At 35.3% G+C, this 72,089-nt stretch overlaps 1 protein-coding gene across 1 annotated transcript; it reads left to right on the top strand.

The window, feature by feature from the left end:
- Positions 1-37,193: 37,193 nt before the first annotated feature.
- LOC147384403 (T-complex protein 1 subunit theta) lies at positions 37,194-68,909 on the top strand. Its single transcript, XM_086425136.1, has 13 exons — positions 37,194-37,604; positions 41,226-41,488; positions 41,581-41,727; positions 41,823-41,984; positions 49,512-49,589; positions 51,434-51,567; positions 52,621-52,693; positions 52,771-52,848; positions 52,954-53,076; positions 53,519-53,613; positions 67,234-67,443; positions 68,459-68,516; positions 68,689-68,909. Exons 1-13 carry the CDS (start codon positions 37,460-37,462, stop codon positions 68,761-68,763), a joined length of 1,641 nt encoding a protein of 546 aa, XP_086281262.1. The 5' UTR covers positions 37,194-37,459; the 3' UTR covers positions 68,764-68,909.
- The last annotated feature ends 3,180 nt before the right edge of the window (positions 68,910-72,089 follow it).

Here is a 72,089-nt window from a genome sequence, read left to right as displayed (position 1 = left end):
ATTACTTGATCACGTTAGGTGAGGTTATTATTAGGAATTATTCGTGGACTTACTAGGTAACCATTGTTACTCACCCTATACTTCCTATTTTTTTAGCTTAAGAGCCTGCAGTCGTAGAGCTATCGAGCGAGAATCATCTGGTGGGTCATACCGATGACCAGAGTCCACGTCCTGGTGAACATTGGACTACTTCCCCTAGGAACTAGTTTGTCTCAGGAGGTGTATGTAGTTTTAGGTTGAGAGCTTGGGTCTATGTTAGAGTAAGTGTAAATTTTTGTAATCCTATATTGTCATCTTTTGTACAACTCTGTATTAACCTTATGTCATTCGTATTTTACCATCTTTCGCATCTTGTATACTTTTGGCATATGTTTTATATAGGATTCGTGGGATTTTAATTTACCAGATTTTCGAGTTCCGTGGAACGCTAATATAAACAAAGGGAACCATGTCAAAATTTCAAGGTGCTACCTTGTACCTTTAGATTCGACCTTGGGATTTGTGTTAACGTTTTGCGGGGCACCACAGATGGTATCAGAGTGCATTAGTAGTTCCGTATTGGGATTACAAGCGCTTCCGTGTCTAGAGTCCATAGAGCCTAGTAAGACTATGATAGGATTTAGGTTCACTCTATTAGTAATGAAATGGTGTTCATTACTAAATTCCTACTTTAAGATATCAATTAACTCTTTCAAAGGAACGACTATAGCCTTATGGTAATAAATGACTTGTTGTTGATGAACAAAAAAGAGATAAGCGGGCGAGGCAGAGGTAAAGGTCGAAGGAGAGGTTGAAACATAGTAGAAATGGGACAGGCGTCGGATCAGACCCCCGATCCGATAACACAACTAATGTTATTTATGGGACAGATGGCTGAGTTTCATAACAAGTTTAGGGAAGAGATGCTCGAGTCAAAGGCTAGACTAGCCGAGGAGGTGGCTGAGTTGAGGGAGCACCAGTGATAGGAACCCTTTTGAATGATATGAACCCTCTTGAAGATCTTTTCTTGATCTCTTCTAGGAACCCTTTGTAGACACCCCATTTTTGCATCCACCTGATTAATCAACTCGTCAACCCGATCGCAATGATTCCCAATGATGGATGTGTATTCCATTGCTTTATTTTGTTACCAGATGTGTTTCAGAAATCCGGATGAGGTATCTCAAACTAACAAAACCTTAGAAACCACGCTACGCTAGGAAAATACGACCCTAGAAACATAGAAATCATCATCTTGCAAATAAAAAATAAGCTTCACGATAAAAATCACTAAAAATTGACCAAATTACCAAAATACCCCTAACCTCAAAACAACGTTAGAGCCTACGTTACGCTTAGAAAAACTCTCTCGAACACATAAAATAACAAATCGGAACCAAATAAATCATTTCACCAATTTTAACAGAATTTGACAAAATTACGAAAATGCCCCTCATAAAGTTCACAATCATTTCACATAAAAATTTTCATAAATGACACAAACCAACATTCTCATTGAATTCCTTACGAAAAACCGATTCTAAAATATCCTAGAACATTAAAAAACCGACTTAAAACGTGAAAAGTCCTCTCCGGGGGTAAAACAGTAATTTCACAATTTTCATAATTAAAAAATTCGAAATTAATAAATAAAATATTAAATAATTAAATTTAAACATTAATGAAATTAATTTAAAAATTTGAACCTAAAAAATCGATTAATCGGACTCTCAGGCAAAATTGTTGAGGGTTCGTGGGATATTTCTTTAAGGACCCCTCCATTTGGGGGTCCAAAGAATTAAAGAAATAATGGAAGGGGATTCTCCAAAAATTAAAAGTAAATCAAGAAAGACTGAAGTCAAGGTATTAAAGTCAATTAAGTGAGACTGAAGTCAAAATTAAAGTCAATTAAGCAAGACTGAAGTCAAGATATTAAAAGTCAATCAATTAAGACTAAAGTCAAAACATTAAAAGTCAATCAAATAAGACCAAAAGTCATAATAGAGTTCTAATTAAATAATAACTCAATTTAATAGAGTTCTAACTTAAAAACAATTCTACCTAAAACAATTCTAATTAAAACACAATTCTACCTAAAACAAGTCTAACTAAAACACAACTCTAATTAAAAGATCTCTAATTAAAAACTAACTCTATCCAAATCAACTCCTAAAAACATCTATAAATAGGAGTGCTCACACCCTATTTTCGTATCAAATCATAAACCCTAAGAGAAGTAGGTCTAAAAGCCCCCCTAGCCTCCCATAAACCCTAGTTTTGGAGCCCCAACTCCTTACCTAACATACCCCCTTCGATTTTAGCATAAGAAACGCCTAAAAGCCTTTCAAAAACATCCCAAAATCTGCAACAAACTTGAAGAGTTCAGATCCAAAAGTAAGGAGAGACTTTGCCTCGGAGATCCGAAATCAAATCCGGAGACAGAACGAAGTAAGGGAGTGCGGTACAAGGAGTTATTTTTGTCAAATCTGAGGGAACAAAATCCTTACTATCGGAAAGGTATGAATTTTTTTATTTTTGTTTTATCTAGGTTTTTAGCAATGTGATTTATTTGGGAAGTTAGTAGAGACCGGCTTCGGCCGGGCGGGGTTGGTGCCTAACACCTTCCAACCCCGTAACGTGATCCCTGGACTCTTTTTCTCTTTCGTAGATTAGTTTACCTTTTTTAGAGTCAGTTTGGTTCCTAGACCTTAACAACTAGGTGGCGACTTACAAACCTCAAGGGTCAAAAGCGGATCCGCGCACCCCGCGGATCGAGGGCACTTTTACCCTTGAATTCGTTGTCTTCAAAATGTTTTAGATTACTTAGAAACAAAAGATGATGATGATAATCGGATTAGAACCCCAAGGAAACTAAGTCCTTAAAAACCCAATCTTGAGACACCACAAAGGATGATCACTCCTTTGATAAGTCAAATATTCATGCACTCGATCAAGAACTCATAAAGAGCTCAAAACAAGAATACATGAACATATAGCAAACTTCTTGAAAAAACTTCAATTCTCTTAAAATGTAAATTGTCAATTGTGTCCAAATTACAACATGAGGTGCCCTTTTATAAACAAATTAGATCAAGATTGGGTCTAATTAGTCCTTAGAAACTAAAAGACTTAAAACTAAGGACAATTAGAACATGAAATTTTCAATTAATCCTTGCATCCAACTTGATCTTCCAAAATACTCCCTTGCACAAGAAGATAGTTGACCATCCTTGGTAAAGCTTTGACATCTCCAAAGTTAATCTTAAAATCTTCTAGAACGAGCTCCTTATATTGTACTTCCACAATCAAGCCTTGTAATGCTTGTAATGCCTCTTCCATCCTCTTTGTCCTTGCCCTAGCCAATTCCTTGTAATGATTTTTGAGAAAACTTGGGAACATCAACCCAATCTCCATTATTCTCCCCCTCTTCGAAAAGATTCGTACTCGAATCACCCACATCAAACAAAGAAAAATCAGTAACATTAAAAATTGCACTAACATTACAATAGTCACTTGGCAAATCTAATTTGTAGGCGTTATCATTATCTGCTCCAAAGCTTGAAATGGTCCATCTCTTCTAGGTTGCAATTTCGACTTCCTTTGTATAGGGAACCTCTCATTAATCAAATGCACCCAAACCCAATCCCTAAGTTGGATGACATCTTTCAAACGTCCATTTTTGGCTTGCTTAGTATATTGCTCATTCCTTCTGTCAATGTTGGTCCGTACTCTGACATCTAAAACTTTCACAAAATATATTTTTTTTTATCATCAAAATTGGCATGTTCATTAGTAGGCAAAGCTAAAATATCCACAGGTGTTAAAGAATTAAAACCATTAACAATGTCAAAAGAAGAAAATGAAATAGTAGAATGAACAGTCCTATTATATGTGGTAATAGAAGTTTAGTTCCTAATTTATTCCATAAAGTACGTAAATAATAACTTAGGAATCTAACAGCTCTATCACTAGCAATTGACTCAAGTAACTTATGCAAGCGCATTACTTCCTTAAATAACAAATCAGCAATATGTGTTGCGTGGTTGGTTTTAAAACAAGCAATAAAAAGGGTCATTTTACTAAACCTATCAACAACAACAAATATATTATCCTTGTATATAAGTACTAATACTTGTTGCCTTGCCATCATTACACTTTTAACCTCATGTTTTTCAGTAACTACACTCAGTATTTTATTTTCTTCTCCATGTTGCTCACTTTACTCTACTTTTTATTAACACTTTTGTTTTTCTCTCTTTTTGCACTCACTTGCTATCCTATCCTGGTCCTCATAAGCTTGCAAATGTTTGAGAGGGGCCAATACAATTTTTTGATTGTTCATTATAAAAGATTAACGATTTTTATATCCATCATGCGACACTCTCCTATCAAACTACCATGGCCGACCAAGCAATATATGACCAGTATGCATCGGTGCCACATCACAAAGAACCTTATCCACATACTTGCCTATTGAGAAAGGAACCCGAACTTGCTTATGTACCTTCACTTCTCCACAATCATTTAGCCATTATAGCTTGTACAATTTGAGATGTTTCTGCCATTTCAAATTCAACTTCTCGACCAACAAGGTACTAGCAGCATTGGTACAACTCCCACTATCAATAATCAATCTACATACTTTATCCTTCACGTGGCATCTTGTGTGAAAAATATGCTCACGTTGCTCCTCATCTCCTACATCCTTAGGTTGTAGACTCAAAGCTCTCCTTGTAACAAGTAAATCACCATGCACAGGTTCTTCTACTTCACCATCAGAACAATTCTCTAATGGTGGCATTTCATTGTCATTTGAGCTAACACTCTTAATTTCTCCATTTGCCCGTACAACCATTACCCTTTTATTTGGGCATTCAGAAGCAATGTGTCCAAACCCTTGATACTTAAAACACTTAATCTGATGTGACTTAATTAGAGGCTTTGCTTCAGGTTTATCTTTTGGAATAGAAATCAAACTCCTCAACTTTGCTCTTCATTTGGTTTGAAAGGGATCTTGTTATCCTTCCAATTTGGTCTCCACGAACTATTAGAAGATGACTCAGATCTGAACTTTCTAGACTTGATTTGCTTTTCCACTTTAATGGCTTTGTGTAGTAACTCTTCCATCTCTACATAATAGTGCAAATCAACCACATCAGCAATCTCCTTGTTCAATCCGACAATAAATCTAGCCATGGTTGCCTCTCTATCTTCTTCTTTGTTTGCTCTAATCATGTCAATTTTCATTTCTTTATAATAATCTTCTACACTCATGGAACCTTGAACCAGCCCTTGCAATTTTATATAAAAATCTCTATAGTAATGGCTAGGTATAAACCTTTTACGCATCACTGACTTCATCTCATCCCATGACCGAATAGGTCTCTCACCATTTCTGCTCTTATTGATCACCAATTGATCCCACCATATACTGGCATAGTTTGTAAATTCCACAGCGACTAGTTTTATTTTTTTATCCTCAAAATAATTATGACAATAAAAAACGTGCTTAACCTTTCTTTCCCACTCTAAATATGTTTCAGGATCATTCTTCCCATGAAAAGTCGGAATTGTTATTTTAATGCTGTCCATATTGTTATCTTCTTTGAAATCAATTTTCTTATCCCGTCAATAATTTACTCTCTCCACTTCGGAATGAACATCTTCTTCTCCTTCGAACTCATGTCTTCGATATGATTTAGATTCATACAAGGATTCCATATTGTCCAACCATGTATTCAACAATTTGAATTGGTCATGAACAGCTTTAATGAATAATTTCATGTCGATCTCATGTGAATCTCCTCCTTCCTTACTCAAGATGTCAATACGTTGTGGTTTTCTTCTTTTATTTTTTTAACCACGCATAGCCCAAAACAAGACCTTCATATGGTCCAAATCAGAATTTAATGTCGAAATTGCTACAAAATTACCAATGCTAGCAAGATAGAACAATTTTAAAATGAACCAAGAATTCAAATCAGCAAGTAAGGTCGAGTTCATGCAAGAAAAAAAAAATGTTTGCCCTTTTAAAGATCGTTTGGAACAAATGATAAGAATCCTCTTTATAAAGACATTGTATCTTCAACAAAACATTATAAATCAGGCCTCGTTAAAGAGACATTTTTCTTTATAATGGCTGAAATCTAACACGTTGTGATTGAATTTTCAGCAAGAGAGAAATCGTGTTAAAGATTCAGAACCTTTGTTGTTGTTGTAAATGTAGCAACAGATTCAAATTTTTTTATATGCACCAACAAATCGTTATGAACCAGCAGCAAATTGTTGAGATGCAGCAAGAAGCAAGAAGCAATTATATATATACGTATAGACACGTAGCAGAAATTCAGAAAGAGCAATTCAACGTTTTCTCATTTTTTTTTTTAAGAAATGAGCAACAAATCATTATGAATTAGCAAAAGAAATGTTGAATCCTATTAATCACCAACGTGTAAATTTCAACAAATATATATATGTTGTGGCTGTCCAGAAAAAATAATTCAGAAGAAACGATATTGCTAACCTGAATAACAATGTATCTTAAAAACATTATTATTGTTGATCTGAATCATTCTTATTCAGATCTATTATTGTTGGAGATTCAGCAAAAAAATAACAAGAAATCGTTGGAAAAAACAACAAGAAAATCCAGCAATTTTTTTTAATTTTATTCTTCTTTAATCTAAACCAGCAATCTTAAAGGCTAAGATTAGATATTGTGACTTTTTGTTTTCCTATAGAGAAGCCAATCGCGCAGCGGATTTTCTTGCGGGCTTATGTAACTTAGATTCATATGTGGAGATCCTCCCAGGGGCGGTTCCTACTAGCTTGGCTAAGCTTGTTAAGGAGGATGCCGAGGGAAGGATGGTCCTTAGGTTGTAGTCTCTTCTTGGTTGGGGGTTCTCCTAAACCCCAGATCACCATTTATCAAAAAAAAAAAAAAAAAATTCAACAAGAAAACACTGAGAAATTTCAGCAAGTTCACGTTGGAATTCAACAATCTATTTATGTGTTCTTGATGCCAATTGAATTTCAGCAAGTTGTTTTTTTTCTGTTTTATATTAAGAACGAAATTAGAACATCGTTTTGTAATTCGACAAAACAGATAAATGAATAACATGTAGTGGCGGCATTCGAAGATGACAAACCAACAAGAACATGTTTGAAAATCAGAAAGTAATGGCAAGGTTGCTGCAAAATCAGCAAACATGAACGAGTTCATGCAAGAAAATGTCCGAACAGCATTAAAGAATAGCAACAAGACAACAAAACAACACAATAACAACAACAGCAAATAATAACAGCCACATCAAGAACTTACTTTACAAAGGCTGTTCTAAAATTTCAGCAGAATCGTTGTGACTCATGATGTAGTTGAATTGCAAATACGTTGAAATTAAATTCCAGCAGATGATTTTTTATTTTTTTTAATCTCTATATTGAATGCAAAAATCAGAAAACAAGAACTCAGCCAAGAAGACAAAAAAATTCCTTAACGACACTTGGTTGTTGTTGAAACTGTAACAAGAAATTCATTAGTTTTTTTTTTTTTTTTAAACATCAAAACGTCACAAGAATGGGTTAGAATTCTATAACCTGGATTTTCCAGCAACCTTTTGATTTTTGATTTGATATGAACTTTGTTGGGAAGCAAGATCTACCCCGTCGAATCTCTAATTCGACTATGGACTCTCTTGATCTTCAATTTGAATGGCACGTAATCCAATCTTCGAAGAATTCTCTTAATGATGATTCAATTTTTCCAACAATCTTGGTGCTCTGATACCAAATGATATGAACCCTCTTGAATGATATGAACCATCTTGAAAATCTTTTCTTGATCTCTTCTAGAAATCCTTGAATTCGTTGTCTTCAAAACGTTTTAGATTACTTAAGAACAAAAGATGATGATGATGATCAGATTAGAACCCCAAGGAAACTAAGTCCTTGTAACCCCAATCTTGAGATGCCACAAAGGATGATCACTCCTTTGATAAGTCAAAGATTCATGCACTTGATCAAGAACTCATAAAGAACTCAAAACAAGAATACATGAACATAAAGCAAACTTCTTGAGGAAACTTCAATTCTCTTAAAATGTAAATTGTCAATCCTCCAAAGACTATGTCCACCAAGATTTAGAGGTTCTTCTGACTCGACTGAGGTCGACGAGTGGATTTTGAGGACCCTAGAAATCTTGAGTACCATGCAATGCTCGAGAGACCATAGGGTACTGATGGCTGCATTCTAGTTTGACAAGGATGCTAACCATTGTGGTGTTCCAAGAGGAATATTTTGAGGGATGGACCTTTTGAGTGGTCCGATTTTGAAAGGATGTTCCTAGACAAATTCATATCCGAGACGGCCTTAGAGATTTAACATCTAAAATTCTCAGGGTTAGTGCAAAATAATCTATCCATTACAAATTACGAGGTGAAGTTTACTAGATTATCACAATTTGCATCTAAGCTCATTCCAATCGATTTGTAAAAAGCCCGTAGATTTTTCAGAAGACTACAACCCAACCTAAGGGCCAGGATGTTGGTAGTCAAGACTACTAGCTATTGAGACACAGTGAATCGAGCTCAAAGGGTTGAGCGAGAGGAAATGGAGCTACAGACTTCGAGGGGGCAGACCAGTCGACCCCAGACTTTTTTTCCTCGTAGGGTTGATCCGGCCAAGAGGTTGATGTTTTCGAGATCGAGTACCTCTGTACCCACATATTTGTAGTATCAAGTTCCTACACCGCCGAGTTATGGACTAGTTGGGGCTCCAATGAGGCCAATAGGGCCAAGGGGACCAACCCGACAGATTCAGATACCACCCGTCCCATAGAAACCTATACAAACGGGACCATTAGCATGCTATGGGTGTAGACAAACAGGACAAATAAAAAAAACTGCCCTTTTTCACAACCACAATCAGGGATGATTCCTAAACCCCAAGGCTGGGTTTATCATCTGACTCAAGAGGAGATATTAATTTTGGACGAGGTGCTAGAAGGTGCAATTTTAATTTCCAATATTAAGATTCGAGTTTTATTTGATACCGATTTTTCTAGATCATATATTTCCACTAAGATTGCACGGTTGCTAGAATTAGAGATTTTAGACACGGGCCAGGTAAGAAACTATCTACGCCATTGGGAGACTGGTAAATAGCTCAGAAATTATGTAGGAACTATGTAATTAGGATAAAGGGTTAGGAGATGAGTACCGACCTCATGACCTTAGATGATTCTGACTTTGATATAATTTTGGGATGGATTGGCTAGTACATAACCATGCCCACATCTATTATTTCACGAGATCAATAGTTTTAGACGATCGGGATATCTGAAAGTCAAGGTTCAAGGATCCAGGTATAGAAGAGAGTCATTTATATAATGAGTTGGGAACTTTGAGTATATCGGAGCTAGAGACATTGATGGATGTGATAGAAGTAGTCAGGGAATTTGGGGATGTTTTTCCAGACGTGTTACCGGGCTTACCTCCATGTCGTGATATAGAGTTTTCTATCAATTTGGTGCCAGGCACAAGACCTATCTCCATTGCACTATACCGAATGGCCCTAATAGAAACCCTAGAGTTGAAAGCGCAGATCGATGAGCTTACTAGCTTGGGGTTTATTTGACCGGATTCTTCACCCTAGGGAGCACCGATTTTGTTTGTCAAGAAGAATGATGGTTCACTTCAATTATGCATTGATTATCGGAAGCTAAATCAAGTGACCATCAAGACCCCTTCCCGCGCATCGATAATCTATTTGACCAACTACAAGGTGCCAAGTATTTCTCTAAGATCAGTTTGCGATCTGAGTACCATCAGTTGAGAATTCGAGAAGTAGATGTTTCGAAGACCGCATTTCGAACCAAACTAGGGCACTTCGAGTATCTAGTGATACCTTTTGGTCTGACGAATACACCGGCAGCATTTATGGATCTGATGCACCGAGTATTTTTGGAGCACCTCGATAAATTTATCATTGTGTTCATAGATGACATCCTAATTTACTATAAGACGATGAAGGATCACGAGAAACACCTCAGAGTCCACTATAGATTCTACAAGATCATAAGTTATATGCCAAGTTCAGCAAGTGTGACTTCTGGCTCCAGAATGTGAAATTCCTAGGACATGTGGTATTTAATGAAGGGATAGCAGTACACCCTTCCAAGGTTGAAGCCGTGTTATGGGGAAACAACCGAAGACAGTGACAGATATCAGAAGTTTTCTTGGGATAGTCGACTACTATAGGAGGTTTATTAAGGGATTCTCCAATCTTGCAGCACCGTTGACGAGACTAACGCAAACAAGGTCCGAGTTGAATGGGATGACAAGTGCGAGACTGCATTTCAGGAATTGAAGAAAAGATTGATGGCCGCTCCAATTTTAGTATCACCAATTCTGGGTGAAGGTCTGACAATCTTTACAGATGCTTCTGGAATTAGTTTAGGAGCTGTATTGATGCAGTTTGGGAAGGTAGTAGCCTATGCATCTAGGAAGTTGATGAACCATGAGAAAAATTACCCCATTCATGATCTTGAGTTAGTCACTATAATGTTCGCACTACGCCTTTGAAGACATTACCTATACAGAGAGAAGTTTGAAGTATTCTCCAATCATAAGAGCCTCAAATATATATTCTTACAACGAGAATTAAATATGAACAACGACGTTGGATGGAATACCTCAAGGACTATAATTTTCCCCCTTAAGTATCACCCGGGGAAAGCTAATGTAGTTGCCAACATGTTTAGTAGAAATACTGTATCTCATGTGATGGTGAGGGAATGGCAGTTGATTAAGCAAGCCGTAGATATAGTATTTGAGACTCCAAGGGAAAGGTACAAACTACACATTTAAGTGGCCACATTGAGGATCGAAAATGAGTTGGTAGCAAGAATTAGGGAAGCCTAGAAAGTAGATAAAGATGTGGAAGAATATGAGCTAAGAGCTAGGGACCTGACCGACCTAGATTAGTCAAAAGGATCAGATGAGGTTCTCAGATTTCAAGGCAGGACTAGCAATTGAAGTCTGACATACTGGGTGAGGCACATTATTCCCAATACTCTATACACCCAGAAGGCATGAAAATGTATAATAAAGATTTGCAAAGAAATTTTTGGTTTATGGGTATGAAGAAGGTAATTGCAGAATATGTTAGTAGATGCCTAACTTGCCAACAAATTGAAAGCGCCCTCGATCCGCGAGGTGTGCGGATCCGCTTTTAACCTTGAGGTTTGGGAGTCGCCACCTAGTTATTACGGTCTAGGAACCGAACACTGACTCTAAAAGACAAATAATACTAATCTACGAAAGAAAAATACGGGTCTGGGGATTATGTTACAGGGTTGGAAGGTGTTAGGCACCAATCCCACCCGGCAAACGTCAGTCTCTACTAATTCTCAAATAAAATAACATTGCTAAAAAAACCTAAATAATAAAAAAATTACCTTAATGAACGCAACGATTTTGTTCCCTCAGATCTGATAGAAAAACTCTTCGTATAGCACTCCTCGCTTCGTTCTGTCACCGGATTCACTTCAGATCTCCAACATAAAGTACCTCCTTATGAGTTTTTCTGATTTTATTTATGAATTTCTTGGTGTTTTTTAGGGTTTCTAAGGATTTTTTGAGTTAAAGTTGGGGTATGGATGTTAGGTAAGGATTTAGGATTTCAAAATTAGGGTTTATGGGAGGCTAGGGAAGTTTTTTGACCTACTTTTTCTAGGATTTATTTTTTTTATACGAAAATAGGTTGTAAGTACCCTTATTTATAGATTTTTTTAAGTATTTTTTAAATAAAGTTAGTGTTTAATTATAATTATTTTAGATAGAGTTAATATTTTATTAGAATTATTTTTAAATAGAGTTAGTGTTTAATTAGAATTACATTAGATAATTTTATAGTTTAATTAGAATTCTATTAGATAATTTTGGAATTTAATTAGGTTTCTTTTAAATAGTTTTTTAGTTTAATTAGAATTCTATTAGGATTTTGACTTTGGTCTTATTAGATTGATTAGGGTTTTGACTTAAGTCTCACTTGATTGACTTGAATTTAAGATTTTGGCTTAAGTCTTACTTGATTGACTTGACTTTAGGATTTTGACTTAAATCTTACTTAATTGACTTGAATTTTAATTAGGATTTTACTTTACATTAATCAATATTTTAATTATTAATTATGGAATTTTTAATTATTAAAATTATAAAATTACCATTTTACCTTAGGAAAGGACTTTTTGCGTTTTAAGCCATTTTTTAATGTTCTAGAATGTTTTGGAATCGTTTTTTCGTAAGGAATTCAATGAGAATATTGGTTTTTTTTATTTATGAAATTTTTTGTGTGAAATGGTCGTGAACTTTATGAAAGGGGTACTTTTGGAATTTTGTCAAATTTTGTGAAAATTGGCGAAATGGTTTATTTGATTTCGATTTGTTGTTTTATGTATTTAAAAGAATTTTCCTAAGCGTAAGGTAGGCTCTAGGGATGTTTTGTGGTTAGGGTTATTTTGGTAATTTAGTCATTTTTTAGTGATTTTTATCGTGAGGCTTCTTTTTGTTTGAAAAATGATGATTTCTATATTTTTAGGATTATATTTTTCTAGCGTAGCGTGGTTTCTACAGTTTTGTTAGTTTGAAATACCTCATCCGAACTTCTAAAACATATCTAACAACAAAATATAACAATGGAATAATCATCCATCATTGGGAACCATTGCAATCGGGTTGACGAGTTGATTAATCAGGCGAATGCAAAAATGGGGTGTCTACACAAGTCAAGGCAGAACACCGCAACCCAACAGGTTTATCCCAATCTTTACCCATAACAGAATGGAAATAGAAACATATGACCATGGACTTTGTAGTAGGGTTATCGAGAGCAAGTGACGGGTCAGATTCCATATGGTGATTGTGAATCGACTGACGAAATCAACACATTTCATCCCAATCCAAATTTCATTCGACGTCGACAGACTGAGCTAGATATACATAGTTGAGATAGTTCGACTGCGTAGAGTACCAATTTTTATCATGTTAAACAAGGATCCCAGATTTACCTCTCGATTTTGGGAAAGTCTACACAAAGCAATGGGAACCTAGTTGAACTTCAGCCACAATCTGATGGATAGTCGAAGCTAGTTAAGACATGCTACGGGCGTGTGTTTTTATTTTGGGAGAGGTTAAAAACGTCACTTACCGTTAGTGGAATTCTCCTACAATAATGTTTTCAAGCTAGTATTGGCATGGCACCATTCAAGATTTTATACTGTAGGCCGTGTCAATCACCAATATATTGGGCAGAAACTGGAGATGCCACGGTGTTGGGACCCGAGGTTGTTGAGAAAACTACTGAGACAGTACGCATTATACGGGACAGACTAAAAATTACTTATAGTAGATAAAAAAAGCTATGCAGACAATCAGTGTAGACCTTTGGAATTTCAAGTTGGGGATAAAGTTTTCTTGAAAGTATCGTCCCAAAGAGGAATCTTCAGGTTCAGTGTGAAAGGCAATTTAAAGCCACGATTTGTGGGAATATTAAAGATAGTTGAACGGATATGTCTAGTAGCTTATAAATTGATTCTACCCCCATAGCTTGAGCAGGTTCACAACATGCTCATGTGTCTATGTTGAAGAAGTACTTACCAGATCCTTCACACGTGGTCAACTTGTGAGGGTTAAAGGTAAATGAGGATGTATTAGACGAAGAAGGTGTGATACAGAAACTTGACAGGAGAGTACAGCAAATCAGATCCAAAGCTATTCCTTTAGTCAAAGTATTGTGGAGGCACCACAACATAAAATAAGCCATGTGGGAGAAAGAGACAAAGATGCAGGCCAAATTCCCAGAACTATTCTAAACTAAGGTACGATTTTAATTTCGAGGACAAAATTTTTATTAAGATGGGAGAATGTAATATCCCAAGTTTTTAATTCATATCTCCAGGAAAATCCTAAAAGAATACTTAGATTAAAATATTCGAATATGGTTATGTTTATTTTCAATGTAAATTGACTTCGCCATCGAATTTAGAAAGGTCGAATATATATTTTAGCCTGTAAGTAAGTTCGAAATTGACTTCAGAGGAAAAAGTTATTAAATCCTCGAATTTTATGTTAAATGGGACGTAAAATAGTGAGATTTTGTTATAGCGAGAATCAGAAAAATTCGATCATACTGTTAGGTCCGCAACGATAAAATATTTGAAATGGAATACTTATTCGCCATTTTTCGAGTCTGAATAGTCAAGTTACCATCGAAACTAGAAATAATGGAAAGAAAATTATAAATTTACCCTCAGCCCTTTCTATTTAAAAGAAAGTTATCTTTCTTTTATTTTTTTCTCTTATTCTCCAAAGAACCAAAGAATCGACTCTTTCCAAGTCAAGGGTTTCGACTCATTCCCTTCAAGATTCGTTGAAAAAGAGGTTGAGTTGAACCTCAATGAAGAAGGCAAGATTGTCGATTACGATGAGAGCTACAACCTCCACCATCCTTGTTTGTCAATTCCCGTTCGTTTTTCCCATCCTCCATCAATAATAAGTCGTGTAGTTTGAGTGAGCCACTACACATTCCATCTGAAGGTTTCATCGAGTAGGAGATAGATCTACCTTTCATTGTAAAAGTGAAAGAGAGCGCCATCGTCAAATACATTGCAAACCCTCTTTCATTTTGCACTCAAGTAAGCAAAACATTGACTCTCTTGCCATCCAACCTTGATTCTCGTGCTAGCTCATCATCTTTGCCCCCTACAAAATTTGGTAGGGGACTTTCTATTCTTAGTAGTAACCATAGATTTTGAAATATGCCTTTAGAAATATTTATCGAACATATGTTGTGTTTATAAATCGTATAACTACTTTATTTGATTTTAAATTCATTTTTAGAATTAGAGATTTGATGTGTTTCATTGTGTTTTAACATTAAATTTATGGGTAGGTCGAGGGATTCGAAGAACGGAAGAGAAAATCCAAAAAATGGATCGAAAAATCGAAAGTTCGTGCAACTTTCAATGATATCGGCAAGAGCTGGCGGTTCCACCGACACCTGCCGCAGGCTATTTTGGAGGTTCCACTACCAGAATCAAAGTTCTGCCACCGCCAACTTTCAATGCTGTTGGTAAAAGCTGGCGGTTTCACCGACACCCATCGTAGGCCATTCTAATGGTCCCACCGCCAGAATCAAGCTTCTGCCACCGACAGACCAAACTAACTTCTGACATTTGGGTTGCTCTCCTCATGACTTATACATGGTTTCCCACCCTTCATTTCATTAAAAATATTTAACTAAATGTCCTCTTTAATTTTTACTTTCCATTTACTTTAATTTCTTTAATGAAATTATGATTTTACCCCCCCATTTCAAAACAATGAGAATGATTTCAAAATCCACATCTCAAAAGATCAAAATCCGAATTTTGGTTTCAAGAACAAAACGTAAATATCGACGTTTTCGGTACATTTTCAAAAGTTAATATATTTCGCGTTATTTTGAATTAAGCTATAAAAATCACATGGGGTTGAATCTCGTGTTCGAGACTTTCATTTCCAAAAATCCATTTTCGATTTCAGGAATTTTGAAAATTTGAGTTTCTGACACTTAGCCAAATTTTCACCAATTTTTCCAATATTGACAATTTGACTTCGCGTACTTATTGGGACCCTGTTTTAATAAAAATTTGATAGTTTTTCGATTGAAAGATAAAAGTGAATTTGAAAGCTTGAAAAAGAAAGGCTTGGTTTGAAAAGACGAAAAGTAAAAAAATATTGAAAAAATGGGTAAGGGATAAAATGGTAAAATGTCATAATCACACCTAGGGGTGACGTCTGCATTTTACATTGTATGTTGTGTGTAGGTTGGTGAAGGAATATCCAGGGATAGTGATTGCTTGCATGTTTATTTAAATTTCATTGGCGTAGAGGCTCCGAGTTTTGTTATTTATTTTAAGCTTGGTGACCACAGTTGCATGGTAGGAAACTGGATATCCATTCTCAATCTTGTATTGTTAATTTCATTTTTCTTTTCAAATAAAAATAATATATATATATATATATATATATATATATATATATATGTAGCTATTTTGTGAGTTGTTAAAGAGTCTGTGAATGCCTAAAGGGATAGTACGTCATATCATCTGGAGTGGTATATTATTCTGGGATGTACGGTAGGGACCACCAAGTTTATACGTGGTATTGGACGCATATGAGAGTTGAGTCATAACTGGAATCCGGGTCCAATCCTCTCTATCTTTTCTAGTGAATATGTATTATAAAGGTAGTTGTATATAAATGAAGTTGTTTACTTTGAGAATCACATGCAAGCCTGATAATGAAATCGCCTCAACCCATTTTCCACCAAATAGCGAATAGGGGTCCGATTGGTAAATTGGAGATTTTTTGGGAATAAGGAGTCGCTACCTAGTTTAGGTCTAGGAACCATAAATGACTCCAAAGTGGATCGGGTCAGTCAACGGATCAGAGAAATGGGTAAGAGGTCAGATTACAGGTTTCGAAAGGTATTAGGCACCGAACCCGTCCGATCGAGATGATTGGTCTCTACTACGATCCAAACTATTTTACGGTCAATGGATAGAGACTAAACTCAAGACTATGGTCCAATCATCATCATCATCAAATTATATCGAATGTGTTAAACGAATCTCAAGGCCAATATTCCCCAAATATCATATAATTTCTTGAATTCCGCATAAAAATAAAAATATTTGAAAAAAAAAACCTTAATTCCAACCTATGCTCCAAAGTTCACATGGCAACATTTCAATTACAAATCCAAATATGTGAAGATTTTTCAAATTAATTAAAATAGGAATTTGTGAAAACTTTCTCAAATGGAAAACTGGGAATATGAAACTTCTAATTTGAGAATTTATGAAATTTCTAAACTACAAATGAAAAATTTTCTAAATTGAGAGTTTATAAAAATATGAGAAGCTTTCAAATTGGAAACTTGAAAACAAAATTTTCTCGAAATAGAAAATTTCAAATATGAGAGTCTCAAATTAAAAATTTGCAAAAGGATTTTTCAAATTAAAAAATTATTAACATTGGCTTTTCTAAATTAACAGTTTACAAATATTAATTTTTCAAAAATAGAAAATCATGATTTTAGGAAAATCACCAAATCAATGAAAAACCCATAAATCCCCAAAATTAGTAAGTTGTGAATTTTCAAGAATCTATTTTTGCCACGTGAACACAAATCAGCGAGTCAACTCGTTGACAATATTTTGAAAAGTAAAATAAGTTTTCACTCCCCAATGTCCACCAAAATCAGTGAGTTAACTTGAAGGCCCATTTCATCAAAAAATCCAATTTGGAAATCCCTATGTACACCAAAATTAGTGAATTGGCTCACATTGCAATTTTATCAAAAAAATCGATTTTAGTTTCCTATGCACATGTACAAATCAGTGAGTTAACTCAATGTCTATTTTGTTAATAAATCAATTTTGAAATTCTAATGTACATAGAAATTAGTGAGTTAACTCAATGTTTATTTTGTTAATAAATTGATTTTGAATACAAATCAGTGAGTGGACTCATGTGGCAACTTTATTAAAAAAATCGATCTTGAAATTCTTATGCACACACAAATCAGTGAATCAATTCAATATCCGTTTTATCGAAAAATCCAATTTTGAATTCCCAATGTGCACAAAAAATCAATGAGTCGACGTACAAATTCCCGAATTAACACTCACAAAGAAAATCCACACATTGAAATAACGACTAAAGGAGAAAAGAAGAAGAAAAAAAACAAATAAATAACTAAATACACATACCACGTGCAAGAATTGGATTGCTTAGGATCCCTTCAGAATTACTCGAATGCTCGCTAACCAAATGCATAAGAAAAACGAAACTGCTACTGTCAAAAAAAAGATGTGTCAAGAAAAATTAGAAAAAAGATGAAAGTAGGAGAGAGTGTTAATGGTGTTGCTGTAGGGGCTGTTAATGGAGGGAGTTTGGGGCTGCTTATAGAGGGAGTTTTGGGGCTGTCAATAGCTCAAGGTTAGGGCTGCTTATAGAGGGAATTTGGGGTTGCTAACGGATGGAGTTTGGAGCTACTGATGGAAGGAGTTTGGGGCTACTTATGGACCACGATTGGGGCTGCTAATGGATGGAGTTTGGGGTTGATGTGTTGCTAATGAAAAAGGTGGAAGATGAAGAAGATATAATAAGGTATATTGGGCAATGTTTTGGGATGTTAGTAGCTATTCAGAGAAGGTAAGGGAGAGTGTTTGTGGCTGTTGTAACGAGGCTACTAAACCAAGGTTGGAATGGCTGTGGGTTGAAGAACAAAAGGATAAGGGGGATGTTTAGGATGCTGCAGAACAGAAAGAGGAAAGAGAAATAAGAGAGGGTGATGTGGCTGCTGTTGGAAAGAGGAGTGGAGGATATGGGGTTGCTGTGGGGTGTTGGACAGAGAAGTAAAGGACGTGAGGTTGTTGTGGGGTATTGGAATGAAGAGAAGAGAGGTTGTTGTACGTTTGGGGCTATGATCAATGGTGGAAATTGTAGGTTAATGGAGAAGAAGAGGGGGCAACAAGAGGGGTGTGATCAATGATGGAAGTTGCAAGTTAATGGAAAAGAAGAAGAGGTTGGGAAAAGGAGCTGTTGGGCAACTAGGATGTGAGGTAGAAGGTTGGTTGGAGGAAGAGGAAGACCAACTCGTTGGAAAAGAATTCAGCCAAGAAGGAGGTAGCAGTTCAATAGAGAAGAAGAAGAAACCTTTCTCTTTCTTAAAAAAAGTTAGTTTCCTTCTTTGGCTGTCCAAAATGTCAGATTCCTTCTTGTTTTTTCCAAGAATGTTAGCCCTCTTTTGATGGGTCCAAAAAGATGTCAACCTCCTCCTTCAAGAGAGAAAGCTCTCTCTCTTTTATAGCATTCTCTTACTATTTTCTATTCTTTCACTTTCTTTGTTTTATTGATTTATTTTCCCTTTTTTATTTATTTGTTTCTTTCTTTGCCTTTTTTATTGACCGAACCAAAAAGGAGACCTTCTCTTTCTAATAAATTTACAAATAACAAGTTAAAAGAGAGTATGTTCCTATGCTTCACCTTATACCGCTCATATGGCTCAATGTTGGTTAGATTTGCCGATTGGTTGGAAAAATCGGAATTTTGATCCGGTTGATTATTAGATTGTTCGACTAAATTTTAATTTACTTGTGGTTGGTCGATTGAACCTTAATTTGAATTTTAATGAGTTGATTAAGTTTTAATTTCAATTTGATTGATTGATTAAAATTTTGATTTTGGTTTCATTAGTTGATGGATTAAGTTACAATTTTTAATTTTGGTTTGATTTTAATTTGATAGGTTAATTATATTTCACTTTTCGATCTTGATTAGTTGATTAAATTAAGATTTCAATTCGATTAATTAATTATGTTTTAAATTTAATTTGATTGTTCAATTAGGTTTTAATTTCAATGTTAATTGGTTGATCGAATTTTAATTTAAATGTTGATAGGTTGATTAAATTTTGGATTAAATGTTGATTTAAAATCTTCAAGTTGATTGTTTGAATTTTCATTTTCATTTTGATTTAAAAAGATTCAAATTAGTTGTTTTATTTTGATTTTCCTAATAGTCAAGGTCTCTACGTGCAAGTTGGACATTAAGGGGCCATTTTTCGGTTTTTTTCATAAACTTCTCTGATTTCATCGATTTGGGTCCCATTAGACTCGAAATCCCGTTTTGAGTGCACTAGAGGTACTTTTGAGACTTTTCGGGGGTCCAAAATTTATGAGGGGTATTTTCATCATTTTTTAGATTTTTTGTCCATTTTGGAGAATTTTGACTTGAAGTTTCTTTCAGTTGCAATGTGATTATTTCTGAGTCTCGAGATCATGTTTTCCTAGCATAGCAAAGTCTCTAAGTTATCCAAATATGTAGCAAACCTAAGCGTACATGCTTGCTAAGTCGAGTATATGGTGTAGCAATCCTAAGCGTACGTAATTCTATGTCACTTGTCAAGGAGAAAAAATAGAATAAAATTAAAAGACAGAGAAAATTGGAAGGAGGCTTCTCACAAGCTTTCGAGTTCTTTGCGCTCATGATTAGGAATCCGCAGCAACCGGGTGACGGATTGCCAAGCCAGGCGAATGCAAAAATGGGGTGTCGACAGATAAGCATAAACGAAGATGATTGGTCAGTGATCACTAACAATCTAGTAGTAGTTAAACGTTCTGACACATCGAAAAGAGACCCATTGCTTACGATCACGTCAAACGGCCAAACGGCCCGCCTGAGACGGATAAATGGTCACCAAGTGTGTAAGACAAAATCAGGAACTAAAAGCCCGATTAATGTTGTAACATCATGTCTTGACTGGGAACAATCCAGCCATGAATCACAACTCTTTAATTCTATTACTCCACCATTATGTATTATATATATGTTGTTCTATTCCAAATTATAAACTGAAAGGCATGACTATCATTTCAAAGTTGTCAATTTATTGTATAAGAATGAAAATATGTAGTGATTACTGATGATGGATGTATATGGACTTTCAAACTATTTAGTTGTTCATCCCTGGCTATATGTTCCTGTTAATCATAGTTTAATTTGTAAAGCTTGTATGTTTTGAAATGATTCAACATGATTACTCGATCACATTAGGTGAGTTTATTATTAAGAATTGTTCGTGGACCTATTGGGTAACCATTGTTACTAACCCTTTACTTCCTATTTTTTTAGTTTTAGAGCCTACAGCTAGAGAGGCAGTCGTAGAGACATCGAGCGAGGATCATCTGGTGGGTCATACCGACAACCAAAGTCCACTTCCCAGTGACCATTGAGACTACTTCCCTTAGGAACCTGTTTGTCTCAAGAGGCATATGTAGTTTTGGGTTGAGAGCTTAGGTCTATGTTAAAGTAAGTGTAAATTTTTGTAATCCTGTATATTGTTATCTTTTGCTCAACTCTAAACTAATCTTATGCCATTCGTATTTTACCATCTTCCGCACCTGGTATACTTTTAGCATATGTTTTATACAGGATTCATTGGATTTTGGTTTATCAGGTTTTCGAGTTCCGTAGAACGCTAACATAAACAAAGGGAACCATGTCGAAATTACGAGGTGCTACCTAATACCTTAAGATTTGACATTGGGATTTGTGTTAGCGTTTGGCAGGACGCCACAGATGGTATAAGAACACATTAGTAGTTCCGTATTGGGATCACAAACTCTTCCGTGTCTAGAGTCCATAGAGCCTAGTCAAACTAAGATAGGATTTAGGTTCATTCTATTAGTAATGAAATGGTATTCATTACTAAATTCCTACTTAAGATATCAATTAACTTTTTCATAAGAATGACTTTAGCTTTCTGATAATAAATGCCTTGTTGCTGATGAACAGAAACAAGATGTGCGGACGAGGCTGAGGTAGAGGCTGAGGGAGAGGTCGAAACATACTAGAAATGGGACAAGTGTCGGATCAGACCCCCGATCCGATAACACGGCTAATGTTGTTTACAAAACAGTTGGTTGAGTCCCAAAACAAGTTTAGGGAAGAGATGCTTGAGTCACAGGCTAGACTAGCCGAGGAGGTGGCTGAGTTGAGGAAGCATCAGGCTTCTTCACAAGAGACCAACCCTATTCCACCCCAAGAGACATCATAGGAACCACGGCCACAAGTTGTACCATTGAGGGCGGCGAGAACTCCCCCGTCCCAAGCACAGACAGATCCGGGGATGTGGCTACAGAACTTCCAACGACTACGCCCACCAAGATTTGGAGGTTCTTCCGACCCGGCTGAGGTCGATGAGTGGGTTTTGAGGAACTGATAGATCTTGAGTACCATGCAATGCCCGAGAGACCAGTGCATACCGGTGGTTGCATTCTAGTTTGATAGAGACGCCAGTCTTTGGTGGTGTTTTGAGAGGAATGGTTTGAGGGATGGACCTTTTGAGTGATCCGATTTTGAGAGGATGTTTCTAGATAGATTCATATCTAAGACGGCCCGAAAGATTAAACAACAGGAATTCTCATGGTTAGTGCAAAGCAATCTGTCCGTTACGGATTACGAGTTGAAGTTTACTAGATTGTCACAATATGCACCTGAGCTCATTCCAACCAATCTGTAGAAGGCCTATAGATTTTTCAAAGGATTAGGACCCTACCTAAGGGTCAGGATTTTAGTGATCAAGACCACCAACTATCGAAACACAGTAAGTTGAGCTTAGTGGGTTGAGTGAGAAGAGATGGAGCTATAGACTTCGACAAGGCAAACCAGTCGACCCCAGACTTCTTTTCCTCCTAAGGCTGATCCGACCAAGAGGCCGATGCTTTCGAAACCAAGTGCCTCTATACCCACATATCCGTAGTATTAAGTTCCTATATTGATGAGTTATGGACTAGTTGAGCCCTAGTGAGGCTAGCAAGGCCAAGGGGACCAACCCGACAGATTCTGAGACCACTCGCCCCACAAAAACCTATACAAATGGGACCATTGGCATGCTTTGGGTGCAGACAAACGAGACAAATCAAAAGAAACTGCCCTTTTTTACAACCACAGTCAGGGGTGATTCCTAGACCCCAAGGTAGGGTTTATCATCTGACTCAAGAGGAGATATCAGTTTTGGACAATGTGCTAGAAGGTATAATTTTAATTTTCAATATTAAGATTCGAGTTTTGTTTGATACCGGTTCTTCTAGATCATATATTTCTACTGAGATTACACAATTGCTAGAATTAGAGATTTCCGACACGGGCCAGGTAATGAAACTATCTACATCGTTGGGAGATTGGTAGATAGCTTAGAAATTATGTAGGAACTGTGTAATTAGGATAGAGGACCAGGAGATGAGTACCGCCCTCATGACCTTAGATTGTTATGACTTTGATGTCATTTTGGGATGGATTGGCTAGTACAGAACCATGCCCCCATCAATTATTTCATGACATCAATAGTTTTTAGACGACCGGGATATCCGAAAGTCAAGGTTTGAGGATCCAGGTATAAAAGAGACAGTTATTTATATAATGAGTTGGGAACTTTAAGTATATCGAAGCTAGAGACATCGACAGATATGGTAGAAGTAGTTAGGGAATTTGGGGATGTTTTTCCAGACAAGTTACCTGGCTTACTTCCATGTCGTGAGATAGAGTTTTCTACCAATTTGGTGCCCGGCATAGGACCTATCCCCATTGCACCATACTGAATGGCCCTGGAAGAAACCCCAGAGTTGAAAGCGCAGATCGATGAGCTTACTAGCTTGGGGTTTATTCGATCGAGTTCTTCACCTTGTAGATCATCAGTTTTGTTTGTCAAGAAGAATGATGGGTCATTTCGATTATGTATCAACTATCGGAAGCTAAATCAAGTGACCATCAAGAACAAGTACCCCCTCCCGCGCATCGATGATCTATTTAACCAACTGTAGGGTGCCAAGTATTTCTCTAAGATAGATTTGCAATCTAGGTACCATCAGTTGAGAATTCGAGAGGCAGATGCTTCGAAGACCGCATTTCGGACCAGGCTAGGACACTTTGTGTATCTAATAATGCCTTTCGGTCTGACGACTGCACCGGCAGCATTTATGGATTTGATGAACCGGGTATTTTGGGAGCACCTCGACAAGTTTTTCATTGTGTTTATAGATGACATCCTAATTTACTCTAAGTCGAAGGAGCATCACAAGAAACACCTCAGAGTTACACTATAGATTCTACGAGAGCATAAGTTATATACCAAGTTCAGCAAGTGTGAGTTCTGACTCTAGAAGGTGAAATTCCTACGACACGTGGTGTCTAATGAAGGGATAGCAGTAGACCCTTCCAAGGTTGAAGTCGTGTTAATATGGAAACAACCGGAGACAGTGACAGATATCAAAAGTTTTCTTGGGATGATCGGTTATTATAGGAGGTTTATTAAGGGATTCTCCACTCTTGCAGCACCGTTGACGAGATTGACGTAGAAAAATATCCGGTTTGAATTGGATGACAAGTGCGAGACTGCATTTCAAGAATTGAAGGAAACATTAACGACCGCTCTAATTTTAGTATCACGAATTCTGAGTGAAGGTCTGACAATCTTTACAGATTCTTCTGGGATTGGTTTAGGAGATGTATTGATGCAGTTTGGGAAGGTAGTGGCGTATACATCTAGGAAGTTGAAGAACCATGAGAAGAATTACCTCGTTCATGATCTTGAGTTAGCCGCTATAGTGTTCGCACTACGCCTTTCGAGACATTACCTATACGGAGAGAAGTTTGAAATATTTTTCAATCATAAGAGCCTCAAGTACATATTCTTGTAACAAGAATTAAATATGAGACAACGACGTTGGATGGAGTACCTCAAGGACTACAATTTTATCCTTGAGTATCACCCGAGGAAAGTCAATGTAGTTGCAGACGTGTTGAGTATAAATATTGTAGCTCATATGATGGTAAGAGAATGGTAGTTGCTTAAGCAAGCCATAGAAACAATATTTGAGACTCCAAGGGAAATGTACATACCGCACATTTACCTAAGCACATTGAGGATCAAAAATGAGTTGGTATCACGAATTAGGGAAGCCCAGAAAGCATATGAAGATGTAAAAGAATATGAGCCAAGAGCTAGGAACCTGACTGACCTTGATTGGTCAAAAGAATCAAATGAGGTTATCAGATTTCAAGGTAGGATGTGGATACCGCAGGACTCATAATTAAAGTCCGACATATTGGGTGTGGCATATTGTTCCCGATACTCTTTACACCCAGGAAGCACGAAGATGTATAAAGATTTGCGAAGAAATTTTTGATTTCCAATTATGAAGAAGGTAATTGTAGAATATGTTAGTAGATGCCTAACTTGCCAGTAAGTCAAGGCAGAATACCGCAACCCAGCAGGCTTACTCCAACTATTACCCATAACGGAATGGAAACGGGAGCATGTGATCATGAACTTTGTTGTAGGGTTACTGAGAGCTAGTGACGGGTCAAATGACATATGGGTGATTGTGGACTAATTGACGAAATCTGTTATCCCAATCCGGATTTCATTCGGTGTCGAAAGATTGAGCCAGATATACATAGCTGAGATAGTTCGACTGCATGGGGTGCCAAATTATATCGTGTCAGACAAGAATCCTAGACTTACTTCTCGATTTTGGGAGAGTTTACATAAAGCAATGGGTACTCAATTGAACTTCAATACAACTTTCTATCCACAGTCTAATGGACAGTCGGAGCAAGTTATTCAAATTTTAAAAGATATGCCATGGACGTGTGTTTTGGATTTTGGGGGAGGTTGGAAGCGTCACTTACCATTAGTGGAATTCTCATACAATAATAATTTTCAAGCTAGTATTGGTATGACACCATTCGAGGCTTTATACGATAGGCTGTGTCAATCACCAATATGTTGGGCAGAGACCGGTGTTGCTACGATGATGGGACTCGAGGTTGTTAAGGAAACTACTGAGACAATACACATTATACGGGACAGATTACAAATTGCTCAGAGTAGACAGAAAAGCTATGCAGACAAGCGGGGCAGACCTTTGGAATTTCAAGTTGGGGATAAAGTATTCTTGAAAGTATCGTCCCAAAGAGGAATCTTCAGGTTCAGTGTGAAGGGCAAGTTAAAACCACGATTTGTGGGATCATTCGAAATAGTTGAACGGATATGTCCAGTGGCTTACAAATTTATTCTACCCCCACATCTTGAGCAAGTTCACAACGTGTTCCACGTGTCTATGCTGAAAAAGTACTTATCAGATCCTTCACACGTGGTCAACGTGCGAGAGTTAGAAGTAGATGAGGATGTATCATATGAAGAAGGTGTGATACAGATACTTGACAATAGAGTAAAGTAACTCAGATCCAAAGTTATTCATTTAATCAAAGTATTGTGAAGGCACCATAACACAGAAGAAGCCATGTGGGAGAAAGAGGCAAATATGCAAGCCAAATTCCCAAAACTATTCTGAGACTAAGATACGATTTTAATTTCAAGGATAAAATTTTTATTAAGAGGGGATATTGTAATATCCCAAGCTTTTAACTCGTATCTCAAGGAAATCTTAAAGGAAAACTTAGATTAAAATACTCGGATATGATTATGTTCACTTTCAATGTAAACCGACTTCTCCATCGGATTTAGAAAGGTCGAAATATATACTTTAGGTTTTAAGCAAGTTTGAATTCGAGTTCGGCGGAAAAAATTATTAAATCCTCGAATTTCATGTTGAATGAGACCTAAAATAGTGAGATTTTGTTAGAACGAGAATCAGAAAAATTTGACCACACCGTTAGGTCCGCAACGAAAAAATATTCGAAATGGAATACTCATTCGCCATTTTGTCGAGTCTAAATAGTCAAGTTACCATCGAAACTAGAAATAATGGAAAGAAAATTACAAATGTACCCGCAGCCCTTTCTATTTAAAAGAAAGTTATCTTTCTTTTATTTCTTTCTCTTCTTCTCCAAAAAACGAAAGAATCAACTCTTTCCGACTCATTCCCTTCAAGATTCATTGTAAATGAGGCCGAGTTGAACCTTAATGAAGAAGGCAAGATTGTCGATTATGATCAAAGTTACAATCTCACCATCCTTATTTGTCCATTCCCGTTCGTCTTCCCTATCCTCCATCAATAACCTACCGTGTAGTTTGAGTGAGCCTCTACACATTCCATCTGAAGGCTTCATCGAGTAGGAGTTAGATCTACCCTTCATTGTAGAAGTGAAAGAGAGCATCGTCGTCAAATGCATTGCAAACCCTCGTTCATTTTGTACTCAAGTCAGTCCAATATCGACTCTCTTACCATCCAACCTTGATTCTCGTGCTAGCTCATCACCTTTGGTGCCTACAAACTTCGGTAAGGGATTTTCGATTTTTAGTAGTAACCGTAGATTTTAAAATATGCATTTAGGAATGTTTATCGAACATATGTTGTGTTTATAAATCGTATAAATACTTTATTTGATTTTAAATTCATGTTTAGAATTAGAAATTTGATGTGTTTTGTCATGTTTTAACATTAAATTTAAAATAACAGAAGAAAAATCCAAAAAATGGATCGAAAAATAGAAAGTTCGTGCTACTTTCAGCATTGTCAGCAGGAGCTAGCGGTTCCATTGCCAGAATCAAGGTTCTGCCACCGCCAATTTTCTGTGCTGTCGGTGGGAGCTGGCGGTTCCACTGACACCCACCGCAGGCCATTTTGGCTATCTCACCATTAGAATCATGCTTCCGCCACCGACAGACCAAATTGACTTTTTATTTTTGGGTTGCTCTCTTCATGACTTATACATGTTTTCCCACCCTTTATTTCATTAAAAACATTTAAGTAAATATCTTCTTTAACTTTTTTACTTTCCATTTACTCTAATTTTTTTAATGAAATTTTAGTTTTACCCCCCATTTCAAAACAATGGGAATGGTTTCAAGATTCACATCTCAAAGGATCAAAATTTAAATTTTACTTTTAAGAACAAAACGTAAATTTTGACGTTTTTGATAAATTTTCGAAAGTAAATATCTTTCGCGTTATTTTGAATTAAGTTATAAAAATCACATAGGATTGAATCTCGTGTTCGAGGCTTTCATTTCTAAAAATCTATTTTCGATTTCAGGAACTTTAAAAATTTAAGTTTTCGACACTTAGCCAAATTTTTACCAATTTTTTCAGTTTTGACAATTTAATTTTGAGTACTTATTGGGACCCCGTTTTAACAAAAATTTGATAGTTTTTCGATTGAAGGATCAAAGTGAATTTGAAAACTTGAAAAAAAAAGTTTGGTTTGAAAAGACGAAAAATGAAAATGTTGAAATAATGGGTAAGGGATAAAATGATAAAATGTCATAATCACACCCCGAGAGGTGATGTCTACATTGTATGTTGTGTATAGGTTGGTGAAGGAATATCCAAAGATAATGATTGCTTGCATGTTTATTTAAATTCCGTTGGCTTAAAGGCTCCGAGTTCTGTTATTTATTTTAGGCCGAGTAGCCACAGTTGCATGGTAGGAAATTAGATATCCATTCTCAACCTTGTATTATTAATTTCTCTCTTGTTTTCAAATAAAAATTATATAAATACGTAGCTATTTTGTGAGTTGTTTAAGAGTCTGTAAATGCCTGAAGGGATATTACGTCATATCATCCAGAGTGGTGTACTATTCTGGGATGTACAGTAGGGACCACCAAGCTCATACGTTGTATGGGATGCATATGAAAGTAAAGTCACAACTGGAATTTAGGTCCATTCCTCTCTATCTTTACCAGTGAACATGTATTGTAAAAGTGGTCATATATGAATGGAGTTGTTTACTTTGGGAATCACGTACACGCCTGATAAGCATAGACGAAGATGATTGGTCAGTGATCACTAACAATTTAGTAATAGTCAAACGTTCTGACACATCGAAAAGAAATCTATTGCTTACAGTCACGTCAAACGGCTCACCTAAACTGGATAAATGATTACCAAGTGTGTAAGTTCAGCGATCGGCCACAAAATTAGGAACTAAAAGTCCGATTAATGTTGTAACATCATATCTCAACTAGGAACGATCCAGTCGTGAATCACAACTCTCTAATTCTATTACTCTACCATTATGTACTATATATTTGTTGTTATATTTTGAATTATAAACTAAAAGGCATAAGTATCATTTCAAAGTTGTCAATTTATTGTATAAGAATGAAAATATGTAGTGCTTACTAATGATGGATGTATATGGACTTTCAAACTATTTAGTTGTTCATCCCTGACTATATATATCAGTTAACTATAGTTTAATTTGTAAAGCTTGCATGTTTTGAAATGATTCAGCATATTTATTCGATCACGTTAGGTGAGGTTATTATTAGGAATTGTTCATGGACCTATTGTGTAACCATTGTTACTCACCATTTACTTCTTATTTTTTTAGCTTCAGAGCCTGCAGCCGGAGAGGCAGTCGTAGAGCCATTGAGTGAGAATCATCTAGTAGGTCATTCCGATGACCAGAGTCCACTTCCTGGTGAGCATTGGGACTACTTACCCTAAGAACCTATTTGTCCCAGGAAGTGTATATAGTTTTGGGTTAAGAGTTTAGGTATATGTTAAAGTGAGTGTAAATTTTTGTAATCTTGTATATTGTCATCTTTTGTGCAATTCTAAACTAACCTTATGTTGTTCGTATATTTACCATCTTCTGTACCTTGTATACTTTTGGCATATGTTTTATGCAGGATTTGTTGGATTTTGGTTTATCAAGTATTCGAGTTCTGTGGAACGTTAACATAAACAAAGGGAACCAGGTCAAAATTTCGAAGTGCTACCTTATACCTTGAGATTTGACTTTGGGATTTGTGTTAGCGTTTGACGGGGCGCCACAGCCCATGTCCATACCAAACCAACCGAAAAGAAAAACGTATGGGTGTCCGAAATAAGTCAAAATGTTCATTCTTGTATCTCAAACAAGTAAACAGAAGTAAAAATAAAAGAGATAACAAGAAACGAAAACATGGAAAAAAACATGATAAACAATATTGCCAAATCAAAATCATGCTATAAAAAAAAGGAGAAAGAAAAGAGGGAGAAGTCAACTCACCTAAACCCCTCAATTCTAGTCCAGTCTCAAAGCCATCCCAACTCACTCAACATACTAACCCGTTAACCTGACCAATCTCCCATCTAAGCTTAGAAACTCGACTCCTAACCTTCATCTAAAATCCACCCCATCTCCTACTCGAATTCAACTCATGATCCTTAAACAACTCCCATTATACCCCTATCGTCCATCAAAATCCAGACCAGAAAAAAAATCCATCCACTTCACCTCAAAACCACTCAACTCACCTATTCACCTCGACACCATTCAAACACCCTCAAGACCACCTTAACAGCCCCTAACATTGCCATCTAACCCCCAAAAAACCCTATCACTACCATAATCCATGGTCTTAAACCCCCAACGACCCTCCAACAGTCCAAAACAGCCCCAATCACTATAAATACCACCCTCAGCCAATAATCCCCCTAAAGCCACACATAGACCCTTCACCACGTTCCCAAATTTCCAAACACCCTGAGAATTTCTCACCCAAAATAACTTCCATCCCCCAAACTCCACGAATCAACACCCAACCCAAGTCCTTCATGATAATTCGCAAGTCTCAATTCCCTGAGCATCATCATCATCCAAGCCACATTACACATTCCCACCATCCCAAATCCCGTCAACCAACAATCCATAAATCATATACATCGATGTTCAAAAACACAAAATATAAGAACTTATTGAATTGTCTTATTATATATATATATATACATATATATATATATATATACATATATATATATATATATATATATATATATATATATATATATATATATGGGTCCCGTTCCCCACCCTAAGCTTTACCCTACACTTTAACAAACGTGTTTTATCTTACATGGGTTAGAAGTTTTGGAATAGGCTGATTTTTGGTGAGGATGATCTCTATGGTGAGGAGATCATCCTAACCAAAAACCAGCTCATTCCAAAACTTCTAACCCCATAAAAAATGGTTTACAAAAAATGGACGGTCCACGATTTTTCAACTTGTAAACCTGGGGCAAAAATTTTCAGAATGGGCTGATTTTTAGTGAGGATGATCTTCTAATCATAGAGATCATCCTCACCAAAAATCAGCCCATTCCAAAACTTCTAACCCATGTAAGACAAAACACGTTTGTTAAAGTGTAGGGTAAAACTTAGGGTGTTGAACATTTCCATATATATATATATATATATATATGGGGGCCGTTCAAGGGCCATATGAGAAAACATATGAAAAAACTTTCGTTTTTCAAAATAAGAGTTAGAGGTTTTGGGTTGAGCTGATTTTTTGCAAGGATGGTCACTATGATAAAAAGATCATCCTCACAAAAAATCAGCTCAATCAGAAACTTCTAAATCCATCAAAAGTGATTTACAAATTAGTGATAAAAATTGGTAAAAAATCGATGGTCCATATTCTAAATCACTTTTAATGGGGTTAAAAGTTTCAGATTGGGCTGATTTTTTTTTTTTTTTTTGATGATCTTCCCATCATAGAGATCATTCTCACAAAAAATCAGCCCAATCCAAAATTTCTAACCCATATTTTAAAATTTTATTAAAAACGAAAGTTTTTACATATGTTTTCTCATATGGCCCTTGAACCTGACCCTATATATATATATATATATATATATATATATATATATATATAATAAGACAATTCAATAAGCTCCTAATCATTTTCATGATAACATTATAAGAAGGAAGAATAGAAAACAAAAACAAAAACAAGGAAACCAACAAAAATCTTGGTAGCATCATAAAAGGGAAAATCAAAATAAAAAGAGGTAAGGCACTTACCTCAATCGACCAAAGTACCAAAGACTTCCAAGTGCATTATAAATGGTCAAAATCCAATCAAGAGGTGATAGCAAGTCTAAATCAAAAATAAGATAAGAGTCTTTGAAAATAAAATAAAAGAAAAACATCAAGAGAAAATAAAAGAGAAAAATGGCAAGAAGGTTACCTCGATACCCCAGGCACGTAAAAGCAATCCTAAGCAGCCAAACAATCCCTGCAAGCGTAAAATCAATAAAAATACTCAAAAGAAAAGAAGAGGTATCAAGGAAAATCAAGAAAAACCGTGAGAAAATGGAAGAGAAATTGAAAGAAAAGAGAGAAATGGAGAAATGGAAAGGCACACAATTGTTTAAATGTTCAAAATTTGTACTGGTCTGTGGTACCAGTACGGATAAGGAGAATTTTGTTCCATTCATGCTCCATGCACGAACAGAACAAAGGATACGCTATCCGTTCTTAAAGAACGGATGAACCTGACCCAAAACCCATCCGTGCTTCATGCACGTATCAGTCAATAATAATTTTAATAAATCAAAAAATCAGAAAATTCAAACAAAAATTAATCAAGAAAATAAAAAAAATCAAAATCAAAATCAAAAATAAAAAAATCAATCAAGAAAATCAAAAAATAAAAAGAAGAAATCAAAAATCAAAAATCAAAAATCAAAAATTCAAAAATCAAAGATAAAAAAAATCAAAAAATCAAAAGAATTTTGAAAATCCTTTCGAGTTATACTCAGCTCCGATTTGTCAAAATACGACTAAAGAAACACTCAAATTTCAAAACTCATCAAAATCTTAATCAAAATCCAAGATCTCAAACGAGCTCTGTACCATCAAGATCAAGGAATTAATAAGATAAAATCCTATAAGACCCCATGCTTAAGTAGCCATTTTTTACAAGTCATTGATCCACTCGGTGTTTTCAAGTCATGTTTTGACAAAGTTTTCTGGCTCGTATAAATAGGGGTTCAGTCTATTCTTTACAGTTTTTTGCACATAATGCCCGCAAAGAAAGGTAACTGTAGACACTTTAATTTGAATGTGCCCCATTTGAAATGACCCCAAAATATCTACATTTTCAATTAGATTTGTCAACGGGCCTCAAAAGCCCAAATCGTTAAAACATGACATTTTGATCAATCTAAAGGCTCCTAAGACCCCTAAAGGTCTAAGGAACCCACAATATAAACTTGGCATACCTTTACCTCCCTATTTTTTGCCGCTCCACCTTCGGGATCGTAAATACCTCAAATCCGTTCAAGGCCCACAAATCCTCAACTCTCCAAAAATCATTTCTTACCTTATCCAACCTAACCTAGACTTAATCCCACACCACCTAAATCCTAAAACACACACCCACCCTAAAAAATTCATCCTAAAATATATCCTAACCAATCTCAAATAACCTAAAACCTCTTCGAACCCAAGCCCAACACACCAAAATCCAAACCAAATCAAATTCACATCCATAATCCATAAATCATAATCCAAAAATTATTATCCACATCAACCAATCACCCAAGATCACCAAGGTGGGTCACATGTCATCACCTCAACTTACCTCCCTTATCCAACTACTTACTCCATCTCTTTTTTCTAAAAAATCATCTACCCACATCTCAACCCATACCCTTCTCTAACTTACCTCCATCACCTTTCTCTAAAACCTCATCTGCCCCATCTCAACCCATACCCTTCTCTAACCTATCCTCATCGTTTCTTACAAATCCATTTTCACAAACCAAACTCACACCCCTTCTCTCCAATCAAATACTCATTCTCTCCAATCAATCCATCTAAACATTTAATTTTCACCCATTTTTGACACATGTCACTACTTTTTTCACCCTCTCAAAATCCAATCAACTAATCATTTACACAATCCATTCTTCTAACATAAACCTACTCCATTCAACCTACCTAACACTCAATCAACAAACCACTCCCTTACACTCTTATTCTCTTAAACTAAACACCACTACTCTTCCCCTCACCTAACACTCAATCCAAATGGGTTGAAGAAAATAACCCATTTGGATCACAAATGACCTACTTAAACCACCTTACACAAAAACCCTTTCTCATAAACCTCAAACAATTCTACTCATTTTCAATATTTCATCCTACTTTACCCTCAAAAGTAACCTTCCAATCCTATAAATACCCCTATCCCCTTGTAAAATGGGGACCTAAGTCTTAGACTAAAAAAAAAAATCTTCTCTCAACTCTCTTCTACTTTATTCTCACATTTTCACATTACTTTAAAACATATTTTCCTACTTTACTAAAGACTCAAGAAGGACCTAATAAGAAGGAGAAGAAGAAGAAAGAAGGAAGGAAAGAAGCTAATACCTCAAGGTAGAATTGAAGATAATATTGCATACCCCCTCTACCCTTTCCATATCCCTCTTCTACTTTCCCCCTCACCTTTTTACTTTCTTTTTAAAAAGACTTAAGATGTGATGCTCTCCTCCCCCATCTCTGGTAGATAAAACCTTAGTTCGGTCAATAGTATAGAGGTTGTAACCACTTTCAAAACAAAATCAAATTTTAAACCTTTTAAATCGTTTTGAGACAATTGGTATTCAGATTATTCTCTACTCATGAGAATGTACCCATAATCATAGCCAACACTTTTCAAAAGCATATGTTGTTTCCAAGGCTAGGTCCTTATAAAGATCATCTCTTTCAATGAGATGATCCTTATAAGCTAAGCCAATAACAAATCCCTACTTAAGGTACAAGTTGTCAACATGTGGTATTTTTCTTTTATTTACATTTTCATCCAAAATGATCGAGTTATGTAGAGGTTACCACCATTTGGTGGAAAGAAAAGGGTGCCTAACACCTTCCATTTTCTCTAACTGAGCCACTTACCCCGACGTTAGGTTGATAAGTGTTCTATCTGTACGAGAGTCACTAAATACCAAAAATGATACTTGTTTTCTAAACATGTACCCTAAGTGACCATTCACACCCTTTTACAAATATGAATGGTGGCGATTCCAATCCTTCGTAGAAGTGGTATTCGTAATCAAAAATTATATATCTACAAGTACAAAGCTCATCGAAAGAAATTATAGATCCACATAGCAACTTACAGAACCATATTAAAGCGTTTCTCTGCAGGTTAGAAGGGAACAACCTACACATCAACCCTTCGTTTCATTCCCATAAGGTAAGCATCTGCCAAAAGTGGAAAAGATGCTCCATAGAGTCTTTTGTCGTGAAGTAAAGGGTGAAGCATAACGGCATAAACTTCTTCGAAATTTCTCCCACTAATATCTCCTTTGTAAATGGAGACTTATGAATTCCTTTAACAGTTTGCGCTACTGCTATGCCAATATCAGCACTCTTCATCGTCTCATTCTTTTTCCTGATCATCTCTCTGATCTCTTCTCGAGTCAGACCCATTATGGGCTCTACTCGAGTAGTTGCAGTAGCAACTTCTATCTCCCCTTTTCCCTTTGGGATCAATGGTTGAGCACTTCTTTTTGTATTCGAAGTGCGATCATCTTCAGCATGAGGCTGAGGTTTTCTTGGTAGGAAATCTTGTCTCGTTGACTGCTGGTTTTCCAGATGCTGACTAAAGTTTCAATTCTATTCAGCTAAGTCATCCATCTTCTTTTGCCTTTCTTCTTGTTTCTTACTCATAACTTTTAACATTGCAAAGAGTTGAGCATCAATGGCTAGTGCCACAGGTGGGGGTGCATAGACTTCGGTGGTTCTTGTGGATTTCACCATTGTTTCAACTGAAATCAATATGCTAGTGGTTTCCCACGGAGGACGCCAATTCTGTGCGGTCAAAATCTGGTGAATGGTGCTGATGTATTCTATCTCACTGATTCAAAGTCGTTTCTGTCACTTCCCTCCTTGTGCCGGCGTGTTACCTCTCAAAAACTCTCCGATACTCTAGTTAGAGAAACACATGAATAGTCTAAAGAATTGGTTAGACTTCCAATCCGCCAAAAGATCATTTCTTCTGTATTAACTGTGCTATGTATGGACCTTTGCTGCAAATCAGGATTTCCTTATCTCACAGGCGGTAAATCCCGAGAATTCCCTGATTCCGTAGATCCACAAGCGAAATGGGATTCTTCTGGATTAGTTATATTATACTAGGGAGATTTCCTTTGAGATCTTTGGGCTTGACGTGCGTATATCAGGATTACGGTTATTCTATGACCAGGTCTGTCTTGCTTGGTAGACTAGGTCTCATTTAGTGCTATGCTGCATGCCTTTCTAGCAAGACTAGGTAGATCTCTGTTTCAACCTGCCTTACTATTGGGTAGCTCCTGTATGTTGATTTACACATGGTACCACTCAATCGACCTGGACACATGTACGTCTAAAATAATTGCATGATTATTTTCCTCTACAAGGGTATTTTGGTCTTTGAAAATTATGGATAATGCAAAATCATCTGGTTTGCTATTAAGTGTGACAAGAGCCATTTTTCCTTGAATTTATTACTTATAGGGAATTATTAACTACAATTCCTTTGGGTTAGGCTGCTTGAAACCTCAACCCAAACTGAGTTGAGGTTGAGATATTATAATTCAAACTCAACTCATCTTCAACATTATTCGAGTAGACTCGTGAATTAGTCGAGTTGAGTTCGGTCGAATTCGGCCAGGTTGCAGCCTGATGTATCAATTAAGACATAAAAATATGGGCGATGACTCAAAGTAGCACTGAGTGATAGAAAACCATAGATGCTCCTGCTTGAGATATACCTGTTATACTCGACGACAATTGAGTTATCAAAGATTTTCCTTTTGTAGTCAAAATCATTTTCACGGTTTCTGGAAAATCGTCTCGTCTCGACTCGGGACTTTGTTATTCTAAGAACTTAGGTGCTGTTTGTTAAATTGAAAAAAATAAGTGCTGAATAGCATTAAGCGCTAAAACTTATAAGCGTTGAATTTAAGTGCTGAAAAAGTTGTTTGTTTAGATGCTGAATCATGTTTGTTACACATTACTGAAACTGGAAATTATCTTTGTTATCCTTACAACCATATTATACATTGTTTGCATGTTTCAAATGCCAATTTCTTATCAAATACAATAAAATATATTATTTCTTATAAAATTAAAATACAATTCATTTTTGAATATAAATAATACTCAATTCTTCAATTTATAAATAATAATTTATATTTAAAATAACTTAATTTTGGATGAATAATTTTCGATGGAAATGAAGGATGTGTAATTATAAAAGCACCCTATGAATTAATAAGGGCAACTCACACCATAGCCAATTTTTTTTGTTTTATATGGATTAAAGTTTTTGGAATGAGCAAATTTTTAGTGAGGATGGTTTATATGGTTTAGAGATCATCCTCACAAAAAATCAGTCCATTTTGAAATTTCTAACTCATCAAAAATAGTTTTTTTTTTTTTAAAAGGGACGATTTACGGTTCTTGAACTTGTTTTGATAGGATTAGACGTTTCAGGATGTACTGATTTTTGGTGAGGATGATCTCCTCATTGTAGAGATCATCCTCATCAAAAATCAACTTATTCCAAAACTTTTAACTTATATAAGACAAAATAATTTAACTATGGTGTGGGTTTATTAATTTGTGAGGTGCTTATATACTTATCTATGAGATATAAGAGGTAATATCCTTTTAAGAATAAGGGCTTACTTGTCCATGTTCAAAAAAATAAAGGGCATATTTGTTCATATCGAAAAAAATGAAGTGTTTACACCACTTCAACACTTTTTTTCAGGATCAAAATAGTATTGAATTTTTTTCATTTATTTTCAACAATAAGCAATAAGCGCTGAAAATATAACGTAAACAAACGCTATTTTGACAAAAAGTATTGAATTAATTTTTTTCCGTAATAAGCGCTGAAAAATAGCGCAAACAAACACTGCCTCAGTTTTCTCCTCTCTTTCTCCCACTAGGGTTTCACTTCAGGTCTGTTGCCTCTATATCTGACTGTCTCTCTGTACAAGTACAACACAAAGAAATCCATTTCTAGGGTTTTGAGATCATCGACTCGCCTTCTCTTCACTTCACTTTGCAGAGTGTTTGTTCGAGGATCTGAACGAAGAAGAGTCTTAGTTTCGAAGATTTGCAGCAAAAAAATGGCGCTTTTGCAACCGCAAGGAATTCAAACGATGCTTAAAGAAGGGCACAAACATTTCTCAGGACTGGAAGAAGCAGTTCTCAAGAACATCGATGCTTGCAAGCAACTCTCCACCATTACTCGATCTTCTCTCGGTCCCAACGGTATTTTCTATTCGAATCTCTCCTTGCGTCTTCACTGAAATAACTTATTTTTTTTTGGATCCCTAAGTTTTGGGATGTTTAGGGTTTACTTTGACTGCATTTCAAAATGATCGTTGATTTATTTTAAATAACTGTTGAGTATTAATTAATCTGTCTTTTGTTAGATTATGATTTTGGTTAGGTTTTCACGGTAAAGCAGCCAAATAATTACAATGTGATGCTCTGATAATCTAGCTGTGATGTATAGATGTATATGTGGGTCAGTGGAAAAAATTAGGTACAAAGCATCTGTTAGAATTTTTAGCATTTATTTATTATAAAATATCCAAAATTTAAAAAATGGGTGCACTGTGCTTCCTCTTTCCTGATGGAAGATGAAAAAAAAAAAAAAAAAAAAAAAAAAAAAACTAGACAACACAATCATAACTAAATATATTGGGGGGAATCTAGGAGTATCTCTAATTGGAGGTAAAATAGAACAAAGCTGACTGAGATGACCAAGGCAGTGAGAGATGATTCGTTGACTCATGAAGAATGACACATGAGAAATCATATGATCCCAACTGTTTAGATACAAAATCCAACAGTTTGAGATTTATGTGTTTCTTGATAACGCATATATCAGAGATACTTATATAGAGAATTAATCTCAAGCATTGGATTTTGTGTTTAAATGGTTGGGATCATATGTTTTTACCATGAGTCAATTCTTCATGAGTCAAGGGATCCTGACTCATATGTATCTATATAATAAAAATACAACGGTATGGTCCACTTGCAACAGTTTTGTATGGGATAAACCTCCTATTAGTTACAGTTTTGTGGGATAAACCTCTCATCAAGCTAGAGTTTTGTGGGATCCACTTTATTTCCTTTACTCGTCATCCCTCCAACTTTACTATATTTCTTCTTTTATCCCTTTAACCCACTTTATTGTTTTTCATATTTTACTTCTTAAGTTCAATTTTTTTTAATAATAACCCCTCTAACATTATTTTTTTCCACTTTTACCCTCTTAACCCCAAAGAGGATGCCCGACCACTACCTTTGCTATATTTCTTCTTTTACTCCTTTAATCCACTTCATTATTTTTCATATTGTCCCTTAACCTCAATTTTTTAATAATACCCCTTCAACTAGGGCTAGCAATGGGTCGGGTTTTGTTAAATCCGATCTGACCCCGATTATTATTGGTTGGGGCGGATTTACAGTGGGGGCACTTCCCCCACAATAATTTTCAAAGTCTATGGCCTAATGAGCTATTTTGATAGATTTTAGCATCGGATAACAAAATCTGTCACTATTACCCCCACATTTTTTTTTTCACTCTTAGCTGCCCCCACAAATATTATTTTTCACTCTTAGTTTCCCCCACAAAATTTGTTCTACTCTTGGTTGCTCCCACATGGGCAAAATCTTGGCTCCGCCCTTGATTATTGGTTACCCCGAACCCGCCTTGACCCGACTCAGGTCTAATATTTTTGACCCATCCCTGCCCCGCCTACGCCATGGATCATTTCATGCATTTGTTCCGTACAGGTTGAATATTCCTTATGCTAATAAAGATTTGAATCTTGGTTTTTTTCGTCTCATCTAGACACTCATCGAGATCAAGTTTACTCATTTGAATCATCCCATTTTTCATGTCATTTCATTAAAATAAATTTAAATTATTGTAAAAAATATCTATTTATATCTAAATAAATGTTTGTTTCCTGTTTTAAGATAGACTGTTAGATGTTGGATCATTAAATATGTTTTTGGGTAATGAAATTAGGCCCATTTACTTATTGGGTCAGGCTAGTCTGGATTCATGTTTAAAATTGGACATATAATCAAATCTGAAACAATTTGTAATCCGTCCGATCTAACAGTGACCCTGGCAAATCATCCTCCATCCCTTTTCTACAAACTGTTGTCAACCAAAGTAGAGGAGAAAGAAACAAACACATTTAATGATTTAATTGTTAAAAGTAGGTGTACCATTGAAGAATGTTGCTACAATGAATTGTAGTAGCACTATATGAGAACTAGGTGTGGAAACTCATGTAAATCTTTTATCAACCATTAAAAAAAAATGTTTTAAGTAGGTTTCCTCAAAAAAAAAAAAAAAGAAAAAAGGATAGAAACAAATTCAAATATTTCAAAGAAAACATACAAATCTGAAAGTTACATTGTGAAAATCTATCTAAATCATACAAAGCTTGCACATCTTCAACCAAAATTAAAGTTAACACTGAAAATTGTTCAAAATCTCCATCTTCAACCATAATTTAAAAGCCACACAATTAAAAAAATATGAGGAAGAAAGTCAAAATGTGGAAACCTATATTCGGAAGAGAGAGAGAGAGAGAGAGAGAGAGAGAGAGAGAGAGAGAGAGAGAGAGAGAGAGAGAGGTGGAGGTTCAAAATTGAAATAAATGGCAGTTTTTTAGTCGAACAGTTTTGAATGGTAAGCCAAAGGGTGAGTCTAGCCCGACTAACTTCTTAAAATTCCAAATCTGGTTAAGGGTTGTGATTTCACATTTTGGCATCCAAAAACACATGATCCAATGCAACAGGCTTGTAGAGAATTAACTTTGAAGTACTTTGAAAAAATATTAAAAAAAAACTTTCATTTTCCATCGTTGAATTTTAGTTTTGAGTTTTTTGAGATTGGTAACTGCCCATTTTCAACACCTTGGATCATGCTCAAAGAATGTTTTTCTTGAATTTTTTTTAGTCTAAGATTTTCCATGAATTACAAAAAGTATGTTGTGTTGGATTTTCAAAGTGGTAATCCATGTTGGCCTAAATGACCCTTAGTGCGATTTTAAATCTACTAAGTTAGTGAGCAAAGGGTTCAACTCCAGAATTAAAATTACCGTGAAAAAAGGTGTAAACCGGTGTTTTTTAGGTAGTTTTTTGTTTTTAGAGGGAAGTGATCCCAGCTGTTAGTTAGATCCTTACCAACCCCATCTCACACCAGCAAATATGTTTATTGGGGGGGGGGGGGAATAAAGATGTGTTTTATATAATAGATAATCGGAGCAGGGCAGGGTATATCAAAACCACCCGTGCCCTGAAACCATATTGGTTTTTCATTTCTATTATCATAACCACCCCGAAACTGTTTAGAAGTGGGAAAAACCGACCCTATAGGGGCGGGGCAGGTTGGGGCAAAATTGCCATCCCTATCCACCAACTTTTTTTGTTTTTTTTTTCCATAGTTATTCCCTTAATCCCAAAGAGGATACCTGTGCTGTAGGCACGAACGGACTCTAGTATATAGATATACGGGGTTAAATGGTGTATTGAATTCATATCGTGGACCCCAAATCATTGGGATAGGGCGTATATAATGATTATTATTTTTTCCTTTTTTTTATTACATATTCTTTTATTCTTGTTCCAAACAGAATTGAATCATGGAAATGATTTGTTTGCTGATGCATGGTTGCGTTGCATTTATTAAAGAGAGAGAGAGAGAGAGAGAGAGAGAGAGAGAGAGAGAGAGAGAGAGAGAAAACTTCTGCTTTCCTTCAGTAATATGCTACTCTTGTGGTGGTTATTCTAAACACTATTGTTTCTTAATTTCCAAAAAAAATGGATTTATGTTATTTTTTTTCAATCATTAATCAGGTATGAATAAAATGGTCATTAATCATCTGGACAAGCTATTTGTCACAAATGATGCTGCCACCATTGTGAATGAGCTTGAGGTTCAGCACCCTGCAGCCAAGATTCTGGTGTTAGCTAGCAAAGCTCAACAGGAAGAAATTGGTGATGGAGCTAACCTCACTATATCATTTGCTGGTGAACTTCTTCAAAATGCAGAGGAGCTTATCAGGTCAGGCCTGCACCCAAGTGAAATTATAAGTGGATACACCAAAGCAATCAATAAGGTTTGTTCATTCTTTACTTAGTGATTATAAAAAAACAAGAACATATAAATTTTCCATTATTTTCTTCTGACAGTTATTTCCTTGATTGATAGGCAATTGAAATTTTAGAAGAGTTGGTAGAGGAAGGTTCAGAAACAATGGACGTGCGGAACAAGGATCAGGTTGTTTCCAGGATGAAAGCTGCCATTGCTAGCAAGCAATTCGGTCAAGAAGATATGTTGTCTTCTCTTATTGCTGATGTAAGTATGAGTAACGTACTGCTTGTACTATTACTTTCATTACCATTACAATTACTGGGTTGGGTTCTGAATGCTGTCTTTTTTCTTCATTTCAGGCATGCATCCAGGTATGCCCCAAGAACCCGGCAAACTTTAATGTGGATAATGTCCGTGTTGCAAAACTTCTGGGAGGCGGTTTGCACAATAGTTCAATTGTTCGGGGTATGGTTTTAAAAACTGATGCTGTTGGAAGCATAAAGAGAATGGAAAAAGCTAAGGTTTGCACTCATCCATGTTACCTATTTCCATAAATGCTTCCTTTATTGGTGGCTAAATATAGTGTTAGTCTTGATTTGATCGTTTGGTGTGTATTTTCTTGTCATATCATATGCATGTCATCCTTGTGTTCGCATTTCTCATGAAGTTAGAGCATAGCTACTGCTTGTCATGATGTTAGAATCAAGTGACTATTAGTTGAGAAGTTGGAGCCTAGTGACTATTAGTCATGGCACTGGGGTCAACCAATTTATTAGTAGAGGTGTTATAGCCTAGTAATTAGTAGTCATGGCCTCAAGCCAAGTGAGTGTTGGTCAAGGCATTGGAGCCTGGAGACTATTAGCCACGACATTATAGCCAAGCTATTGTTAGTTGAGGCTTCTGAACCCAACACTTATAAATCATGGCGTTAGAGCCAAACACTGTTAGTCAAGGTATTAGAGCCTAGCAACAATTAGTCATGGTGTTAGAGCCAAGTGATTGTTATTCTATGGAGCCTAGCAACAATTAGTCATGGTGTTAGAGCCAAGTGATTGTTATTCTGTGGAGCCTAGTGAGTAGCAAATATTAGACATAGAGTTGGAGCCTGATGACTTATGGTCATGGATTAAGGCCCTTATGAGGGGTGCATGATTTTTGAAATATGGTGCTCTATTTGTCAACAATGATTGGCCATCAGTTTTGCTTGGGGGGCAAGGTGCGTTACATTTTTTGTTTTTTGAGGCGAGGATTACATCCCAATTCGTGGGTGCATCTCTTGAAAAGACAATGATAGTCGTTTCACTGATGAGCAGCCTTTGGACACGTGATTTTTTTGGCAGCTTCCATTGATATTTGAGTTGGGAGTGCGTTAAGATTCCCTTTATAAATAGGAGGGGGGGGGGGGGGGGGGAGGTTTCTATCCTTTTCACTTCTGCTGTTGCTTAAGTTTGCGAGTGACTAATTTCTAAGTTCTTTCTTTCTTGTACTTCCTTTGATTTTTTCGATGATGAAAAGGCATAGAAAGCCTTCTTTGATAAAAGAATGAGAGGCACCACTAGTCAAGGAGACAACATCTCAAGGGGGATGAAAAGTTGTGTCAAGTTCAAAAGGAATGTGCCACGCCTTGATAATCGTTTCCTAGGTGAGGCATCTTTTCGTTCTTTCCCTTCACCACCATAGGATCATGGGCAGATTATATTGTCAACAAAGGGGAAAAAGGCAAGTTAACTATAAGCCATGGCCTCACCACATTTGTTCCCTTGGTTTAGATGGATCTTACTCCTGTTGTGCAATTCATGTTGAACCCCTATCCTTCATATTTGTGGGCAGAATGGGTTAAGGATACTTTAAGAGAAGGGTGTACAAAGCAACTAGTTTGAAGGAAGTGGGATTCTACACGTACTTATGCCCCCGGGCTACTTAGCTTGATGGGAAAGCAACTAGTTTGAAGGAAGTGGGATTCTACATGGCCTTATGCATTTTTTTGCTCGATTAGTCTAATTGGCTCGGTGTACAAAATTTTATCCAAAATGCTAGTAAAGAGATTAGAGAAGGTGTTACATTGTATTATTGGGGCGTATCAAGGGGCTTTCTATTGGGTCGTCAGATTCTGGATGGCATTCTAATAGCTAATGAATGTATTGACTCTAGAAGGAAACTCAATGAAGCGGGTCTTGGGTGCCAGATTGATCTTGAAAAAGTCTATGATCATGTCAATTGGTCCTTCCTTGAGTATATGCTTTGTTGGATGGGGTTTGGTAATATTTGGATTAAATGGGTGATGAAATGTGTCACGTCTCCTTTCTCTATTTTAGTAGATGGGTCACCTGAAGGAGATTTTAAGAGTTCTAGAGGTTTAAGACAAGGGGATCCATTGTCACCTTATTGTTCTCGTTAGTCATGGAAGCCCTCAATAGATTGATTTAAAAAATAGTCCAGAATGATAGTTTGTCAGGGTTTAGAGCGGTTAGTCAGGGGCATCTCATTTTTCACCTCCAATTCGCATATGATACTCTCATTTTTCTAGATTTTTCAATGTTGTAAATGAGGTTTCTGAGTAGCATTCTTGGGCGTTTTGAGGTAGTGTCTGGAATCCCTGTTAATCTTAATAATACCATGGTGATGGGGGTTTGTGCAACTCAAGGGATTGATGTGTTGGCAGCATCGGTTGGGTTTAAGTCGGGTTCTCTGCCTAGTACCTATCTCGGGTTACCTCTTGTTGTGAGTTCTAGAACAAGGAGATTTGGGATCCAATGTTGGGGAGATGGGTAGAAGGTTGAGGGTTTGGAAAGCCATGTATTTATCTAAAAGGGGAAAACTAACTCTTATCAAGAGTACACTAGCGAGTGTCCCTAACTATTTCTTGTTTCTATTCTCTGTTCCTTGTAGTGTGGAGGTTAAATTCACTAAGATTTGTTGGGATTTCTTTTGGCATGATAAGGAGGCCAAAAGAAAGTATTATATGGTGAGTTGGAGGAAGTTGTGCATATCGAAAGCTAGAGGGGGTACGGGAATTAGAAACTTTGCAGCGATGAATTCTGCTCTTTTGTCTAAGTGGTTGTGGAGATTCGGTGAAGAAGAAGGTAGTTTGTGGAAGGTAATCGTGGACAAATTTGGGTTGAAGGAGTTGGAATGGGAGTCAAAAGAAGCTAATGGAATATATGGGTGTGGGGTTTGTAAGAGCATCTTACGACACTTACCTTCATTCAGTAAGAAGGTGAGGTTTAAAATGGGGAAGGGTAATATAATTCGCTTTTGGGAAGATAGGCGATGTGGTGATTTACCTTTGCAAGAAGTTTTTCCAGATCTGTATGTGGTGTCGAGCAAAAAGAGGTCGACCATTGACTCATTCCTGGTAGGGGACGATTTGGAGAAAGCATGGGGGCTTTGGTTTTTGGAGGGACTTCAATGATTGGGAAATGAGTAGTGTGGAGCGTCTATTGGAGCTAGTCGATGTTGGAATTACACTTAGCAAACAAGAATATCATAGATTATGGGATGGTACAAGAGAAGGGGGCTTCACCTTGCGATCTATGTATATGGATGAATTAGCAATTTTGACTTCCATATTCCCCGCTTCTATGATTTGGAGTATAAAGGTTCCCTAAAAAATTTCAGTCTTTGCGTGGCAAGTATCCTTGGGTAGGTTAACCACTATGGATCAACTCATTAGAAGAGGTTTCCAAACACCAAATTGTTGCATCTTTGTGTATGGAAGATCTACAACGGTTGACCACATCCTCTTGCATTGTGAAATAGCGAATCGGTTGTGGGCTCATTACCTTAGTCTTTTCGGTTTGGAAGGATGTCTACCTCATACAACTCGTGAGCTATTTAATCTGTGGCTATTTTGGGGGATTCCGTTTCGCCGCTCAAGTGGAGCCTATTGCCTTTTGCCGTTTGTTGGGGCTTATAGAAGGAAATGAATAAGAGGATTTTTGAAGGAAATGAGTCATCGCTTGGAAGCTCAAGATTAATGTGTTAGAGTTACTTTTCTATTGGGGTAAGGCATCATAAGTGTTCAAGGGCATTTTCTTTGAGGATTTTGTCGCTCGTTGGGATATAGTTTGTAATTTGGGAGATTAGCTGGATTTTTTTGGTTTTCTTTTTCTTCTTTTTTAAGCTTTGTATTTTTGCGACTTCTCGTCTTCATTCTAATGAAATTTTAACTTATCACAAAAAAAAAAAAAGTGGCGTACAAGGACTTATACCTTCGTTTGCACTTGGGGGCATGCATTCATCTCTCTGGAGATATGCAAGTTTTGATGGGCTCCGGTTATTTGGTGATTATGGGTAGTGAAGTTGGACTCTTTTTAGCAAGAAGCAAGAGCTAATAGAGGGCCTTTCTTTCAGTCAGTTTGCCACCAAGAAAAATCTAGACCCTTAAGAGCACCAAGATACAAACTTTGTAGTTGAACTTTGCTGGATGATCAAATATTATTTTCCAAATTATAGACCAACAATACAAGGAAAACAACCTCTCTTACAATTGTTAACTTTCCAAATTACAGACCCAACCCCACCTTCCCATAAAATCATCAAAATGAATTCTTCTTGACACCTTACTCCGGAAAAAAAAAAGAGAAAATATTCAAGAACAATGCTTGAGAAGATTCGGACTTCCCTTCGAACACATGTAAATTCCATTCCTTCCAAAAGACTGCAAAAGGAAAGATACTCCAAAAGCAGCCTTTTAGACCCTTTAAAGCCATTCCCCCACTCACTCCAAGAGCAAAACTGCGAGTGAATTATAATGGGCATGCAACCTTCTACTCCAAATAAGTCTAGAACTTTACTTTACACAGAACGAGCAATCGGGCAGTGCATAAGAAGATGCTTTGTTGCTTCCACATCTTCTCTACAGATATAACACATATTAGGCCCCAAGGGCCATGCTACATGAGCTGCTCCATGGCAAGGATTCTTTTTTGTGTGGCACATCAAATAAAGAAGGCAATCTGAGCCCCGAATTTGTTGACTAAGGGACCGGAGAAGGATGCACAATCCCTTTAAGGAGTGAATACAACTATTTAGCGAAAACACACCATTCTGATTTTGTCACGTCTCAAAAATTCAACCCGAATCCCCATGATTCTCAAGTTGAATCCAGAGGCATGATAATCAATAGATAGACGTAGACAACATATAAATATCTATATGTCATACCTGATCATTGCCCAACAAAATAGATATGTATCCTACATCAGCGCACTTGACATATATATATAAAATAGTGACGACATAATACTGTGTTCATAATTACATTAGAAAACGACAACGGAAGACTTAAACCTAATTCTATTTCAAGACTCACTAGTAGTACCCATGCTCTACTCCTAGAAGTTTGGACTGATCATCTATAAAGTCATGACATTGAGCTTCTTTGGAAAGATCACCTAAACCAGGTGCACTTGAAATTTGTGATGTCGTAGGGGTGAGTAACATGGGAGTTACCCAATAGGGGAATCTTACAATTCTAAATAATAGCATTTTATATGCAGTTTAAACATTCTAAGAATTCGTAAATCATGTATGTTTGATATTCAACACATAATTGAAAATAATTGAACACTGATGTCATAAAACCTAATAGGAAATTGAAACACAATTAAAATTTGAAGAACTTGTAATAATATAACCTCAAATAATAGAGTACTATAATAGAGAGTTGAGACTTACGACTGATGTGAACATCTCATTCAAAATACAATTATTCCAATACTTCACTAGTGTGGAATCCCACCGTTAGTTCCTAATTTTATGGTCAGCCTCTGCTATAATTTGGGTAACTGTTTTCTGGCTCAGGTTGGCCATTGATCAAGGACTTAAGAAACGGGTCAAATCAAGTATGTCATTTTTTCTTGACTATTCTAGACTATTAATGATCATTAACTAGTCATCTTCATCTATGCCAATTTGGTGTGCATTTGATAATCTCTATTTATCATACAACTATCTACATCTTGTTCTCTATTAAAGATAGAAAGGAAATTTTCGGATTCCTGTTGTGATGTTGTGTTCTTATGCATCCCATAATACATAAGAACTCAAACAACGCAACTATTATCATAGAATAACACATCATTCCAGAAATATCACAATATGTTATTCTTTATAGGTTTTCACAATCTTTTTAATAAATTACTAAAATACTACATATAAGTATTTGTTTTCTTTTAGTTCTCATATTTTATTTTAAATAAAATACTTTTCTTGCCCAACTTTTTAATTTGAAATAGTACTTGGTAATCTATAATAAAAAAGATTAAAGTTGTCCACTAGTTTAATTCATTCAAAATCATGTATATCTATAAAATATGAACAAAATATATGAATTGTATGTAAAAACAACAACTTATATAGTTGCTATATTTTCTTTTTGATAAGTACAAAATACGTATAAAACATGTATAAAGTACGTATAAAGCAGCAAGCTTTTGATTATTCAATCTAGCATAAATATTGTGTAAATTTTATACAAAAACAACAACTTTCATAGTTGTATTTTTATCAATACTGTATTTTTTTAACACGTATAAAATACGTATAAAGTACGTATAAAGCAACAAATATTTTGATCATTCAATCTAGTATACATAGTGTAAATATTATACAAAAACAACAACTTTCATAGTTGAATTTTATTTTTAGCACGTATAAAATACATATAATATATGTATAAAGCAACAAATATTTTGATCATTCAATCTAGTATACATAGTGTAAATATTTTACAAAAACAACTTTTATAATTGCTGTATTTCATTTTTAGTATGTATAAAATACGCACAATATATGTATAAAGTAACTACAAGCATGTAATACTCTTTTTCAAATAAAACAGTAACTATTAGTATGCCTTAAACTCATAAAAACAGTAGTATAAATATATATAAAATATGTGCATGCTATTAAAAATAATTACAAAATAATTTTTTTGTTTTAAAATTACCAAATCAGAAATGTTTTAAAATTACAAAACAAATTTTGTTTTACAACTACAAAATTAGAATTTTTTTTAAAAAAAATTTGACTAAGACTATCATAAAGAATTAAAAGGGCCTACTTCTTCTTTCTCTTTTCTCTTTTTTTCTTTCTTTTCTCTTCCTTCTACCTCTTCTTTCTTTTCTCTTCATTTTTTCCTTCTTTCTTTTCTCTTTCTTTTTCCTTCTTTCTTTGTGTAGAATAAGAAACAAAAAAAATCTGCTAACACAAAATATTAGATTTTATTAAAATATCTAGATATTTACTAAAAATTCTAGTTCTTTAAGAATTTTCTAAAAATTTGGACTTTGGTCATTTGACTTGGTCAATATTGGTTGACCAAAGTTTGACCATGTCGACCAAACTTGAGTCAACAATGGTTGACTCAGTCAACCTTAGTTGACTTGGTCAATATTTTGTTGTTGTTGTTGGACATTACAGGTTTGACCCAAATAATGCAGTCATTTTTCTCTAGCCGAAACTGAACCTCCTCCACACTTCTTTATAAGGAGCATGTTGCCACTAACTCCCAGTCATTTAAGTTTTTTCTGAAGCCAAAGTTCTTGAAAATTGTATTCCCTTACCGAAGCTATGGGAAGCTCTTCTTCTGTGAAAACTCGTAAAGTTGGGGAAATTGAAGTTGGGGAAATTGGTATTTTAAGAGGTGATTCACCACACCAAACATCCTCCCAAAAGCATACCCTCCTCCCCAATCCAACAGGGAAACGAACTTGTCTCCAAAAGGCTGGCAAAGATCTGAGCACCCCTTTCCAACCCTCACGAACATTGTCTTTCCTTGCATGTTTAACTGCTTAAAATCTACTGCTTCTGATGGACTTTTTTAATTGTGAATTTACATTCGTAACTCCATGTAGCTTCCTGCACTGCAGGATAGGGAATATACATACATACATTCATGCATGCATGTTCTGAGTTTTGAATTCTGATGTTACGCCTCAACTGTTTAGAATATATAGATGGAAAATTTTCTTTTTGATCTGGTTTGGAGTTTAATTCTCGATTCTTATGTGACATTATTCTATCGTTGATTTTCTCTTTTGTAGATTGCAGTGTTTGCTGGAGGTGTTGATACATCAGCAACTGAAACAAAAGGAACTGTTCTAATTCATAGTGCTGATCAGGTTCTTATGGAGAAGCTTTTGTTTAGTGGTTGCTGATTTAGAAATCCGTATCTGTACTCACTCATGATCAATGAAGCCTACTTCCTATTCTAATATTTGTCACCTTTCCCAATTCACTTGTTTCTATGCCATTTATAAATGCATATGCCATATAATGTGTTTGAGCCAAATCCAATGACAAATAGTTAAGCTTTTGTAGGAGACATATGGAAGGAATCTTAAATAGTATCTCCCTGCAGGATGTGCACGGTTATCCCAATTATATGCTGTTGGTTTCTGAATCTTACAGATGCGGTGTTTTTATGTTAAAACTATGCACTTTCTTATATCAATATCTGATATAAATATGCTCATCTATCTGGTTGCACAATTTTCAAGCACAATGAAAACATGGCTATTGCCAGCTGTGCTCAACAAACCTTTTGCTACTTTAAGCTTTTATTATATTTTGATCTAAGATGCCCATATATGGACCTAGTATGAATACTGGCATGGGAAATGGGGGTGCTACTAGCCATTCTCCCAAAATCTAGGATACAGATACCAGCACTGGTATTGTAGTTTTTAATATCTTCATCCCATGCTTTATTTTTCTGTTTTTAAGCTAAGTACGGCTTTCTGTTTTTAGTTCATGCCAAACAAGCAAATTTTCAGTAGCTAAGAGAACAATTAATATTATATTAATGTAAGAAATGTAAAAAAAAATTATATAGTAGAAGTAGCTGTTCAGTATCTAACATCTGTATCATGTGGATACAGATGTGCTGCATATTGGATAATCTGTTGGGTGCCTTATTGCCCTTTGTTAGATGCAATTTTACATTAAGAAATGACAAAAACCCTTGCAAATTTACAGTATTTTGTGGATGTATCAAGCAGTGCCTATGTTATCATTCTAGGACTTAGGGCATATTATATATAATCTTCATATTAATGTAAATAAGAATTTTATAATTAAATAAAATATTCATTGTTAAGATCTTGGCAAGAGCTTCTAACAGTACTATTTTATCAGAAACCAATTTATGAGTTCAATTTCGTGGCATTTTACTTATCCAAAAAAAGTTATATGACAGTGAGAAAATTATGGAAAATTCTACTTGTAAGAGAGATATATGTGGGTAGATGTGGTTGGTTAAGATAAGGTAGTTTGGAAGTTTTATAAATTTAGGCAGCCAAGAGATGTTATTTCTTTAACAGAACAATTAAAAGATATTAAAGAACTTCCCTTCAGTGAGCACAACCTCCTTAATTTTTAGTTCTCTGAGAATGGATGACAATTTGATAAATTTTGGACAATTAAGTTATTTGTTAAGTCCACATTTGAAAGGTTAGAATTTAGAAGGGTCTGATTTTTTGGGAGGATCAACACTTGATGTACTCCATGTGAACCTTTAAACCATGATTAGAGACCTATGCTAAGCTTTTTTTTTTTGTGATAAGTATAACTTTATTCAAAGCCTATGCTAAGCTATTGAGTGTCACAATTTCATCTAGAACCGTTCTTTACATTTATGATATCTTTTACAGTCTTTCTTATTATCTTTATTAGCTATATGTGTTAGATATTAAACTTGGACTTCACCCTAGCTTCTATTAAATTTAAAAATATTACAATCAAGTTTAATTTGTCATGGAGGAGTTTTGTGTAACTCTTGCCAACCTAAGTTTGAAGAATTATTGTTAATTAGTGTTTGATGCCTTACATTTCCTTATTGCTTCCTATGGAGATGAGCTGACAATGCATTTATGTATATCTTTAGTCTTAAAACGCCTTGTCTTGGAATGATACCAATAAAATGCTTCACTAAGGAGAATATGTTTTGCTATGTGGGTTCTTGCAGCTAGAGAACTATGCGAAAACGGAGGAAGCCAAAGTTGAAGAGCTTATAAAAGCAGTTGCCGATTCAGGTGCCAAAGTTATTGTTAGTGGAGCAGCAGTTGGAGAGATGGCACTACATTTCTGCGAGCGTTACAAGTAAAATGTTCTTTTCCACCTATTTAAATTCCTTAAAATTTGTCTAATGTGCTATTTGCATTCATGGTAGGGCTTAGATGCATTGCCGGGAAAGTTGTAGGAATCCTTAGTGCTCAGAGAGGCCCAATACCCTGGGTGACCTTGTGTGTTGTCCACCCATAATCCATGTGACACAGAGAAAATGCATTCTACGTCTAAGGTTTCTTTTCCCATTACACACATATTTGCTTAACATATGGGTCTTTTTTAATTCATGTATCCATTTCCTGCATGTGTAATATAAGGCTGGGATCCAAAGACTTCTGGAAAATTGGCATCTAAAGTCACATATACTCAGGGCCCACAGAGATAATTTAAAGGTTGATTTTAGATGAGGATGATATTAAATGGTGACAAGATCATCTTCACAAAAATCAGTCCCTTTTGAAACTTCTAAGCCTATCATCAAATGTGCATTAAGGGTAAAAATGGATGGTCCAACTTGTAAGTCACACATACTCATAGGGGGGTCCACAGAGATAATTTATGGGTTGGTTTTAGATGAGGGTGATCTCCATGGTGACAAGATCATTTTAACAAGAATCAATACATTATGAAACTTCTAAGCCTATAAATGGGCTTAGACCCATAGCTCAGTTGGTTTGATGCTTTGCAAAGAAACTTTGAGGTCGTGGGTTCAAGTCCAGCTTACCCATAAAAAAAATGGGCATTTAAGTTAATGGTAAAAACAGATGGTCCAACTTGTAACCACTTTTTGTAGACTGGAAACATCGCAGTGTGTTGATTTTGGTGAGGATGACCTCCTCTATCTCCATGTAGGCCCTATGGGCATGTGTGACTTTAGGTGCCAACTTTCCTATGGGCTAGAAACATTGCCTGGGCCCTAAGGGCATGTGTCACTTTAGATGCAACTTGCATTTGCTGAGTGCAGTTTATTTGTGAATATCTTATACCACAGTTGAATAATTTTTTTTTTTTTCCATCTTTCATTTACATATTTTGTTTTAGTGGCCCACATAAACAAGCCTACTAATCGTAGAATCTTACTCACAGGCTCATGGTATTAAAAGTCAGTTCAAAGTTTGAACTGAGGCGGTTCTGCCGTACAACTGGTTCTGTAGCTATTGTAAGTATATTATCACTAGATGTCACCTGAAATCTCCTCGATCTTTTCCTTATGTGCTTCCGTAATCTTGGTAACAGTTGAAGCTTAGCCAGCCAAATCCGGATGATTTGGGATATGCAGATTCTATTTCAGTAGAGGAAGTTGGTGGTGTTCGGGTATACTCCTCACAGTTCCCATGACTGAAGTTGTTACTTCAAAACTTGCATCATTTCTAGCCCTGACTTTGCCCATGAATTTATAGTTATTCTTTCATCCCACAGGTCACTATTGTGAAAAACGAAGAGGGTGGAAACTCTGTTTGCACTCTGGTTTTACGAGGAAGTACTGATAGTATATTAGACGACCTTGAAAGAGCAGTTGATGATGGTGTGAATACCTATAAGGTATTTTGTGGAGATTTTTGTTGATGTATTGATCTTTTTGCAACTTATTCCAGTTTCTAGAAGGTATTTTAGAAACAGTCCCATGTGAAATTGGTGATATTAGGTTTTGCCCCCTGGCAAAATGCAAGATTAGGTTTACCCCTCTTGAACATAAGTCAACGTTGCTTTTTCTTGATGATTTAACAGTGAAATTTTGATTTAGTAATTTAAGCATTTGAAAAAAAAAAAGTTCCACTGTTAAAACATCAAGAAAATGCAACATTGACTTACAGTCAAGGAGTGTAGACCTAATCTTGCATTTTGCAAGGGGGTAAACCAAATATCACCAATTTTGCAGGGGGTTATTTCTAAAATACCCTTTCTAATAAATGGTTTTCATGGTACTCCTAAGATTGTTGTTGCGTGACTGAATATCAACACTTTCATAACTTGTTTGTCTCAGGCAATGTGCAAGGACAGCCGTCTAGTTCCGGGAGCTGCGGCAACTGAAATTGAATTAGCAAGAAAATTGAAAGAATTTTCTTTTAAAGAAACAGGGTATTTTCTTATATCTTATCACTAAGCACAGTTCCAGACTTTTTTTTTTTGAAAAGTATAATATATTGATCAGAGAGGGAAAACAAGAAACACAGTTCCAGACTTTTTAACTGCCCCAGTGATTGATAATGCATGATTTATCTTATACTTGGTCAACTCGCCTCCCATTATCACTCATGTTTAGATGTTTATATGAAAGTTCTAGGAATCTATTATCAGTTTTCAAAGTTTCCAACCTATCAAAGGTGTGGTAGGCATCATCTTGAGGTTGTACGATTGGCTGTTCTCTAGACTGTGATGAGAATCTTGGGTATTTTGGCCTTTGAGCATTGGTGTAATTTAGAGGGCAGTCTAGAGTTTAGACATGTTAAATTTGAGTTTACGGTCATTTAGAAATTTTTAGTTAAGGTCGTGAATGCTTTATGTGAGAATTTGGTTAGCTTGGTCAATGGGTGTGTGTGATTGCTGGGAATTCGTTTTCCAGTGAATACGAATTCCTTTGGAAAATGGTCGTGAGAAAATGAATTTCAAGGAAACAATAGTTCAACCATTTGATTGTACCAATAAAAATATCAAAAAGAGAGTTCTTTTACCTGAGAAGGGGTTAGGAATTTGTAGGTGAAGGTGGGTTTTAAACCCAGGTGGTGGGATCAACATTCACAGTCTTCTACCAACTTAGCAAGCTAGTATCGGTGAACCATATTTTAATTCATTGTCCTTTTTCCCGAGATATTTGGATGTCCTTGTCTCATTTCTAGATGAATTTCGTTTTACCTCACTCCTTTTCTCTTTTGGAAAGTACTTCCCAAACTATGTTTTTGGAGATTTTGGGCCTTTTGTACTTCTGTTTCAAGCTGAGTAGGGATTTTGTGGGCATCTCCTTCCAAGATTTTGTTTTCAGATGGGATGCTATTTGTGCTACTTATTTTTTTTGGCTTTCGGGCCAGTCTTCGTTTATTTTCTTTTCATTTTTATGGGGGCTAACTCAGCCTCCTTTTTTCTCTCATCTTTTTAATAAAATTGTGATACTTTTTTTAAAAAATGTAATCGATACGCCTTAAAAATTGCACTTTCCAAGGGTGGGGGTTTGTAAGGAGAGTTTGGTTTTGGGAGGATGTTTGGTGCAGAAAGTCAGCTCTTAGGGTCTTATTCCCGGAGTTGTTTACTTTATCGATGAAAAAGGGTCTTCCTATTGTGTCTTTCTTAGCTCGGTTAGGGAATGGGTTGTCTTGGGATTTTGTTTCAGAAGGGATTTCAATAATTGGGAAGTGGAAGCGGTGGCGTCTATGACGGTCTGTGTTGATGTTGTTCCGCTGATGATGGATGTGAATGACAAAAGAATTTGGATTGGCAACCGGACTAGTGTGTTCTTGGTTAAATCCTTGTGTGTAATTGGTGCAACCAAGATTGTTTTCTTTTCCCGCATCAACTATTTGGTGTCCTAAACTTCTGTCAAAGGTGGCTTTTTTCGTTTGGTGTGCAGCACTTGGAAGAATTATTACAATGGATCAAGTTATAAGGTGTGGTTTTATGGGTCATATATTTGCCTTATGTGTATGGATGGTAAGAAAACAGTAGACCATCTTATTATTCATTGCACTTTTGCTCGCCGTATTTGGGATTGTGTCATAGTCATTTGCCTTACTAAAATTTGGTATTGTGGGATGTTTGCCTCAATCAATTCAAGCCCTTTTTTTAAATCTTGGGTTGGGTGGGGATTCTCATTTGGAGTGTCATCTTTATTTTTTTGATAATTGTGCCATCCCTTTTGTTGGGGGATTGATATAGGACAACCTCGGTTTTATGTAGGGCTGTGAATGGATCGAATCAGACCTGAAATCCGTTCCGCTTCAATAACTTTGGGTTTTGATCAAGGATTTAGATTCTGATAAGGATCTGATACAATAAGGTTCCTATTGGATTGGGTTTGGACCAACCATGTTCCAATCCGATAAGAACCTGGTTTGATACAATGGTAGAAAGCATATAGATTATATTGTATTTTTTGTTTAAATATATGAAGATTATTTAGATTTTGTCTATCAAATCGTGTTTGACTTGATTCATTTGTTAACAGATCGGGTTTGGATCCTAATATTGAGATCTGATAGAAAACCAATCCAATAAGAGTTCGATTTGAAGCTTTATAATATCAGTTCCGGAGCCTATCCGATCCTTTATCAGATTGGCACCAAATTCACTGTGGTCCGATCTGGACCTGATCCATTGACAACCCTAGTTTTATTGAATCTAGGTCTATTCTACTTTAAAAAGAGTTCGGGAAAAGGCTAATTGGGTGAAGAAGATTGGTAGGTTAAAAACTTTGAAGGTTTAGGTCTTATGAACCATATGGTAAATGCAGAGTTTTGCAATAGGGTGTTGTAATTAGGTTAATGGGTATCAAATAAAATGAGGTCATAGGGATTTGAAGTAGACATTAATGGTATAGGGTATTTATGCTGAAAGGAGTGTAAACTCAGAAAGAGAGGAAACAAACTAGAACAGAAGAAGGTGATAGATTTACCTTGTAACCACATCAATGATTTCCATGCCATCACCAAGTTGGATTATCCCCATATCCAAAGTAAAAAAAAATAATGGAAAATTCTGTAAATTTTTTGATTCATTCCTTCATAGTCCACTTAAAACAATATATTACATTGTTTAAATAGAAAATATCGGTTGCTAAAACATAAAGGACTTCTAATTTGATTTCCCTTTTACTCTAAGGTAACTTTTTTGAAATAGGAACTTTTCAAAAATAGTAAAATTTCTAATTCGACAAAAACTTTTCTATTAAACTTAAAATACCTAATAATAAATTTCTAAAACAAATGGGACTCAAAATAACTTAAAACAATTAAAAAAGATTCTTATATCCTTAAAATTTGTGAAAGTCATTAATGGCTATAAGATTCACTAAATAATGGCGCATGATTTATGATGTCATTAGACTGTTCACTTGATTTGGATATCGCATTAGGGATTTGAAAGGAATGAAATAGCCGAACTGCTGAAGTAAAGAACGAGTCGATGAATGATTCAATAGTGTCTAATCATGAGTATCTTGGTTATTTTTTTTGGTATATGGTCTTTAAGGAATTTAGAGGGGGTTTCTTTGATATTTTTTTGTCTTTTGGGTAGATGTGATTGTAGTTGTTGCATTTTTTCCTTGTGGCCGTGATCCCTTGTATCTTTAGTGGGTCATCTCAACCAGCTTTTTTTTATATAATCCTTTTAAAAAAGAACTTTGATTGCTTCAGTTAGCACCTTACAAGAGGTTTTCCTTCCTATTAAGAAATCTAGGCTTCAATTATGATCAAAATTGATGAGAACATCTGAGATCGTAGGCCTTTTTCATTGGGCAATTAATCGGATTTTATATTTTATTTAGTTTAATATTTTAGAGGGTCTATTTTGATTAAGATCGGTATTTAGGCTTATTTTGTATATTTTCTAAGTCCATGGTTATAGTATAGATGTTTGGTAACTTTATTGTGTCTTTCTAGTGAGTTCTCGTAAATTGAGAATTCAAGGGAAATAAATTATGAGATTGAGACGTATATGATATTTTTAATTTTGTTATATTCAAGTTTTATTTCCATCCATTAAATCTTGTTATGTTAATTAGATGATTGAGATTAGATTAGGTTTTGACTATATAAATAGTTGTAAAGACATTATTACAGTTTTTTATTATTATGAGAGATTGAATAAACTTACAATTTTTGTTAGAGATTGGATGTGTGGTGTAAAGCCATGACTCTTCTTGGTGTGATTCCAAGGTAAAAATCCTTCATCTTCACCGTCTCTCTTCTTGAGCTTTTTCCCCTTGGTTTTTTGTCAATATAAGTTGCTGTCCAGAAATTTGCAGTTACCATTTTATTGGTCAAACCCTTTCTAAACCCAAATTCATCACCATGAGACCCTACTAGTGTTGTTAAATAGCATATGCTAAATCACTTATTGCATATGCGGTCGCATATTGGTCAGTAATTATTTTTTTTGAAAAATAGTAAAAAATCATAGTAAATTATGTAAGACTCACAAACATGTGTATAATATAAAAGATCAACAAAAATTTATGAAATTCAAGTAAAAAACCTCAAATCTTTATTAAAATGGTAAATTAAAAATTATAAATTACAAAGTATAGTCTTTAATAAATATGATTTGCATCATATTCCACACAACCATCTCTAATCCATTGGGGAACATCCTCATTAGATCCGCCATTTTCGCCATCATCACTTCCATTTCCCATCATCATTGAATCGTCTCCTTTTTTTACATACATTTCTTCTTTTGTTTCTTCATCATCTGATCTCACTAACATCTCATCTATTCCCAATGCTTCTTCAGCTTCATCTTCATCCTCTTCCTCTTGTATCTCGTTCTTGCCTTCATCTTGTAATTTTCAGCGTCTTCTCCTTCTTTGGCTTGAGCTTCCCCAGGTGTTGGTGCAAAGGCTGTTTGCTCTACTTGTGCCCAAGTTAAGTTTTCTCCTTCAAACATCAGCTCTTCTCGTGCATCGGTGAGCCACAAATGATCTCCACTCAAGTCTTCAATGGAGATAGGGTCGTAAAACCTGAATTCTCCTTCCTTTACTTGAAATTTTCATGCAATTTTTGATTGTATTGCACAAAGACCAAATCATTGAGCTTCTTCTGCTCAAGTCTATTTCTCTTCTTTGTGTGAATCTGTTCAATGCATAACAAATTTTAATTTAATACTTAATAAGTAATTAGCAAATAGCAATTGAAAATTAATAACTAACAAGTAACAAGTTAGTTTGTTATACCATCTCAAGTGTGCTCCAATTACGTTTGCATCTTGATGCCGAACATTTTAGGCCAAGTATTCTAATAGCAAATCTCTTCAAGGCTGGATTCTTTGTAATTGGATCAACTCCTTAAGTGGAACACCAATCGGCTGTATTATTTAGGTAGGTTGTTAGTAACTTATAAGTTATAAGTATTTTAATTTATAAACAAAGGCAAAATATATATTTAATTATTTATACTTGGTCCCCTGCGAGCGCAGTATACGTAGCGAGCCTTTGAAGGCGAGTGTAGTATACGTAACGAGCCCTTTCTGGCCTCTTCTCCCGCAGGAAGCAAGCTACCCAGAATCTAAGGATTCAATCCAGCCACAGGGAATCTTCATAGTTCTGTCTCTTTACAATCTCCCTTTCGAAAAATCTCTAGCTGTGACGAGATCCTATCTTGTTCTTCTTGTGTTAGAATCATCTTTTCCAAGAAGTCAAGGAATCCAACCATATGTGTCGAATCCGCCTCATCCGATTGGCGGATTGGAAGTATATGGTTGGATTAAGGATGTAGGCAACCGAATATAAGATAGGTGACATTTGGGTGCCCCATCTCTTATTTGTAATATCAACTACTTTATTATAATTTCTTTCTCTATATTGATTATTTTTCTTAATTTTGTCAATTGCTTTTTCCATAGTCATAAATACAACTTAGGCGTGGCTTTTCATTGCCATCTACTAATCTAAGTGCAATAATTAAAGGCATGAAATCTCTAAGTGCTTTGCCAATACCCGTCCAAAAGTTTTGGGACATGCTAATTTGGGCAACTAATTTACCTTTGGGCTTTTTAGACCAGAGTCCATCGTTTTAATTAGTTGACACTACAAAGCTTTTAAGTTTTGCTTTTTTCCCATGAAGGCTTTGTAGCCTTAGAAAGGCAGTAGCAAAACGTGTGATTGTAGGTCTAAGTAAATTACCATTTATATGAGCATACATTTTTTGTAAAAGTAAAGTATGTTTATACATAAAAACAACTTTTCTAGCTTTAGCTACAATACGTATATGCAATTTACCTATATCTTATTATATGAGATCTATGCAATGTGCAAACATGGCGACCAATATAAGTGAGGCTGCTTAGCCATTAAGAGGCGGCCGACGACCACATAGGTGATGACATTGTTTGTTACAACTTGGACATGTTCTTCACCAATTTCATCAATTGTTTAATCTAACAATTGAAATAAATACTCGACCGTATGAGAATGGGTTGAACATCCACAGATTTAAAGAACATTGTTCTTGTATGTCAATTAGTTAAAAAGTTAATTATTGTTTGCTTGGTTCTATCTGTCCATCTGTCGGTCATTAGAATACATCCATAGGTTTTCAAAAATTCTTGATATTCAGTAATTAAACCTTGGGTAAACTCTACCTCCCTTTTTACATGGCTCTTGTATTTCTTGGTATGAAGGTGGTTTGAGGTCAGCTCCAAATTGACCAATCGCTTTCACCATTACTTTGAAGCTTTTTAATTTAACGGTATTGAAAGTAATACCGGTTTGGTATAATCATTTAGTTATGTACTGAATGGTAGTTTTCTTATCTTTAGTGCTACGTTCTATGATTGTTTGAAATGGACTTTTACCCTTTGTTCTTTGATCGACCACATCCAAAGGATGTGGTCTATACCACTTATCAAGTGGACCATGTGCTCGAGCTCTTTGTGGGGGAGGAATAAGTGGTCGACTACGTCCTGTCACGGTTAGGAGTATCCTATGCGACGATGTCATCGTCGTCTTTATCAATCCCACTTCCTTCAATGTAACTTTCTAAGTTAATTGCATCAACTTGTTTTTTCCTAGACATCTTATCCCTGTATTCCATGATTGCCCTTCGGATCTTGGGTGTAATCTTGTCGCATTTGATTCCGACATATGCACTAGATGTTTGTGGCATGCAATGCCACCTTGGCTTATGTAGCCGCATAACTCATACACAACTTGACTTTTTTCATTTGTACTACGATAATACTCGTATTTCTAACCGAGGTCATTAGACTTTGGCCTTAGGGAAGAGTTGGCCGACGAGGAAGACCTGGTGTGATGATGGTATTAGTGATAGTTAATGTGATGTTCTTGTAAATTCTAAAGTGTAAATGTGTGACTTTGTTCTAACTTCAAACATCAAATGTCACGCCCCAAAAACTCAACCGAATCCTTATGATTCCCAAGTTGAATCCAGAGGCATGATATAAAACCCATATAATGATAGCTAATATATAAACGTAAATGACATAAATAACTATGTCATACCTGATCATTGCTCAACAGAAGATACGCATCCTCAAACATCAATACACTTGACATATATACATAAAACAGTAATGACATAATACGGTGTTCATAATTACATAATAATAAAAGACGACAGCTAAAGACTTAAACCTAGCTCTAGTTTAAGACTCATTACTAGTAGTACCTATGCTCCACTCCTGGAAACTTGGACTGATCATCTATAAGGCCATGGTATTGAGCCTCTTCGGAAGGATCACCTAAACCAGGTGTGCCTGAAATTTGTGATGTCGTAGGGGTGAATAACAGGAGAGTTACTCGGTAGAGGAATCTTACAATTCTAAATAATAACATCTTATATACAGTTTAAACATTCTAAGAATTCGTAAATCATGCATATTCGATATTTAACACATAATTGAACACCGATATCATGAAATCTAGCAGGAAATTAAAATTCATTTAAAAATCTGAATAAACAATTATCCATAATATAACATCAAATAATAGAATATTATAATAGAGAGTTGAGGGTCACGACTGATGTGAACATCTCAGTCAAAATACGATTATTCCAATACTTCACCAGTGTGGAACCCCATTGTTAGTTCCTGATTCTATGGTCAGTCTCTGCCACAATTTGGGTAACTGTTTTCCAGCTCAGGTTGGCCGTTGACCAAGGCCTTAAGAAATGGGCCAAATCAAGTAGGTCATTTTTTCTTGACTACTCTAGACTATTAATGATCATTAACTAGCCATCTTCATCTATGCCAATCTGGCGCGCATGTGATCCTCGATAATCTCTATCAATCATACAACTATCTACATCTTGTTCTTTATTAAAGATAGAAATAAAATCCCCGGATTTCTGTTGTGATGTTGTGTTCTTATGCATCTCATAATACATAATAACTCAAACAACGCAACTGTTATCTTAAAATAACATATCGTTTCGGAAATATCACAACATGTTATTCTTTATAGGTTTTCACAGTCTCTTTAATAAATCACTAAAATACTACATATAAATATTTATTTTTTTTCAAAATGTATTGAAAGTAAAGTATATACGTGTTTTAAATACCCAGTCCACTCTTAAATGTACAGTCTCATCTTTCTTTTCTTTTTCTTTCTTTCGTGTCTTATATGACCATTAGTCGAAGCATTTCTCTCATTCGTGTCTTACATAGTCTATGACTGAAGCATCACCTCATATTTTCTCTCTTTAGTGATTTATACGGCATACGCCGAAGCATCTCACTAACTGGGTATTTTAAAAATACAACAATCAATTGAGAACTCGTTCTCATATTTTATTTTAATAAATTACTTTTCTTACTCAACTTTTAATTAGAAATATTTCTTGGAAATCCATCACCAAAACGATTAAAGTAAATTTTCCATTAGTTTAACTTATTCAAAATCATGCCTATCTATAAAATATGAATAAAATATATGAATTGTGTATAAAACAACAATTTATATAGTTGTATTTTTTTTTTTGATAAGTACAAAATACGTGTAAAGTACGTATAAAATATGTATAAAGTAACGAATGGTTTGAGCATTCAATCTAATTATACATAGTAAAATATTATATAAAAACAGTAACTTTTATAGTTGCTGTATTTTATATTTAACACGTATAAAACACGTATAACGTACGTATAAAAAATAATTTTTTTATCCTTCTATAAAACATGTGTCAATTTTATACAAAAATAACAACTTTCATAATTGCTGTATTTTGTTTTTAGCATATATAAATATATATAAAACATGTATAAACCAACTACAAGCATGTAATAATTCTTTTTAAACAAAATAACTACTAGCATGCTTTAAACTCATAAAAATAATAATATAAATATATATAAAGCATGTGCATGTTATTGAAAAAAATTACAAAACAACTTTAGTTTTAAAATTACTAAATCAGAATTGTTTTAAAAACAAAACAAATTCTATTTCACAATTATAAAATCAGCAATATATTTTTTTTAAATTTTACTAAAACTATCATAAAGAGTTGCAAGGGCCTACATCTTTGCTTTTTTTCTTTTCCTTTAGTTTCCTTCTTTCTTTTCTCTTCCTTTTTCCCTCTTACTTTTTCTATCTTCTGTGTAGAAAGTGTGACAAAAAAAAAAAAAATAGCTAATATAATATTTAGATATTATCAAATAATATCTAGATATTCTTAAAAATAATTTTAATTCTTTTAGAATTTCCTAAAAAAATTGGACTTTAGTTAATTTGACTTAGTCAAAGTTGTTTGACTAGAATTGACTTGACTTGAGTCTTGGTCAATAAATATTTTTATTTTTTATTTTGAACATTACATCAAAGCTCTAGGTAATCCAAATGTGAGTTTGACACGTCTATATTTGTGTTTGCAATAAAAGTGAAAGTATGTTCTAAGTTTCTAACTTACAACAATTAACTAACTAACAAGAACAAATTAACAATTAAAAAATATATAAATAACTCAAGAGTCGAGAGTTGAGAAGATGAAATTTGATTTTAGAATGAAAAAATAAAGATGATGGTGAGTTGACTTGAGACTTGAGAGTGACTTGAATTTGATTTTGAATACTTGATGAATGATGATGATGTATGAATCTTGATTCTTGACTTCTTTTGTATGACTTGTATTCTTGTTTCTTGATCTTAAATAAAAGACAAACTAAATTTGCCAAACTACCCCTAAATATTATACCAAGTCCATGGGCCAATAAAACATGAAAAAAAAAATCCAAAAAACATAAAAATAAAGTCTTAAAATACAAAACTAAATAAAAATAAATTCAACTCTTCACCTTTGATGTCCCTATCAATTCTCCTAAGTTGAGAAGATTTCGTTATTGGAAAAATGAAATTGTAGTAATTCCTTATCATATGAAGTCTTTATAATCCACATGTAATTTGATCCTGATTTACTTCTCAACAATGCATCCCAGGGTGTGGTCTTTAACTTTAATTTATCCCAAAGTTGTCTTCAATTCGATCTCTTCCCAGTTGTTGAAATCATCGAATTGGACTCTCATTTTCTATAGGAACCAAAGTTGACATAACTCACTAATTTATCCAAAACATAATCTACCTTTTTCTCTTCATGGTATAAAATTGGTGTTAAAAGCAAATGATGTAGTGACTCTAAAATTTCATGTGTCAATTGTTCAGGTTCTTTTGGCTTAGATTCTTTTTCAGGAACCAATAATGATGCCTCACTCTTGCTTAAATCAGGCTCATAGATTTCTTTCTTGATTTCTTCATTACTTGCTTTGAGTTTAGACGCATGGACTTTGATCCCATATGCTTCATTATCCTAGTTTGAGCATTCTGATTTATAGTGTCCACGACAATTGCACTTGCTACATAAGTTCTGTTACTTGAGCTTTTCATACCATTGATCATGTAATTGTTTGTGCTCTTTGCTATCCTTTATAATACGGTCACGAACAATGCAAGGTGTGTTTGATGTAAGTTTGACAACATAGTTGTTAATTCATCTGAGAACATGTCCGTCATGTCCATTTTCCCTCAACTTGATTTGCTAATTTTTTGTTGCCTGAACCTAGGTTCTGATATCAAATTTGATGTAGGACAATGAGGAAAGAAAAGGAAATGTGGGGGTGGTTAGGGAATCTAATTTGAGATTTAGAATTTGGTTGGGGGTTTTGGGCGACAATAGGAAAAGGTTTTTCAAAATCCCAATTGGCTATATGTTGTAAAGCGCAGAGTTTTGCAAATTACGATATTTTGATTGGGGTTGGATAAGGGTTAAAGGAAAGTGGGAAGGATTAAGGGAATGAGAAAAAGGTTAAGAATCATGATAATCTAACTACCCCACGCGGCACACTCAATCGGTTCTCTTGATGTGACAAGATCGAGAATCGTAGATTTCTATGCCTCAAGATGCAAAACTGCACTTCCCCATTTATCCCAATGCATACAAATCTATGGTTCTCGAACTTGTCACATCAGGAGAGTCGATTGAGTGTGCCACGTGGGGTAGTCAAATTATCATGACTCAAAGATTAAGGGGTGAGGTTTGTAGGTTTCAAGAATTCAAGAATCAAGAATAAAAAATTTAAGACTTTTAAAAAAAAGAAAATCAAAAACAAGAAAAAAATAAGATTAAAAGAAAAAGAAATGGGATAGAATGGTAGAACCTTAGAATCACTCCAAGAATGGGGAGAACTCAAAAACTCCATGAAAGAAACTCATTATTTATTCATCAAATTCTTCGTTTAAATAAAAAAAAAATCCTAGTAGAATCTATATATAAATAAAATAAAACTAAGAATCTTAATTAACTAAAATACCAAATAAATAACCTAATTTTCGTAACTTTCTCTTTCCTAAATTTCCAACTCTTATAAACTTAAATAAAAGACACTAAATTTACCAAACTACCCCCAAATATTATACTGAGACCATAGGCCAATAAAACATGAAAAAAGCTCTAAAAACATAAAAATGAAGTCCTAAAACATAAAATTAAATAAAAATAAAATCTACTCTTCAATCTTTTATGTCCCCATCATTATTACAACATGTCCGTAATTGCAAAACTTTGTGTTTAGCCTTTTTTAACATATACTCAATTGGGATTGTTAAACCCTCCGCAATAACCAAGAAAACCTTTGAGCCTAAAACATTTTCTTGAAACCCTTGATTTGGCTTAAGAAGACCTTTATAGTTTTTAGATTGAGACCCCAAGTTAGTTTGGAAATCCTATCTTAAGAACTCTCATTTTAATATTTGGGAGTAGCTCTTTAGGATTGTAACTTAGGCTAAGGATCCTTTTTTAATTACTTATTAAATTTTCTTTACTGATCTATGGTAGAATATGTTTAATTTATGAGTTTTATTGTTCTTGGTAATTATTCTTGATCTCAAAATCATCATCTAGGTTAGGTTTGCATCATCCCTCATAAAAAGTACCCGCTTATTAGTCTTTGGCAGCCTAGTTGTGTGGTTGGATTTCGTTGCTTTATCATGTCAATGAAAATAACTGAAAAATTGCCTTTTTTTTTTTTGTTGATAAATATAAATTTTATTAATGAAGAAAAGGAGAAGAAGAGGTTGAGATAGCCCCCAAACAACAAGACAAGAAAGAACAAGGAAAGAAAGAAAGAAAGGAAAAATACAAGCCTGGCGGGGTGCTACGAGTCACAAACGATTTCCCAATTAAATACAAAATCTTGGAAGCACACTCCCTCAAAGTCTTTACTCAACTTTGACCAAAAGAAAAGAAACCCCAAAACCTCTAAAATCACTGTGTGAGACGAGCTCTCCTTGCTATGGAACACCCTGTTGTTGTGCTCTCTCCAAAGACCCCAAGCAATGACGAAAGGAAGGATAACCCAAAGATACATTTTTCTAGAAGAGAATATATTTAAACTCCAACCCTCTAAAAGCGCAAAAAAAGATAAAGGAAGAACCCAATCCACCTGGAAACGAGATAAAAAGAACATTCAAATAATACGAGAGAAAGAACAATGAATAAGAATGTGGTTGATAGACTCCCCGTCCCTCGAACAAAGATAGCAAAAATTTGGGGTGATCCACCCCCGATAGATCAAATTATCTAAGGTGAGGATTCTACCCAAAGAGGCAAGCCATAAAAAGAAAGACACCTTAGAAGGAACAAGAGCGGACCAAATGATAGATGGAGAGAAAGAAACCTCACTCGACGGAAGCAAGCAATAATAGAAAGACTTGACAGAGAACTTCTTATCCTTAGCCTTGAACCATTCCCTTCTGTCCTGCTCGTTCTCTCTGAATTGGATCGAATTAAGGAGATCTAGAAGAGATGTAACCTCCGTCAATTCTCAATCATTAAAATTCCTCCTAAATCCCAGATCCCAAGAATCCGTGTTTCCGTCCCGAATCAGACACTGTCTTACTGAGCTATTTTTTTTTCAAAGAACAAGCGTACAAGGATGGGAATTGAGTAGACAGAGATGAAGTTCCGCACCAAAGATCCTCCCAAAATCTAACCTTGTCCCCCAATCCAACCTTGAATCTAATCTCCTTATCAAACTTATCAACACCCTTCAATATACCTCTCCACACACTACACCCGTAAGTTCCTCTAGCCTCATCACTATACCAACCAAACCTCTTCTCTCCATATTTAGCCTGAACTACCCTCCTCCACAAGTTGTCTCTTTCTTCCCCGAATCTCCAAAGCCACTTGCCCAGGAGAGCTTTATTAGTTAGTCTTAGCCCTCTAATCCCCAAGCCTCCATTCTTCTTGGGAGTGCACACCATCTTCCAATTCACCTTATATTCTTTCTTTATTGATACTCCTTGTCTTTGTGAGGTTTTTGTTCTTGTTTTCTTTGTGTTAGGTGCCCAAGACCTTTGTTTCTCTGTATTGTACCTTTTCTCTTTAATAAATTTGTTTTTACCCATAAAAAGAAATTAATTTCCAGATGACCATATGGTGATAAAGACCATCCATGATTTTGACAGCATGATTGTCAAAGATATATTTGAGAATGACTGGCAGATCTCATTGATCATACCAATTCTTCTAATTGCAGGTTGGATCAACATGCTATTGCAAAATTTGCCGAAAGCTTTGAGATGGTACCTAAAACTCTCGCTGAGAATGCAGGGCTGAATGCAATGGAGATTATATCTTCCCTATATGCTGAACATGCTGCTGGAAACACCAAAGTGGGTATTGACTTGGAGGAGGGTGCCTGCAAGGATGTGTCGACCATGAATATCTGGGACCTGCATGTTACAAAGTGAGTTGTTTTCACCTTCTCAACAATATTCATGTATCTCATCTATTTTCCTTTATTTTTTAAATAACTATTTTTATTAAAATGAATAATTTATTCTATTTGTTTTCATTTTTTTTTTTTCTAATTAGTATAAAATATATTGACTAGGGCGTGTATTTCTTCTTTCTGTTTTTGGCTTGTTTGTTCTTTTTTTTTTCTTTCTTCCCATTGTTTGGGGGCTATCTTAGCCTCCATTTGTTTTTCTCTTTTTTCTAATGAAAATTTTATACTTATAAAAAAGGTCAGACAGCCGTGACTAATTTGAACTACATTGTCAACAGACGTGTGGTTACTGGAAAGCCTAGAGATTCTATTTCCCTTTTTTTTTTAATAAGTAAAATTTGATAAATAAAAGGAGGCCAAGATGACCGACTGGATACAAAGTCTGTATGTCACACGCCCCAACCTCAAGGAGATGCTACAGACCCAATCCCATCTATGCAAGATGTCTTTGAAAAAATATACCTTTAAACAGCTTACACCAAAAGAAGAGAGCTCAAAATTGAAATGATAAGTCCTGCTGTGATCGCTCCGTATTCTTGAAGGTGTGGAAATTCCTCTCCTAAATTCCACAACAAAGTGAAAATATCTCTTCTATCTGTTCTTGGTTTAGTTGTGAGTCAGCTTATTTTTTATTTTTTTTTATGGGAAAGCTGGACTTGAACCCATGATGACGTCAATGTTACTTGAGTTAGATTGTTCTTGTAGCCGCCACACGGTCCTGTTATTCTACCTAATCATATATTGTAATGTTTAAAGGGTTGAAAGATTTATATTGAGATGTGACGCCTAGTCAGCACTGGACTTAATGGTTACACAGCTTATCAAGAGCAAGATATGTTCCATTTTGAGCATTGTATTTAAGCATATTGTAGAAAAGAAGCAACATATTATTTGTAAATAATATATAGACTATTCCCTTTATTTAGAGGGGACCATATCACATCCATTGTAAAGAAAATCAACTCTTTTACAGGTTTTTCGCTCTCAAATATGCTGCAGATGCTGCCTGCACTGTACTTCGGGTAGACCAGGTTAGCAGCTTTTCCTTCTTTCCATGGTTTCTTTGTTTCACTAGCACGTGATAATAACCTACTACACGTTTGATCTCTTTGGGGTCATTTTAGTTCTCTTAATTGTAGTAAAACTTGGTTAATTAAATAATTCTTGTGGACATGCATTTTAATTTTATTTTATTGGTTGCAGATCATCATGGCAAAACAAGCAGGGGGACCGAGGAGAGATCAGCAGCCTGCAGGTGCAGGGATGGATGAGGACTAGTTTCTTGCTTGTAAGTAAGTAATTCTACGGACATATTTTACTGTTAGGTGAGAGAGCTGTCTGTCATTTTGTATTTGGGGGAGTTTCTTGATTTGGCTGTCATTAGGAAATTTTTTTGATTTTATCTAAAAAGCAACTTATTCCCATTTTGTATACTTGTACTTTATCTGCTCTTTGTACAATTTTTTTTAATGTGTGTAACCCATTTTCACTGCAAGTTGGGATCAGGCGGCAAAACCCGAAAGTGGTACGAGATTTATGGTCTGTTGACTTTAAGATAATATCCATCCATATCTATGTCTTAAATTTAAAAAAGGTGACTTTGGATGGACCAACAACAAGATTCATTTAGCCAATCCCAAATCTTTCTTTTATGTTATGTGATTCGACCAACTAAATTTGAGTAAAAGTTTCAGTAAACATTGGGATCGAAGGAGCATACTTTTGTCAGACAGGCTTTTAACACTTTATATGTTGTCGCTATAAATGGTTCAGGCAGCTTGATTCAAAATTTCTTGTCCCCATCAATACTCTTAACATACTGATACAGGGAAAGGGCGAGAGACAAACCATGGTTTTATACTTGTCAGAGATTAACGTTGACTTGTCTAACATTTAAAATTCAATTGCCTTTTTTTATTTTTTATGTAGATATAAAATAATTTTTTTTTATTGATTTAAATATTTAGATTGAGAATTTATTAATCCAACTTATATAGTTATTTGAATGTTAGAATAATATTAAATGCATTTAAACTGCTTGACTCGTCCAAGATAGGATGGATGACTTGTTTGAGACAATTTACGATGACAGGGGTCTGAAAATCCACAAATTTCAGGGGTAAAACAAATATAAATGTTGAAAATTGCCTACAAGGCTGTCTGAGTGTTAAACGAAATCTTAAGAGGAAACATCATTGTACTAAAACTGTTACATTTCTAAAGTCTATCAAGGCATTTTTGATATTAAAATACTGTTCATTTTAAAATTTACTGTGTTGGTAAAAATTTTTAATTTTGAAAATGCTAATTTATTATTTTCAAGATTAAAATGAATAATGTCCCATTTTTGTAATTTTTTAATTTGTGGTACATGTTTTTGTAAAATACCATAGAAACTCTAGTTTTTTTTTTTCTTTTGATCGGTAAGCTTGTTTTTAATGAGTTCAATAACCTGGTGTTGGCGGGATTTGAACCTAGGTCTCTAACATCATCACCCAAATATTATCTTTTGGTTCATTTAATTTGAATTTTGAATAGTTTCCAATAATGTAGAAGAATTGCACATAATCAGTGATTATAATTGTGTGTTGTTTCCACACGCCTAATGTGTTTATTGTACTCACCTACTCTTTGTACCCACAACAAATAGTTTGTGCTTTTTGCACATATTTATGCTTTGTTTGGAAAAGTTGTATGTAAAGTTAATGTTGAATTAAGTTACTGAAGTTGAGAGAAAGTTGTTGTTGTTGCTGAATTGAATATATTGTTTGGTATCATGTTGTCTAATTGTACTTTTAATATGTTGAACTGTTTGGTAACCTCTTGTCTAGAAATTGCTGGATAAAATTAAAAATAATATTAAATTTTTTATTTATTTATTTGATATAAGTATTAATATGTTAACAATAAGTATTTTATTTTTCTCTCTCTAATATGTGCCAACTCGTAGACATCTTTCTCACATTTCTAGTTATTTATTTTTTTATTTTTTTTTTTATAATAGATAATGCGATTAAAATTTAATTAAACTCGCACCTTTACCATCGGAGGACCACAATGGTGGATCAACAATGCATATAAAATTATCTCAAAGATTCAAGAAGCTCTGCCTAACAACCAATGCACTTTGTTTTGACTCTTCAAACTCTGTTATAATCCCCAGCGGTAATCCCTCCCCCAAAATCGCATCTAAATCATCCTCATTGCACCACCACAAATATATATATAGGGTCCCGTTCAGCAACAACATTTTTCAAAACATAGGTTAGAGGTTTTGTAATCTCCTCACCAAAAATCAGCCCATTCCAAAACTTCTAGCCCCATGTTTACAAGTTGAAAAATCGTCAGCCCATTCCAAAACTTCTAGCCCCATGTTTACAAGTTGAAAAATCGTGGACCATCCATTTTTTGTGAATCATTTTTGATGGGGTTAGAAGTTTTGGAATGGGCTAATTTTTGGTGATGATGATCTCCTCACTGTAGAGATCATCCTCATCAAAAATCAGCCCATTCCAAAACTCTAACCCATGTTTTGAAAAATGTTTTGCCAAAATGTTTGTTGCTGAACATTTCCCATATATATATATTCAAGAAAAATAAAATAAGAAAAAATTTAAAAATAATGGAGTCGAATATTTAATAAGATAAGATATACACAAAGATATTTTTTGTTTTAACAAAAGGTTGATTTTTGTGAAATTCTCATTTCAGCTCAATATTCATCTACCATTTTCAGAATTCAAACATTTTACGTAAGTGGGAGAAAAATTGCTGTTTATAAAGTGCAATTTTTTGGAATAAAAAATAAAAAACAATATTTTTTTCTAATAAGGTAAAATTTAAAGTTAAATACATAATGGGAATTTCCCCTAAAAATCAATAACACAAAATTAAAAAAGAAAAATAGAGAATTTATAAGATAGAGAGATAGAGAGAGATAACACAAAATTAAAAAAGAAATATAGGGAATTGGATAAGAGAGAGAGAGAGACTTGAAATAAATGTTAAGTGCAGGTATCTCTTTTGGTGAGTCGAGAGAGAGATTGGGTGGTGGTGAAGAGAGGTCGACCATTGGGTCCAAGATTAAGAGATTTGTTGTTAATTTCTCTGGTAAGACTGCGAATGCGAGATTCTTCATCGAGGAGATCAGAGTCTGTGTTGGGGATTCTTCGATTTGGGAAGAAGTAGACTGAGATTTTGATTTGGGTTTTGGTTATATTTTGAACTTTCTAATCTTTTTTTTGTGGAACCATGGATTTTGTGGAGGCTCGTTGAAGCGTGGGTAGTCGAGATTCAGCTGAATTTTCATGAACGAATCGACAACTAAAAATACTTGTTAACGATGCCAAACATTGAAATTCCAAAAAAAGAAACGTATTTGGTGAATTTAGCCTTCACACGGCTTTCTCAAACGTAGTCTTAATCTAACATTTTTATTTAGATAGATACTATTGTCACACCAAATCTTACCAATGTCACACCAATTATGTAATTCTTTTGTGATTTGCATAGGCATTGGCGCGACATTAGTAAAAAATTGTGTATCAATAGCATCTCTCTTTTTTAATTGTGTCCCCCCCCCCCCCCCCCCCCCCCCCCCCCCC

This window comes from Akebia trifoliata, chromosome 15, assembly GCF_017979445.1.
Source record: "Akebia trifoliata isolate Shusen 1 chromosome 15, ASM1797944v1, whole genome shotgun sequence".
NCBI classification, from domain to species: Eukaryota; Viridiplantae; Streptophyta; class Magnoliopsida; order Ranunculales; family Lardizabalaceae; genus Akebia; species Akebia trifoliata.
The sequence above is the reverse complement of the archived record's forward strand: the minus strand, read 5'-3'. Positions and strand labels throughout refer to the sequence as shown.

What these genes read in the sequence shown, in the direction of transcription:
- LOC147384403 (XM_086425136.1), top strand. Translation starts at nt 37,460, where the DNA reads ATGGCGCTTTTGCAACCGCAAGGAATTCAAACGATGCTTAAAGAAGGG. An exon ending in CAACTGGTTCTGTAGCTATT is followed by an intron (nt 52,694 to 52,770) that starts GTAAGTATATTA and finishes TCTTGGTAACAG; the next exon opens with TTGAAGCTTAGCCAGCCAAA. An exon ending in CTGTACTTCGGGTAGACCAG is followed by an intron (nt 68,517 to 68,688) that starts GTTAGCAGCTTT and finishes TATTGGTTGCAG; the next exon opens with ATCATCATGGCAAAACAAGC.